Source organism: Leptonychotes weddellii, chromosome 8 (assembly GCF_054177405.1).
Source record: "Leptonychotes weddellii isolate Sample4059 chromosome 8, ASM5417740v2, whole genome shotgun sequence".
Taxonomy (NCBI): domain Eukaryota; kingdom Metazoa; phylum Chordata; class Mammalia; order Carnivora; family Phocidae; genus Leptonychotes; species Leptonychotes weddellii.
In genome coordinates, this window is record NC_138376.1 from 30,753,907 (window position 1) to 30,818,557 (window position 64,651).

General features: G+C 47.2%; 4 protein-coding genes across 20 annotated transcripts in view; all 4 read right to left on the reverse strand.

The window, feature by feature from the left end:
• Positions 1-10,698, reverse strand: part of TREM2 (triggering receptor expressed on myeloid cells 2) — a 24,260-nt gene extending 13,562 nt beyond the window's left edge. For 2 of the 9 annotated variants that reach the window (XM_081828199.1, XM_081828192.1), the window contains exons 1-5: positions 10,111-10,127; positions 8,903-8,981; positions 7,260-7,483; positions 544-626; positions 1-99 (exon numbers count right to left, since the gene is read on the reverse strand). The exon at positions 1-99 is cut by the window's left edge and continues 118 nt beyond it. The gene's annotated coding sequence lies outside the window, so the exon portion shown is untranslated. Of the gene's footprint in view, positions 100-543; positions 627-6,100; positions 6,211-6,333; positions 6,465-7,259; positions 7,484-8,902; positions 8,982-10,110; positions 10,130-10,444 lie in introns of those variants that run through there. The other 7 variants (XM_081828194.1, XM_081828195.1, XM_081828197.1 and 4 more) reach the window with 7 other exon arrangements.
• A 2,253-nt stretch (positions 10,699-12,951) lies between these two features.
• TREML2 (triggering receptor expressed on myeloid cells like 2) lies at positions 12,952-23,541 on the reverse strand. 2 transcript variants are annotated; one of them, XM_006729207.3, is made up of 5 exons: positions 22,685-23,536; positions 20,162-20,482; positions 16,342-16,759; positions 15,180-15,286; positions 12,952-14,872 (listed from the first exon to the last, which is right to left on the reverse strand). In XM_006729207.3, exons 1-5 carry the CDS (start codon positions 22,743-22,745, stop codon positions 14,778-14,780), a joined length of 1,002 nt encoding a protein of 333 aa, XP_006729270.2. In that variant the 5' UTR covers positions 22,746-23,536; the 3' UTR covers positions 12,952-14,777. The 2 variants fall into 2 exon arrangements, with proteins under 2 accessions (XP_006729270.2, XP_081684327.1); XM_081828201.1 differs by lacking the exon at positions 15,180-15,286 and having other exon boundaries at positions 22,685-23,541.
• A 10,914-nt stretch (positions 23,542-34,455) lies between these two features.
• LOC145722996 (uncharacterized) lies at positions 34,456-45,229 on the reverse strand. Of its 8 annotated transcripts, XR_014147650.1 has the most exons (5): positions 44,800-45,011; positions 41,843-41,889; positions 40,715-40,815; positions 38,261-38,363; positions 34,456-35,064 (listed from the first exon to the last, which is right to left on the reverse strand). XR_014147650.1 is itself a non-coding variant. In XM_081828204.1 (4 exons), exons 1-4 carry the CDS (start codon positions 44,823-44,825, stop codon positions 34,843-34,845), a joined length of 396 nt encoding a protein of 131 aa, XP_081684330.1. In that variant the 5' UTR covers positions 44,826-45,229; the 3' UTR covers positions 34,456-34,842. The 8 variants fall into 8 exon arrangements, 2 of the variants coding, with proteins under 2 accessions (XP_081684330.1, XP_081684331.1); XR_014147651.1 differs by having other exon boundaries at positions 34,456-38,654; positions 39,044-40,815; positions 44,800-45,229; XM_081828204.1 differs by lacking the exon at positions 38,261-38,363 and having other exon boundaries at positions 44,800-45,229.
• A 5,095-nt stretch (positions 45,230-50,324) lies between these two features.
• Positions 50,325-59,491, reverse strand: TREM1 (triggering receptor expressed on myeloid cells 1). The gene is made up of 4 exons (XM_031023614.2): positions 59,356-59,491; positions 55,825-56,181; positions 54,001-54,214; positions 50,325-50,724 (listed from the first exon to the last, which is right to left on the reverse strand). Exons 1-4 carry the CDS (start codon positions 59,477-59,479, stop codon positions 50,619-50,621), a joined length of 801 nt encoding a protein of 266 aa, XP_030879474.2. The 5' UTR covers positions 59,480-59,491; the 3' UTR covers positions 50,325-50,618.
• Between the last annotated feature and the right edge of the window lie 5,160 nt (positions 59,492-64,651).

Below are 64,651 nucleotides of genomic sequence, written 5' to 3' on the forward strand. Positions count from 1 at the left end.
TCTGCTCTTTCAAGTGGGGACGTTCACAGCTCCCTGTCTTTGGATGCATCACCATTCCTTGGTGGTCCTCTCATCCTTGCCCACTCCTCTGTGGGAACCCTGTTAATATGATCAGCAATTGAACCCTTCTGTGTGTGCCTACCTGTTCCCAGAAGGGAACTTGGTCTGTAACTACCTACCGCCTACTGGGCGTTCCTTTCACTTTTATAGAGGGAATGGGAGAGCCTGGGACCCTCTTCCCAGGGGCACATTTGCTTATCCCAACTATTTTCCAAGCTCCTACCATACGCCAGGCACCATGTAGGTGCTAGGAAGGTGCTATAAATAAAGGAAGCACCACCTTTCTTCCCAGATGTGGAAGTGATGCTGATATTGTAAATCTGTATTGGTGGGATTTTAAGCCAATATTCTGGGTTCAAGGGAGTGAAGGGAGACCTTCAAATGAGTCATCAGAGAAGGTTTGGGACATTTCTGGTCATTTCAGCCAGAAAGGCACATTTGAGCTTCTGTTCTGAGTGTGAGTTGAGAAGTCAGGATGCCCACCAGGGTGCAAATGGGGGCCCAGGCTTGGACCACAGAGATCTGCCAACTGAAGATTGGTCTTGCCATGGCCAGAAGCATATGCCCTAAAAACAAAAGAGGATTATTGGAAAATGTAGTCTAATGAAAAGAAAGAAAAGGGTTCCAAAAAAAAAAAAAAGAAGAAAAGAAAGAAACAGTTCTTCCAGAGAGGGGCTGATTCCCACCCCCAGCACTGAGTGGACCTCACATGGTGGCACTGTCTCCCTGTCATGCCCTGGCCTGAGCCAGGTCACAAGTCCTTCCCTCTACACCCAGAGAATGTTGGGCAATCGGAGATCAACAAGGAAATAAACCCTGAGACCAGTGTGCAGCTAGATCAGCCCTTCCTGACATTATCTTACCATGAAACCCTTTTAAAAGTACTCTAAATTTTGAGACATCCACAGGAGCTCTGGAGTTATCATTTGTGCCAGGGTTAGAGTAGAAACCAAAAACAGTCCTAAACACAAATTAGTTGCTGCAAACTGTCACAATTTTCCGAAACATTCCAAACAGAATTTTTATAATCACAATATAGAAAAATCAGATAATTTTTAAAGACCTAGTGTCAAAATTACATCAAGATAAGACAACACTTACTAACTAGATGACATACATCAATGATGTCAACAGTTACTTGGTAAATACTTCTTACGCAGTTGAAGCATCACACTTGCAAAGCATAGGCAATGTCTCCCCAGGATCACCTGCCACACTTATGTAGGGCACAGATTCAAAGGGAGATTATTTCTATTATAATAACAATGTGTTCAGCATTTTAGAAATCTTTTTTAAAAAGTATATTCAATTAACTTTTATGTGAAAAATATATAAAAATGCACTCTAAAAAGGGGTAAAAGTTGTTCACAGTTCTACCACTCAAAACACACAAGCATTTATTGAGTGCTTACTATGTGCTAGGCATTGTTCTAAACACCTCTCATGTGTTTTGTCATTATGTGTGAGGTAGGCAATATTATTGTTCCAAGTACCTGAGATCCAGAGAAGTTAAATAACTTGCCCGAGGCCACACAGCTAGCACAGGTGGAAGATCCTGTTTAGATCCAAGTAATGTGGCTCCAGAGCCAGTCCTCCTAATCTTACTGAATGGAATTTTCTCCCATTCCTCTAACCCATTCCCCAGAGATCATTGCTACTGATATTTTTGTGTTTGTTCATCTAGCCTTTTTGCTATGGTCACACACAGAAACACAAACATAAAGGAGCTCATGCTAGACATATTATTTTGTGGCTTGCATTTTTCATTTAATATATCTAGAACATCTTTCCATTTCAACAGATATCTACATAATATTCCTTGGTGTGAATATAGCATAAGTTCTTTAATCAGCCTTCCATTATTGGATATTAAAAGAGTTTCTAAGAGTTAACTCTTGCAACTTGTGATAAGCGTAACTTACTTTTCCTTACATTAAAATGTTTGGAAAAAATATATTACTAGCATGGATTATTTTCGTTTTTTTGTTTTTTGTTTTTTTGTTTGTTTTTTGTTTTGTTTTTGTAGCATGGATTATTTTCATGTGACACTTATTAATGTCTCTTAAAACACAAGTTTTGTGTAGCATTGGGAAGTGAATCTAGATACTTCACTAGCTTCAGTAAGCTTCAGCTTGCTATCCCCTTCTTCTGCCCTCCAATCATGTAGCAGAACCTGCTGTCACTCACCCTCCCACCCCACATCGCCAAACCATCACCACAAACTCAAATATCTCAGCCTAGAAGATAAGACCTAAAATAGCAGGGACCAGAGAGATATGGAGGATCCATTCTTCTCCCCAGCTCAGGCCCAGCTTGTTGACTTCTGAGTGTTTGGTTGAAGAGACATGATTCCTTCAGTGAAGACATTAATGACCACCAGTGGGTGGGCAAACAATTAAAGAATTGGGAAAAACTGGGTCGAGGAGAGATTGACTGGGGAGGAGCGGTGAGCCAGATGGTAGCTGCCAGCTATTGACAGCAAGATAAATGTGGACTCATGTGTTTCCTTGAAGGACAGAGTAAAGTTTCAGATTGTTTTGATGACTTTTTTTGGTGTCAGCCTGGGTTTCCTTGAATGAAGCTCCTTAAAAGACAGGACCCTTACCAAGTCCAGCTTGTGTATTTGTTAGGCACATGACTGCCTCAGTAGGAAGGAAAAGGGACTTGTTTTGAGCAATCCAGTAAGGATTCCTGGGAGAAAGAAGCTCAGGCAGGAGAAGAGGCAGTAGCAGTTAGGAAAGACAAGGCAAGCCAAATTTTTGACCCTTGGGAAGCTATGGTAGGATTTAGAGTTTACATTAAGAACTTTTCTTTCACCATGGCATCTGGCTGACAAATGAGAGGAGGGAGAGATCACTGATGATTGCATAAGAGGTTTTATGGGCCAGGCCTGGAGGGGGCAAACTATAACTTCCAGAACCCAGTCACTCGGCCACCTCTACCTGCAAGAAAGGCTGGACTGTAATCATCTAGCTATGTTCTCAGGAGGAAATAATTTGGGGAACAACTACTTAACTTCTTTCAAGAGTCAAGACTTTGGGAAATTACTTAACGTGGGTGTGCCTCAATTTTCCCCATCTTTGAAATGATGGGAGAGTACTTACTTTATGGGGATGTTTGAGCCATTAATGTATGTAGAGGAATGTGACCCATAAGAAGCACTCCATAATTGTTGGCTTACTAGCCTTAATCACTCAGGGTATCCCCAGCCCTGAGCAGTGGCTGGCAGTCAGCAGACCCCTATAAGTAGTGTGTAATGACTATAACTCCAGGTGCTCTAGTCTGAGTAAATCCTTTGGGTTTGGACAGTTCATGAGGAACCTGACCCCTGGGATGGCTCATGGTGCTGTAGCCAGGAAACCTGAGTTGAGAAGACCATGGTGAAGATGGGCTCCCTCAGTGGGTATATAGACTAAAATATAGACCAAGAGGCACTGTCAGGAGCCTAGAACCATGGAGGACCAGAGGTCAAATGAGTCCATAGGTCAGTTCCAATGACTTTCTCAGAGCAAGGCCGGGTAGGGTGGGAGGTCAGGGTAGAGTAGTTGCCCAGCCTCTAACAGTCAGATCTGGGGAGCTGGAAGGGCAGGGCAGGGACCCGAGGAGCTAAGGTGATGCTCAGAGCACCCTGCTCTCCACCTCCTTCAATTCGGGGTTGTTCCTGAGTGTCCCCATGCAGCCACAGACTGGGGATAGAACCACATCCTCGGCACAGGGAGCCTGGGATGTCACAAGTGACAAGCACTTACCTCGCCTTCCTCCCTGAGGAAGACCTTGTCCTCGTACCCCAGCCTGCCAGACCTCAGACCACCCACCCTTCTCCTCTCCAACCCCTCTCCCTTTCTGGCCATGAAGCAACCTGACCCTCAGGTCCCATCCTGGAGTCAATCTGATGTTTCACTGTGAATGACAAAAAACATTCAAAAACAAGCTGCTTGAGCAAGAGGTGGTGAATTCCCTGTCCTTGGAGAGACTGAGGCAAACACTGCATGACTCACTGGGATTTTGCAGTTGGACTCACTGGCAATTGGATCCGATGATCTTTAAATGTTACCTTTGAGAAGTGATGAATCGGCAATTCAAGCATTCTTTCCCATGACGTGGCAGGATGCCACCCTCCACCCCCATGGCCTGGAGTTTCCACAGTTCAGAGTCACTCCTTGGGGGCACCTAAAAAAAGGGGGCTCTGTCTCCATAAGGGCCCTGTGCAAGTGTACTAGGGCAAAACAGGAGGTAGCCCTCAGCCCACTCTGCTTGAGATGCAGCTAGCTGAGTAGATGATAGTTTCCATGGAAGGCAGAGGAACCCAGATCAGTTCTGGTGGAGCTGCAGGGGCCACCATGGGGAAGGAAGCTCCCATGCCCCACCTTGACTGGCAAGGCCAAGGGTTAGGCGGGACCCCCTGAGAGGCAGGCACTGCCCACGTCCTGTCAAGGTCATTTGTGAGAATCAAATCAGGAGGTCAGGAAGGAGAGGAGGAGCTAGGGTGGAGAGATAGAACTTTCTAGCCAGGCTTAGCGGCCCTGAGAGAGCAGCCCTGGCTGTCATGAGTAGTGTCACCAAAAAGGAACTTGCACCGTGTGTCAGGATTTCACAGCCCCTGGTCAAGAAGGAAGTGAGGGTCACAGAGTGGGGAGAAGATCGGGTCACTCGAAGGCACTGGGGTCCGGACCCTATCTAATTGCTCCTTGGGAAGGGGAGCAGGCAGGTGTCTAGAAACCGCTTCTATAGGCCCCAGAGCCTGCCCATCACTCAAAGCTTCTCCCTTCTGGAGTGATAAGGACTTTCGTTTCCTCCTTCCTCCTCATCTTCCTTGTAGGAAGGGATGACCTTTTGCTGCTTTGGGACCATCTTTGCCACACTGAAGTGCCCCCCATCTCTGGTAAAGCAGCCCTGCACCTCACAGGTATTTGCTAAGTGCTCACTGCCCAATGAAGTTTGTCTTTAGCTCTTGAGCCCCCTGTCCAGGACAGTCAACTTGGAGGACTGGGGTCTGGTTCCAGCAATGCTGGCATATTCTACAGTCAGAAGGGGGTCAGGCATGGGCTTCAGGTTGGGCTGGGTGTTGACATAGATGGTGTCCTCAGAGCCAAATTGGTTCAGGTGGGTAAGTGAGGCATAGCAGATGGCCCCAGTGTCCTCATCAGAGCCCATCTGTCGATTGGAGCCCTGGGAATCAAAGAAGACAGATGTTCATTGTACAGATCATAGCTGAGAGTGGTCAGTGGCCCCCGGGCCTGCCCAGAGCTGGGTGGAGGACAGAGACAGGGATAAGGTATGGAACAGAGTATGGACTCTGCAGAGCCTCCGGGAATGGCTAAAGGCAGCAGAGTCGCCATCACTGAAGATGTTTAAAAATAGGCTAAGGAAGAGGACACAAGGTGTGATCCATGGCCCAATAGCACCAGCAGCCCCTGGCAGTTTGAGAAAATCTCGGGCTCCACCTAAGATCTATGAAGGCAGTCTCTGGGGGTGGGGCCCAGGAAATTCTGTTTGAACAAGTTCTCCAGGTGATTTGTATGCACACTCAAGTTTGAAGACCATTGATCTAGAAGAGCACTTGGTAGGGATGCCATTTGTAGAGTTGATTCCAGCATTACAGAAGGTTGAACCAGATGACTTTAGATCCTCCCAATCCTGCAATTCTGTGATTTCAAGAGCCTTAGGTCTTTAGACAAGACAGACCTACCCAACGGCAACGTCCGGTCCCCAGCTCCTGATGAGAGAGCACCTCGGGAGCCATGTTTTTACCATGGGACCCCCGTCCCCCTAGCTGACTGGACTGGTGGCAGCCACACCATGAGATGGACTCCCCATTAACAGTTGACTCCTGTGGGGGTGAAGATCAAAAGCTGGGGCAGTCAACTTCTTTTTCTTTCTAAGGGGTTTGAATTGGGAAGGATGGGGCCAAGGGTGCATGCTGATGAGGCAACAGGAGCGTAAGGAGTCACAAGTGAGCCCAGGTTCAGAGTGAACAGAAACTACAAGTAAATACAAGCTGGGAAGCTGAAAACAACAACAACACTGACAAACAAGATACTCAGGAAAGCTGAGATCGCCTCTGCCCTGGTGAGGGATCCTTCCTATGCACAGTGCTCTGCTCTTTCTGGGCTGAGATGTTGTTATAGATGTGGTGTGATTTGTCCTCACCTATGAAGAAAAGAGTCCAGTTTGGGGCAGGGTCCTCTCCCTAGGTCCCGTTCCCCTGGGAAGGCAGGGGTGCTGGAGGTCCCCACTGGGCTGAGGGACCAGGGCTGGGTCTGGAAATCCTACCCGGCCCCGGGGAGTTCACTGGTGGCCAGCACAGAGGGGTGTCCAGGGATCAGACGTTGGTGCCAAGGAACAAATCAGACTGGCGGCATGCAGCTAATTTGCATAAAACTGGGAAAGCTGAATCAATTCCAGTCACTGAAAGTTCCAAATTTAAACATCCATTTAAGTATAATCTATTTGCTGGTGAAGTTGTCTATAATGCCTTTCAAAATTTTGGGCCGGGAACCACAATGAGAAACATTTTATCTTACTCCCACATATACAAACACACACACTCATACACACACACACTCTCTCTCTCTCCTAAAATAAAAGTCAAATGAAAAAATATTTATCCTTCCAATGTGCAAACCACTGTGACATTTTGCTTTTCTATTTTATTTTATGAAAATAGTATTGTGACCCACTAAATTGACTATACATAGCACAGTTTGAAAAATATGTGTATACAATTTTACAACCCATTACTATTTAGGATTTTTATAGCACGAAAAATTAAAATCACTGAAGTCCAACATAGTGCTGACCCGCCTCCACATTTCAATCTTGCCAACAGACACATCACACTGGATTATATGGTTAATAAATACACAGCACATATGTCCTAAACAAACCAAACAACAAAAAACAAGGCAGGCATCATCAAAAGGAACTAATCTGATAAGTCTTGCACAAAATGCTGGTGATTTTACATGTGATTAATGCTAAAACCTTGCAACGTGGGAGATTAAAAAGTCCTTTAATGCTTTTAGGAAGACAAATTTTTAAAACAATAGTGACAATTAAAAAACAATACTGTTGACCAGAAAGGTTTTTAGATAAATTTGTTTAAAAATCCTTAGCTATAAGAAGATGGCAAAATATATGCTCCCAAATGGACACTAGAATTCCCGGTTTTAGGCGAATGAGGCTTGGAGGGTACTGACCTTGATTCTGAAGAGAATGATCCCGCCTGCTTCTCTGACAAAGCAAGAGAACCCAGGGATCCTGACCACTTCACCTCAGAGCCCTCAGTTTCCTTGTTGGCAAAATGGGCACGAGAAGCCTTCGCTTCAGGCTCGCAGGCATGGTGACATCATGGCTAAGCCCTGGGTGGTCTGCCCAGAGCCAGCACTGGGGTTTACCTTTCCTGGCACTTCTGCGGGCTTTCCTGAAATACAGCGTCATGAGGAGGGTGAGCACCAGCGGCAGCAGGACAGCCACCATCGAGCTGGGAACGATGAGCTGCCAGTTGCCCTGGGGGCTTTGGAACAAGCAACGACCAGCCAGGTGAGGAAAGTGGGAGCCAACCTTCTGCCCAGAAGCCATCCCTCTCCCCATGCAGGTGGCCATGACAGACTCCTGCTGAGCTGGCCAGGAGGCAGCCCCATGGTCAAGGGCTCTGCCCTGGAAGCCGTGCACGTCCAGCCACGCCTGGGCTTGTTTCGTCCTCTGTGAAACGGGGATGTGTTTGCTCCTTTTCCCTTTCTGGCTGCTGTCCCCTAACTTGCCCCCGGGCCCTTGTTGCAGGGTCTGTACTCACCCCTCCCACATCCTGCTCTTAACTATTCTTGGTCCCGGTTCCTCACCCCTGCCCATGAGATGCACTCAGCTCTCGGAATACTGGTGTCCTGTGACCAACAGCGCTGCCAAATAATAAAAGCCTTTGAAAAGTACCCGTCTTAAGTCAGAGGCAGAGCACTAAGGTAGGCTTCCTTACACCACAGCAGGCTCCCAGGGAAGGTGTCTGGGGTGTCAAGGGTCAAAGCCCTAAGCCCAGGAGGCGGCAACTCTACACCTCTCTACTCCATGGCCAGCACCACCTAGTTTCTGGGTATAACGCCTTGAAGCAAGGAACCAGGGTTTGTGAGAGCCCTGGGCTCCCATCGCAGTGATGGTGGATGGGGAGAAGGCAGGGGAGGATGGAGGCCAGAAGAAAAACAGCTGTTGGGTCAGTCCCAGGGGCTGGGTCCCTGGAACCATCAGGCAAGGGGAGAGAAGAAATCAGGCCATGGGTTTGTAGGAACTACAGAGTGCGCCCTTCCCCAGGACCCCTGCGGCTTTGGGATAGAGAAGAGCTGGAAGAGGGGAGAGGCAAATGAGGCAGCACTGGTCACGTGCCTGGCATTGGGCCAGACCCAATCCCACCTCATCCTCACAGCCACTGGTGGTTGCCAACTGGGGGTGCTTGTGTCCCCCAGTGCAAACTTGGCAATGTCTGGAGACACTTGGGTTTGGTTGTCACAACTGGATGGTCTGGGGGAGGTTTGCGCTGTTGCTATCTAATGAGTAGGGGCCAGGGATGCTGCCAAATATCCTACTGTGTACAGGACACCCCTCAGACCAAATGTCAATAGTGCCAAAGGCAAGCTACCCTTCTGTAAGGTGAGGATGTCACTGGCCCCATTCTGCAGATGAGAAAACTGAGGTTTAAAGAGGCAAAGTGACCTGATGCAAACGGTTTGACTCCCATTTCATCCCTTGAGAGCCAGGTAGCAGTGGAGACATGGTAGCTGGAGGCATTTGGCACAGTTGGCCGTGGGTGGGAGAAAGTGGAGGGCGGAGGAGACGGGGAGGGAGGTGACAGTACCTGTCAGTGACAGGGCTGGTGGCAGAGGTCCAGGCTGTGGTCCCGCTGGGGGTGCTCCCGGTGGTAGGCAGGGTTGAAGCTGTAAGAGATGACAATGAGGGGAGCACTCCCATGTGTTTGCCCCACACTCCAGCCTCCCCACTTCTAACCCTTGGCCCTGGGAAGGAGGAGCCCACATACGGCCCTGGGCCAAGTGGGGACTCTGATAAGCACCATATGCCCTGCAAACGAATGGAGGTGTTACTCTGTGTGGTGTGGGATTTCCCTCACAATCAAGTGCTCCAGTGCAAGTGTCTTTAGGTTAGGATCCCATGGTCACTGGTATACTGGATCTATTGCACAGTCTTTTCTGCTTTCATTGTTCTTGACCATGCCATGCACTCTCAACCTATAATGCGTCCCTCACACCTCCCCCCACTTTTGTCTCTTCTGGATCAATTCCTGCTCACTCATAAGGCCCAAGTGGTATCACCTCCTCTGGGGAGTCCTCCAGGAGAATCCATACCACTGCTTTCTCCAGGAGCCTTGTCCCTCCCTTCACTGGGCCGCCATCCAACAAGCTTCCATTAGGCCACTTACCACCCACCATCCTAACTGTTCACTTATGTGTCCGCCTTGGGTACAGGGGTCGGAGGGGGCACTGTGGAGGATCCAGCACAGGATAGTCTTAGGGTGTTTGATTCCCCTTCCGGAGTGCAGCCCCCGCCCTCCATGGGGTGGACAGTGAGCCATGGCTTGGGTGGTGACTGACCAAGCAGCTGACCAAGGTCCTCTGGGCGCCCAGCTCACCGAATGGCTGAGCAGGCTTGGCAACTGGGCTGGGGTCTGGGAAGACGCCATTTAAGCCCTGGCCATCATAGGGAACCACAGGGGCCTTTGCAAGTCTGAGGTTTTTCAGGAAAAACACCCAGGGCCTCAGTCAGGAGTACTGCCTGGCTTCCCACCTGAGGCTTAAGGTCTCTCGACTCTAAGGAGCAGGTCCAAGGTGAAGACCCAGGCTCTCTGAGCCCTTGGCCGCTCCCTGTCTCGCCCCCCCAAAGTCCCGTGTCTGCCTCACTAGCTGGCTGTCTCCTGTCTGTCCACATTTCTTAACCCACCCAGTCACCTGCAACTCAAGCACAACCCTTCTAGAGAAGGTTAAGGGTTAGGGGTTAGGGCCAGGAGTCGGGATGCCCAGGAATGGCCCAATCAGCCAGTCTTGCTCAAACCTGAGGAGGCCTTAGAGTCATTACAAATCAATGGATGAGTCTTGTTAGTAACAACAAAAATGTTCAGAGAAACACATGTGGTGGGAAAGGAAGAACCAAGTGAGCCAAGAGGTCTGAGTTCTGGTGCGTGATCTGCCCTTAACCAGCAGTGACCTTGGGCAAGGGGCACTGGTTTTTGGCTGTAAGAGCACTGAAGACAATTATTTCAGAGTCCTTCCTCGCTCTAACATCTTGTGATTTAGGACGACTGAGATACCACCAGACGGATGTTTCTATGAACAAAGATCCTGGGGCATTTGTAGATTCCACATGAATAAGATCCAGAGTCTTCTACCCTGAGTTCGGTCATGGTGATGATAAAGTAGCCCCATCTGATGTTATCCTGAATGGAGTCTCGAGGCTTCCAGGGCACCACAGGTCCGTGCTGATACCTGCCTGCGCCAGACTTTCACCGGTTTTGAGGCTTGCTGGGACTGGTACGGGCATTTCACGGAGACTGACTTCCCTTCCAGCTGAGGCAGCGACTCTGGCTTCTGGTCCCACGAGCCTGAAAATACGCTCTCACGGCAGATACTGCGGGGCTGGCAGGTGGGTGCCTCGCTCCTCAGAATGTGCCCCAGACCCAGGGGCCTCTGGCCACAGCCCAGCCTGTCCCGGCCCTCCCTCTGCATTGCCCCCTTCACGCCCGCCTCACCTGGCCATCTCCCCCTCCTCTTGCCCCGTTCCCTCCCTCTGCCCTCCTCATCACCTGAGGCCAGGAGCACCAGCAGGACAGGGGGCAGCAGGCGTGTGGCTTCCCGGGGCATGGGCCCTCTTCTTGAGCTGGGGTGGGAGCAGGGAAGCCCTGAGGAGAGGGAGGCAGTGCTGGGGCGCAGGGGTGGGGATTCGGCCCAGCCCCTCTCCCTTGTCCGGGAAGAAGAGCTAAGGAAGGCAGAGTCCTCCAGGGGGGCAGCGGGAGGCCTGGGAGGAGGGGAGGTCTTGGCCTGTAGGCGGGACCCTCCTGCTGCAGGTGCTACATGTGGGCTGGCTCCGGTCTCAGGGCTGAGGCTCCAGGGGGACTCTGAAGCTTCTGCCGGCTCTCTCATGCCCAGCCTCTTCCTCCTTGTTGCACTAGGGTTGGGGTGTAGAAGGCTGTGAAAGTCCAGGAAGAAACTGGTGAAACCAGAACCTATTTCTCCTTTCTCCATCTCTCCTCTATCCTACCACTTCCTCCCGGCCCCAACTACTGCCTCCCCACCCAAGTAAAAAGTCCCGGCTGAAGGTGAGTGACAGAGTTAGGGGACCTCTTTGGAGGTGCCCAGTGGTCTGAGACTTCCTGCCCAGGCCTGTCTGGGAGCCCGGGAGCTCTGTAGGGATTGGAGGGGCATAGGAGAAAGGAGAGGGAGAGTCATATCCAGGAACGGAGGTGCAGGAAATGCCCCTGGCAAGGGTGGGAGAGAGTGAAGCTGGGGACATAACCGGCAGGGGCCGGAGGTGGGGGGGGGTAGAAGATAGATGCAGAAGGACGGGACCTGGGGGGGTTCTCCTCCTCCAGGCCACCCCATGTCCCCAGCTCTCAGCCTGCCATAATCACCCCATCAGCATTTGTCAAAAGGCCACCATAATCAAGCACATTTTAAGGAATAATTGTCATTAGAAAAGCTACAGAAAAGCTATCACCACAGGCTCTTTACAACCAAGAAAGGAGAAAACCCCGTGAAAATGCAGCGTGGCAGGTCGGGTTTGCGGGGCACTGACTGTGTGGTGGAGATTAGCACAGGAGGCCGGAAGTGCCCGGGGACAAAGCCAGGATGAGAAGGACAGGCAGCAGGCCAGGGTGTGCAGCGTTCTGAGGACAGGATGCTCTCCCGGATGGCAAGGGGGTGCTGGGGCTTCAGACCCTGCAGCGGCCGGTCGGGGGTGGGGGCATGGCCGGCTGCCCTGGAAGGGGCCTGGCTCTCTGCAGCTGGGGCAGCCCCCAAAGGGGGCCGGCAGAGGAGGCCTTCCTCTCTCACTGCTCCCAGCAGTGGGGCAAGTCCATCAGCCTGAAGGAGGAGCATCCACCGACTCAGTATGATGCAGCCATGTGGGAGAACTGTGACCCTAAGGCTTGCTTGCTGGCCTCCCCGCGGGGGCTTGTGTGTCCCACAGTGACAGATCTGCCTGCCACGCTCTGCAGAGCAAACCCCCCTCGGTGCTGGGTTTTCTTTCCGTGTCCTTGCCCTTCCCAGGTGTGTCCCGTCGTCACAGCCCACTGCTCAGGAGGCTTTTTGCCTTACCCACTAAAGGCAGCTGCTGCCCCGGCCTGTCTTGATAGCCCCACCTGCCCTGCACCTGCCTGCCCTCCGACTGCCGCAGCTCAGGGTCCACCTGCAGCTCCAGGGAGAGGAGGAAGAACAGGAAGGAGAAAATGAGAGGCTGGGGCTTTGAGGAAAATGTCCCAGAGCACTGAAGGTCCAAAGAGGCCACCCAGGCCCATCGGAGGTGGAGAGCTGGGGCAGGGGGTCTGGACCCCTTTCTCAGAGCCCTGTGTCCTTACTGTGGAGTTCATGTGGGAGCAGACTCCGTGGGTGGACACCTCGTGCAGGCTCACCCCATTCCAGGAGCCCCTCATCCTGGGCAAAGAGGGATGGTAGGTCTCCTAACAGCTTCCCTGCCTAGCATCAGGGCACAGCCAAAGGCCTCCACCTGGGTCCAGCCCCCACCACCTGGGGCCTGACCGTGTGCCCCTCTACCCTCCCTGGCCCCTTCCAACTGAGGGCAAAACAGAGAAATAGGGTCCAAAGGTCTTCAATGCAGACAAAGCCCACTAGAGCTATAGAGGAGAGCTTGAGGACCAGCAATCACGAGGCATTAACTCAATTGTGTGAGGTTCAGGTCGCTCCATTTTATCCTGAAAGCAGTCTTGAGAGGTAGGAGTTAGTGTCCCCTTTCACAAGAGAGGAAAATGAGACCCGATAGGGTTAGTGACTCGCACACAGTTACACAGTGACAGGTGGCCTCACTGAATCCCAGTCCTGAGTCCTCTGCGGCTCTCCCACAGGACATCCTGTTCTCAGACGAGGCAGGGCTGTCAGCGTGCTGTTGTAGGATCTCGAGTGGAGTGGGGCTCTTTGGGAGCTATTTTCCCCCAGGGAAGTTAAGCACCGCCCCCCGCCCCCACCCCAGTTAGACACCAAGGTCGTGGCCACACCCTCCTGCTAAGGAGGATGGATTTCATTGCGTGTGTGTGTGTGTGTGTGTGTGTGTGTGTGTGTGTGTGTGTCCTGGCACCAAGCTTGTCCATTCCTCAATCTGAGTCTCTCCTCTAGTGCCCTCTCCTGGACGTAGGACAGAGGTGCCTCCTCCCTGCTGTCCCCCAGAATTACCTCCTGCCCCTTCCTCTCTCCCCGCATCCATTCTGGAGTGGCCCCCCAGCTACCCATCAAGGCCCGGGCTGTGTCATTCTCCTGACTGTGACATTTGCTCTCGCACCGGGGAGGTCCCTGCCCCGGGCCGCAGAGTGGAGATGTCACATCCATCCTTAGGTGCTTATTTCAGTTGCTCCAGGCTGGTGGAGGCCCTACTCCAGGGGACAAATCCAGCCCATATTCTCCAGTCTTCACTGTGGAAGAGGCCAAGTCTGAGCCAAGAGCCAGTGAAGCAGAGGCCAGACTCCTAGGGCCATTGGACCCCTGGTGAGGCTCCTTGGCTCCATTCTCCCCATCTCTTCCCCACCCAGGCGTTCCTCCAGGCTGTGCCCTGCTCCAAGCTGTGCTTGCTGGGTCACAAGTAGCTCCTCTCTTCCCAGGGGACGATGAGTCCCGGGGGAAGGTGGGTGATCTACTCTTTCTCGGAGCCGTGGCCTCCCCTGCCACGGACTCTCGAGGGCCCTCAGTCTCCTGTGGGAGCTCAGACCTGGAGCTTGGAACTGGGGGAGAGAGCCCCGAGTGCAGCCTCTGCATGCCAGTGTCTGGGCGACCTGGTCACAGCTTTCCAGGGAGGGCCGGCCAATGGGTAGCACCAGTGGGAGGGTGGGCTCTGCTGGCTCCCAGGACTTGAGGGACAAGCAGCTGCTGTCAGGACAGGGCACATCCAGACGCCCATCAGAGGACGCAGGGCCCTGAGGGTGGGACACTTGGACCATTCTGGAGTCCCCTGTTGCCAACACCCCTGTGGACCTCCAGCTCTTAGTCGCTGTTCCTTCCCCTCCAAGACGGGGCCCTTGACACACTGGTTGCCTCTGGGACTCTTTCTTCCCCAAGCCCAGGGGAAGCTTGAGGGGAGCAGAGGGAACCTGAGGACACAGGATTCCAGATGGGGAGAGGACCTCTGTCCCCCTGTCTTCTCCCTCCCCTCTGCTCCATAGCAAGGGGTTCCGAGGCCCACGGGGCCTGGAGCTCTCTGTGTACAGCACCATCAGGACTTCCCCACCACCCAGCTGGGACCCAGGGCTCTGTGGCTCTGAGCAGAATCCCCTCGGTGGCTTCCCCTGGGGTTTCCTGCCTGGTACTCCCCATTCTGGGGGCTGTCCCAGGTTCCTGGCAGCTCAAGGTGACTGAGCAGGTGAAGAGCAGCCTCTGGTTCTGGGGAGGCCTGAGTCCAGCCTTGAGCAAGTCCTCAGCCTGGCTCCAGTTCAGACAGGTCCCCATCTTCACCCTCCTCTGGCCTCCAAAGGCCCCTCCAGGAGGAGCTCACGCACTCCACAGTTAAGTGGCCTCAGACCAAGCAGGCTTCCATGGAGGCTCCAGTCTTCCGAGTGGGTCCCTCCAGGGTCTAGCAGGATCATTGCACACCCTGTAGCCTGTGAGGACAAGGAGAGAGATGAAGAGGGGCAGGGCTCCTGCTCTCTCCTCCTCCCATGATCCTGGGCCAGTCCATCCCCTCTTCTGGCCCTGCCCTCTGCTTCCTGCCAAGTCAGCCCCAGAGGGTCATGGTGTGCTGTTCCTGCCTGCCCACCCTCCTCCCTCGCCTGGGTGCCAAGTAGTCTTTGTGGCTGGACCCAGGGAAGGACATACCGCCTGGGGACAGAGTGCAGTCAGGCGCTTTGGCAAGTGTATCAAACCCCAGTGCTCTGCCCTCAGGAGGCTGGGAGGGTGGGCTGTACTCACTTCCCATGTGTCTCTTCTTCCAGAACCCATAGACCAGGATCAGCATCACAGACACTGGGAGGAAGATCAGCATCCCCAGGAGCACAATGGGATATGAATCCTGGTGCCTGAGGGGACGGGACAGAGCAGGGAGGAGGTGAGCACCCAGTTGCCCCCACCCTGACCCATGTCTTTCTGCATGCCCCATGAGAGGAGCCCGGACCTGGAGAAATCTTCACAGCCCTGGTGGGAGTGTTTGCCTCCCTTTCTTGGGGACCCAGCTGTAGCAGGAGGAAGTGAGGAGCTCAGAGGTCAGGGGAAGAAGTCCCAGATGGAGGGGGGCATCTTTCCACTTTAGAGCCTCCCCTCCATTGTTCCCCCAATCATGACTGCATCGCTGAGGATGAGAACTCTTAGAGACTCCCATTTGTGACAGATGAGACAGAGAGTCTTGCTCTCCTCATAGAGAGAGGCTCTCCTTGTGGCCCTTCCCTCCTTTGTCCTCTGAAGCAGATGCGGTAGGTGCACGGCCTGTATCCCCTTGCACCAGCCCTCAGCACCTCCATCTAAATTTTTTTCAGCCTGAGGACTTTCTCCTGTTCCTAGAGCCCTCATTGCTACCCATGGCAGGCAGCCCCCCACTGATGACCAACACGAGTAGTGTTGGTGCAAGAGTAGCTGTATCAATACCCCAGCTCCCTCGCCCTTCAGCTGGGAGTCTGATCCTGGGCCCCAGAGCCTCCCCTAGGCTTGAGCTCCACTGCCCACAATGGTGGCCAGCTTGATTAGGTTCTCTACCAACTGTTCCTTGTCTCCCTTCCCCATGCTCTTTCCAGTACTCCTGGTCCCAGAGGCTGCTTCTGGGGGAGCCCAAATTAAAGCACCCACCATTTCCCACTTCCTACCCCAGAGCCACATCCTTGTCCTGCCCCAACCTTCTCCTCTCCATCCACAGACTCTTACACTGACCCGTCCCCAACCCTCACTTCTTACTGCCATCCTTTATGTCACATCTCCGTCCTGGCATCTGGCCTCCTACCCACCTCCCATTCAGCAGCAGGCCAGACTGACTTCCTGCAAAGGAAAGCTCTGCTATAACATCTGCACCTTGAGGTCTGTTCAGGCACCAATTATTGTTGCCTTATCTGGTCAAAAGTCACCCAAGCCCAGGACCCACGGGTACCTGATAGGGGATAATTTGTTGAGGAGATCCCCGCTAGTATGACACCTTCCCGTGGTGGGCGATCGGGTGTGCAGGTGCCCAGCCCTGGTGGACATGGATGCTGGGCCAGCAGAGGAGGCTCTGGCATCACTGGGAGACACAGTCACTGTCTGGGATTCCACGGTCCTCCTGGGCCCCGTGGCGGAAGGGCCAGTGCCGGTGAAGCTGAAGCCCGTCATGGAGGTCAGTCTGATGGACTCCGAGGCAGTGGGGGGCACGACTCTGGTCAAGGTGAGGAGGCCAGATGTGAGCACTGTCATGCTGGTGGTGAAAGGGGCATCAGGGCCTGAGGTGGGGGCTGGGCCCGATGTGACAACAATTCCACTCTTGAGGATATTGGCCAGCTGTCTAAGAGGAGTGCTTCTCTTGGTCGTGGAGGCTAAGGGGCCAGAGAGAGAGGAACATTAGACTGAGTAGGGGGCCTCACCGATGGGAGCAGATCCTCATCTCCCCTCCTTGACCTTGGACCCAGGATTCTGCTTTGCTGTGTGACCATATGTGGGTTTGCCAGGGAGAAGAAGTAGGCACAGTAAAGACGGAAGAGACTCTCACAGTTTCTTTAACCTACCCTGTCAGGCCAACTTCCCTCCCAGTCCCCATCTCTCTAGTCACTTCCAGACCCTTCTCATTCCTGTGCGCCAAAGAGATCTCTTCACTATGATGTGGAACAGGGACTTTTCCAGGTGCTCCATAATTGGTGACCAGGGTCCAGAAATGAGGACAAAGAAGCATCAAAGGCCCACATTCCAAAGAATGCCTCCAGCAGCAGGGTCAGATGCCCTCCTTAGGAGCTTACGAAGAGACACTTGCTCCTATCATCCAAACCCTCAGCCTTTTACCTCTCATTTCCTAGGAGGCTGGCATTTGGATGGTGGAAGAGGAAGGGGTTGTAGGAAGCGTGAGGTCCCATCTGGGGCAGTGTGGTGGAGTCTATCTCCGCAGAGAATGAGAGAATTGGAGAGAGATGGTGGGGGAGAGAGAGGGCTGGCACAGGCTGCCACATCCCACGACTGTGCATGGCAAGAACACACTCCTGAGGGCCAAATGGCCACCATGAAAGGTACCCATCTTTCTGGGCAAGGGAACCCAGAACAAGCAGCATTGGTGAGAGTAGGGATAGGGGAAGAGGCTGACCTGGAGCCAGACCTCCCTCATCACCCTACTCAGCAGTGGGGAGACCTCAAAGACCCTTCAGAGAACTCACATGTAGGTGACTTGGGAGAGCCAACATTTAGACACGCACCTTACAGAGGATCGCAAAGGGCTGGGTAGAAAAGAGTAACACCCAACAGAAAGAGAACTACGGCGGGCAGTGAAGTCACACAACCACTTCCCTTTCTTCATTCCTGCCTCAATGCACCAGGGGGTTGGAAGGAGAAAGCAGGTCGAGGTACTGAGAACAACCCCACCTTCCCCACCTGCCGAGATGAAGGAGAGGGAATTAGGCAGCAGGCTACCCTCTTCCCTACTCTGGGTGGCTTGGGCCGTAATGTGTGGTCTTCAAGAAGGAGTGGAAGAGCATATATTGCTAGAAGATTAGAGTTTTTACATGGGCTGAGGATTTTTTATTTCCTAATAACCGAAAAGGTCTGCAAAGTTGGAATCTCCCCAGATGGTCTTTAAAAGGTAAACCATGGGATTTGACAATGGAGGGGGTGGGGGATATGCAAAGAAAAAAACAAAACCATTTCATGTTTGTATCCCTGCAAATTAAGACTTCGATATACTAGGTTTCAACTATTCCCTGGGTCTAAAGCAGAACCGGAGAGGGGGAATGAGATTTGGCCCCACATCTTAGAGATAGCAGTTGCCCTAGCTCAGACACAACCGAAGAGGGGGGTGCAGGTGAGTCAGGGAAATGGGGAAGGGTGGATAACTCATGTCATCATCACGGGCTGCTTTTTTCAGATTCTCTTGCTGGTTCCTCACCCTTTCCTATCATATAAATGTGGGAGGACCTCAGGCTTGGCCCTTCTCTCTTTTTCTATACTCAAGGGAGAACTTTTACATCCCCTTGATTTTTTAACAGCTTTTTAAAGATATTATTCACATTCCATATACCACACCCATTTGTAGCACCAAATTCAATGACCTTTAGTATATTCACAGAGTCGTGCAGCCAGTCAATTTTAGAACATATGCATCATCTCCAAAAGAAATCCCCACCCTTTAGCTATTACCCTCTACCTCCCTTTCTTTTCCCCCAGCCCTAAGCAACAACTAATCCTCTTTCTGTCTGTATAGATTTCTCAAATCCCCTAGACTTTAAACTATCTTCACAGAGGGGCGCCTATGTGGCTCAGTCAGTTAAGCATCTGACTTTGGCTCAGGTCCTGATCTCAGGGTTGTGAGATGGAGCCCCTTCTCCCTCTGGCTCCCTGTTCAGTGGGTAGTCTGCTTCTCCCTCTCACTCTGCCCCTGCCCTCCCCTACTCGTGCTTGCTGTCTCTCTCTCAAATAAATGGATAAAAAAAATCTTTAAAAAAAGAACCAATAAAAATAAACTATCTTCACAGAGATACTTCCAAGTATATTCCCAGCTCTGACTTCTCACCTGAGCTCCAGGCTGATATATTCACTGCTGATCCATTTGCCCACCTGGAGTTCTAGGAGGTGTCTTAAACTTAACATGACCAAAGACAGCTCTTGATTTTTCTCCTCCAAACTGGCTCCTCTCCAGAGTCACCCTACCCAATAAATGGTACTGTCATGCACCTTGCTGATGGAATAGAAAACCTTAGAGTCACTCTTGATTCCTCCCTTTCGTTCACCTCCTGTCTTACCTCCAAAGTGTACAGGGTGGGCAGGAAGTCTGAACATCACAGATTTGAAACCTTCCACTTCTCTCCACCTCCACGGCCCACGTCCTACTTTAAGACACTGTCATTCTCGACCAGAATACCCACAGTGGTCTCTCTGCTCATCTCTTACCCTTCCACAATCCATCCTCCACACAGCAGCTGTTATAATCTTAAAGACAAGCCACAACACACCCCTGTAAACTCTCCAGTACTTCCTATTGTACTTAGAATAAAACTCAAACTCCACATCATAGACTTTAGGGCTGCTGTTTGACTCTCCCAACCTCATCTCCTGCCACTGTGCCCCACACTCAATATGGGGCAGCCACACAGCCCTGCCTTATACAAGCCCAGCTCTTTCTCACCTCAGGGCCTTTCCACATGCAGTTCTCCCCACCTAGACTATGAAGCACCCACATTTCAAGAGGGCTAGAAAGCTCTCCTCATGCAAGGCTCTGCTTGATGTCATCTGCCAGGGAGGTCCTCTCTGGTCTCTGGTGCTTCAATAGCTCCCCCACCACTGAGTTACTTTCTAGTTTGTCACACTGTTTGATTTTCTTAAGAACATTTATTGTTATCTGCAATTATTCGTCTGATGATGTACGATCACCTGTCATCTCTCATAGGGCAGGACTGCGTCTAGTCCCTGGCACAGAGTTGGGACTCAATGAATATGTATTGAACAGATGATGGAATAAAAACAAAGTGCAGAGAGCCCTAAGATTGAATCTTGTCTCTGCCACTTGCTAGCTCTGTGACCCTGGGCAAGGTCAGATCCACAGAAGGCTTTTTAGATCTCATTTTCTTCACTGGGGAAGTGGGGGACAATAATGCCCATGCAGATGTCAGTAAGGGAACCATGAGAACCCTGTGGCACAACACGCCCACTGATGGATGATTCTTCTCACTACCTCTGCTGCGAGTGGAGTACGGGGCAGGGAGGACACCCTCACCCTCCCAGTGCCCTGCAGGCCTGCTCACCTGGAGACACTTCTAGCAGGAAGCCCATCAGAGGGTACAGGGTCCCAGAGCTATTGCGCATGCACCAGTACCGGCCGGAGTCCTGGCGCCTGAGGGCCGCCATGGTGATCTTGACCTCCTTGGCCTTGGCATCATCCTGCAGCAAGTAGCGCGGCCCCTGCACCCAGCCCCGGGCGAATCCAGGCTCACATCTCTTCCTCCTGATTTTGCACCATACCTTGCCCTCCACGTGGTTTTTGCGGCTCTTGTAGGAGCACTGCACAGACAGAGTCTCCCCTTCAAAGTGCTGCACTTTAGTGTACACGTTCTCGGCAGGGACACCTGGGGAGACACCGCTGGTGAGCAAGGTCTGGTGACAGAGGCATCTCGAAGGTCGGGGTGAGGGGAGAGGAGGTGGATACTGTCCTGCTGTTATGGGACTCAACAGTTTCAGGGAGAAACACAGCCCTACTCTGAAAGAATTTACACACACACACCCCCCCATCCAATAGAGGAGATGCTTGGGCCCTGCTAAAAACTAGCTCCCAGTCCGAGGGGGGAGACACAGGCCACTCCCTCAGGGAGCTTCCAGTCTGTTGGAGTAGACACTAGTCCTGCCCTCTGGGAGTTCCCAATCTGATGAGAAAGACAATAGTCCCATGCCCTTGGGGGAGTTCTAGGATGAAGATATAAGGCTAGCCCTCAGGGAACTCCCAGTTTGATGGTGGAGACACAGGCACAACCCTCAGGGAGCCCCCAGGCTAATGGAGGAAACTCAGCCCTTACACTCAGGGAGCTCCAACTGACACAGCCCCATTTTTCATGGTATTTTCTAGCCCAATGGGAAGATACTAGCCCCAACTTCAGGGTTTTGTGGGAAAGACCCGAGTCTTGTCCTCAGTGAGAGAGATACACAGACACAAACAGAAGTCACAAAGTTATAAAATTCCAGAGCACAAACAACTTAGATAGATAAGAAAATCCAATATTTGAAAAAATGAAGAGTAGTTATTTATTTCACAAATAAGTCCATCATAGTTATCTTTTAAATAGCAAGTTGTCGTAGTTCATTTTAGGTACTATTTCATTTTAAAGCATTCTAGTTGCATAAAACCCAGAGATTAAAAATGACCAAACATGCATCTAAGTTCCCAATGGAGTGCAAGCCGAAGAACTGTACAATTATTCACTGTTCGTCCACAGCCTGTTACAGTCTCCGCCTAGAAATAAGATGTGTCCGTGCATTTCACAATCCACAGCTGGCAGAGAGAGAGTAGAACTAGGGGTAGGGGTGGGGAATCAGGGGACAGGGAGAGGGACAAAGCTATGATGGGCTCCCTCCACTCCACTGCCCACCATATCTCAGCACTTACTCCTCTCACGCCCCCCAGAGCCTGCCGTCAACACACACACACACACACACACACACACACACGCACACATACGTTTCTCCCCAGCAAGACAGAGTGCAGAGCACACATTTTGGAGTCTAAATAAATATGGGTTCAAACCCTGGTTCCACCACTGACTGTGTAAGTAGACCCCATAAGTCTCTGTTTCTTCATCTGTCTCAGGTTGGCTGTGGGAACTGGGCCTCAGGACAGTGCCTGGAAGGTAGCTGGGACTCCACGTGCTTCCTTTTCTCAAACGCAGGTTTCTCCAGACTTCTCCAGTTGAGCCCAGAGCTGCGGTAGCCAAGGACCCCGCACATGACAGGAGACATCTACCTGCTTCCAACTCAGCTGCACTACAGCTGAGGCTTGGGGTAAGGTAGCACCCTCTCTGAACATCCCTTTGTCCCAAACAAACTAAACAGAATGACCCAACTCAATGATTTGGTGGGTGGGAGGTTTGGGGGACCCCAGGATTGCTCCGCACAGGAGACATACTTCTGCCCTGGCAGAGGGAGAAGGATCTCTAGGAGAGGTGTGGGGTGGGGTGCCCTTGGGAAGGGTCTGTGTTCGTTTGTGCCCACCTTTCACCCCCTCACAGGTGGTGGCCAGAACTGAACAGGAAAGGGTAACTTGGTGGCCATGGCAGTAAGGGAAGCAGGATTAGGGGAGGCCCCCTCAAGGGGCATTTAGTAACTATGGGGTGAGCGAGGTCTTCAAGGATGGCTTCCCCCCAGGACAGGGGGTAGTGGCCCAAGCCACTTAGCCAGTTAAAACACACACACACGTGATGCAATGATTCATGTACGCACCAAACAGGGCTTTCTCGACAAGGGAAGGAGACTTTTTGGGTGAGGAAATCAAGTGTCCATGGTCGGAGGTCCTGACCAAGCCTGGCAGATGAAGGGGCCCACCCAGAGAGGGTCCAAAGCTTTATCTTAGTTTGTGAGTCCTGTGTTAGCTTTGCCTGGGGCCAGATAGTGGGACGTGACCTTCTTACTGGTTAGGAGCCACTAGGTCAGCCCCATCTCCTCTGCCTTCTCCTCCAACCCCACAAGGCATGAAACCAGATTACTGGGCAAGGAAAAGCTGGGAGGTAGAGTCCCGCAAAAGGCCATCCTCTCCTCCCCGGCCAGCTCCTCTGCCCTCTCACCTGAGACAGGGCCCTGGAACCACAGCAGCGGGGGCAGAAGCAGCAAGAAGGTGGGAGCCATGGCTCCATCCAGCTGGGGACAGTCGCAGGCCAGCCGGGGGCGGGACACCTCAAATCCAGGTTTAGGGGCCCAGGCCAATGCAGGATGTGCCACTTAGGTCTGCCAGGGAAGGACCTGGCGTTCTGAAAGTGCAGTTGCCCATTTAGGGAAGTGAGGAAGTTGTGGGACCCACTGTGATCAGCAGACCGCGGGGCCCGAAGAGCCTACGGAGGGCGGTGCTGGATGCTGTTTACGCCCTCTTCCCCGAAACTTCAGGCAGGTGTGGCTGCTCCACCCAGTCGGCCCCCCACACCCCGCCCCCCAGCCCAGGAAGGGTTCTTGGGGTCAGAAGACTTCCCATCCTCTCCAGTCCCCCCCTGGAAACTGGCCCGGTGGGGGTGCCTCCTAGCCTGAAGCAGGGGATTGGTGTAGGGGGCTGGGGTGAGTTTTCTGGACCCTCAGCTGCGGACTCCCTGGGATTCCCTGGGCTCAGAGACCCAGGGGTAGGGGCTTGGGGCTGGGACAGGGCACCTTGGATCCTAGGTTTTCACCAACACACATTCGCAAGGAGGTTCTTGTCAACTCCATTCATTCATCCCCTCAGCCCTCACTGATGCGTTCCTTATGGTGCCCCGTCTCTCTTGCCAAGTTCCTGGCTGGTCAGAGCAGCCCCTCTCGCTCACACTGGCAAAGAACCCCTTCCGTGCTCCCAGGCGATCTTATTTCTGTCACGGTTAGAGTGACAGGGACAAATGATGCAAATTGTTAAGGCTCAGAGCATAGTTTGGGCTCAGGGAGGGGCTTCTGTGCTGTCACACGTGAGGGCGCGCGCGCACGCGCAAACCCCCCCCCGCACACACACACACACACACACACACACACAGAAGCTGTCTCTCCTTTTGACTACTCACTTGTCTCCTTATCTTTATCCCTCTCTCCCGTTCTCCTACCATCCCGTCTAATCACCCACCAGCTCCCCCACCGCCCCCGCGCCCCGCCTCCCCCTCGCTGGCTCCCCCTCCCCCGCTTCTCCAGAAGCCACGCCCCCAGCCCCTCGGCCCCTGGCCTGGCCCCCTGCTGCACGCGCATGCCCACTCAACTTCCTCTCACTCAACCCTATCTCGCCCAGACAGCCGCCCGGCTGCAGCCGAAATGACCCAGCATTTGGCCCAAGACCCCACCCTTCACTCAGTCCGGAGCTCTAAGCATCAGAAGGACAGACTTCTGACGTCCAGGAGCTGTGTCATCTGCTCATTGGGGGCGAGGGGGGCCTACACGATTAGGTGTGCTCCCCCTACTCACCTATGCCAACTTTCTTCTCCTTAGACAGGGCTCACAGTAAAAGTCTTCAACTGAGCTTGAACTCGCAAATCCCAAAACAAGGAAGCTTGATCTTTGCTGATTCCAAACTTTCAGTCTCTTAGCTTATTCTCCGTTCATTCATTCATTCGTTCGTCTTTACAGTCTTATGCACCACTCGAGGCGCCAGCTGTATGGGGTAGAGGAATGAGCTACAGTTGTCACTTCAGATCTCTCAGCTCCCAGAAGACCTGTTACACTTTCTTTATTCACCCTTCCTGTTTAATATGCCTTCCCAGTGCTCAGATCCCTGCGTTCAAAGGCTCTCTGCCCTCCCAACGCATCTTCCTTCCTTCCTTTCCTCCATTCCAGTGGTAAGTGGCTTCAAGAGTGGGGAGTTCTATTTACCTCTTGTGGGGACTTATTGCCTGGAATCACAGTGATAACTGTGACGATAAGGCCATAAAAACCCAACACTCTCATTCCACTGAGAGAGGAAATATAAACTGGATTCAATGTTTCTTGAGGGAAATTTGGAAGGATTTATCAAAAACTCTAAAAATGTGTATACATCAGGCTTTTATGTACAAGATGATTTAACACAGCACTATATTTTTTCTTTTTTTTTTTTAAAGATTTTATTTATTTATTTATTTATTTGACAGAGAGAGACACAGCGAGAGAGGGAACACAAGCAGGGGGAGTGGGAGAGGGAGAAGCAGGCTTCCCACGGAGCAGGGAGCCCGATGCGGGGCTCGATCCCAGGATCCTGGGATCATGACCTGAGCCGAAGGCAGATGCTTAACGACTGAGCCACCCAGGCGCCCCGCACTATATTTTTTCTTTACATTTATTTTCCCATCAAAAAACTAAGGTCTAATTTACATAGAGTAAAATAACCCTTTCCACAAAGAAAACTCCAGACTCAATTTTCTTCAACTTCTTTAGTGAGCTGCACCAAATACTTAAGATGGAATAACACTGATGTTACAGAAACAGTTGAAGGTAGAAAAGGAGACATATCCCAACTTGATTTGTAAAGTCAGAATATCCTTGACATTAAAACCTGACAAGGACATTATAGGAAAAGAAAAGCACAGATGTGTGTGCCTTATGCACATAGATAGAAACATCTCTAACAAACCACAAGTAAATCAAAACCATCAATGTATATAATAACATAAAACAATATGACCAAGTAGGATTTATCTCAGGAATGTGACCTATGTTCAACACTTGAAAATTAGTCAATCTAATTCACCACATCACCGAAATAAAGGATAATTATGGGATTATTTCAACTGATGCAGAAAAAAGCATTCGCACTACTCCCCCCACCCCTACCACCACCAATTCTTAATTTAAAACTCTCAGCAAAGCAGCAATAGAAGAGAATGTCCTGGCTTTAATAAGGGACATTTACCAAAAACCTACCTCTAACATTATATTTATGGCAAATATGTTGGCTGCATTTCCCTTAAGATCGTTTGTGGTGGACGTAGATTCTGAGAGCTCAATGCCCTGGCCTTGCTAGATGTTCAGTGTTCTGAATATGACTCTGGGCTTTTCTTGTTTTATGGATGTGATATCTTCTTCTGTTCCCTGAAACATTTATCTTTCACTCACAGGCAATTACCCTGTTTGTTCAATGTTATTTTTTCTTAGACTATGAATTTCATCATGTATAGAGCAAACAGAATAATGGATCCTTTGTCACATTTTATTTGTGGACAAAGCATTTTGGAATAATTGTCTTCTGCTCACATTTTGGGCTGCCAAGGCATCTGCTTTTGCCATGTTGATTGCATCTGATTTTTTTTTTTTTATAACTTCTAGGAATTCCTCAGTTTCTGGTCTGCTGATTACAACCTTTCTTATTTTCAATTTAACAATTTATTTTGGAGTCATTTTTTAGCTTTTAACATATTTGAGGTGGGAGGAGAAGAAAGGTGGTGAGATTTGTGTGCCATCTTGCTCATTTTCCCCCTACACATTTCAGTTCAAGGGCTTGCATTTGAGCACAAGAGAAAATACATAGGAATTTCAGGTAGTGCAGAGGCAAGAAACGGAGGAGAGGTGAGGAAGTGAGGTAGGTGCCCAGCCGAGGGGGTGGTGAGAGAGGGCAGGAATCCAGGGAGAGAAGGAGCAGGGCTGAGGTGGGACAAGGTGCTACCAGGGGGTCAGCCCAGGGAGCAGAGGTGTTGATCAGATGCAGAGAAACCATCCATGGGTGATCAGCCTGGAGGAGTTAGGGAGGTAGGTCTCAGAGTACTCAGTACTGGGATGAAGGGTCAACAGAGATGAATGGGAGCTGGAGGTTGTCTCAAGAAGGCTTTCTTCACAGGACTATGGCATGAGTGGTTAGGGGGAACTCCCAATAGCTGGGCAGGGGGAGGAGAATAGGTACTCATCTTGGATCCATGGAGGACACACCCAAGAGTCCTGGGGCCCAGGCTGGTCTGACACAATCAGAAACCTCCATCACTGCTGTCCCTACAGTATCCTTATCACCCTGAGGAGGGAGGATGAGGAGGAAATTCTTTTTTTTTTTTTAAAGATTTTATTTATTTTTTAGAGAGCGAGCGAGAGGTAAACAGCATGAGAGGGGAGAGGGTCAGAGGGAGAAGCAGGCTCCCCACTGAGCCGGGAGCCCGATGTGGGACTCGATCCCAGGACCCTGGGATCATGACCTGAGCCGAAGGCAGACGCTTAACCATCTGAGCCACCCAGGCGCCCGAGGAGGAAATTCTAAATTGAGGTGAATCCTTTCCCCACCTCCTTTCCCTGTCCCTTCCTCTAACCCTATCCCTGTTACTGATCTCCCCCTTTCTCACCCTCCCTTCCTTTTACCTACTTCCAGCCACCCCCTCCTTTCCCCTAAAAGCCTGGCTCCAGATAGAGATAGGGATCAGAGCTCAGTGGGTTGGGAGGGATAGATCCAGGGGAATAGGAACAATTCCACCAGGTCAGAAAGGACAGGGCCATCAGGCCGAACCATCAGCAGAGGCTACTGAGGCCAGAGAAGAAGAGCAGATTTGCTGAGGCAATGAGGGGGTAGGGGAAGTGGTAGGGAGAAGGCCCCAGAATCAGAGCTAGGCCGACCAGGTGTGGGGGCCACACAGAGGGGCCCAGGGATGGCTCTCAGGAGCCATTAATAGAGAGTCTGGGTTTTTGCCCTGTCTGTGCTCCTAAGTTCTGGGTGACAGTTTCTGACTGGCCCCATGGGATCTCTGGGCCTCATTTTCCTCAACTATGACATCTTGGATAGCCCCTGAGATGCTTTAGGCTCTGAATTCCAGAAGGTTCCTCCTCACATCTATGGGGCTATCAGGGAGGGAGGAATAATATGTCTATTTTCTCACAGGATTCCTATCCCCAATGAGCACTTTACTGTGTCCTCATTTTGCTGGTTGAAAAGGTATAAAGTGCCATTTCATGGTTGTTTTAATTGACATTTCTTAGATTACTAACAAGTGTGAACATCACTTGCTTGCCTTCTGGATTCTCTCTCCTGGAAATTGCCTTTCACATGTACTACCCGTTTCCACTGGGATTCTTGTCTTCTTCTTGTTGATTGGCATGGCTCCTTGTATATTATAGACTGTATTGCTATATTACTTTTAGATATTTTCAGCTAATTTTTTCCAGTCTGTCATCTGCTTGATAAGTTTTCCTATAGTGTTATTCAATGAACAGAATTCCTCAATTTTGATGTAATCAAATTAAATATTTTTTTCCCTTACGATTTGTGCCTTTGAAACTTCGTAAAAGTCCTTCTTCATCCCTAGGTATTCATCTGTAGGGTTTTTTTTTCTATTAACTTAATAATTTTATTTTTCACATATATGTCTTGAATCCATCAGGAGTCCATCTTTGTGTTTAATGTTAGGCAAGGATCCAGTATTTTGGGTTTTGGGTTTTTTTTTTTTTAATATATTCTGCCAGTTTTCTCAAGGATGTCTACCAAATAATGGGCCCTTAGCCCCATTTATTCATGGTGCTTCCTTATGATAAAATATGTTCTTGTGTATATATGGAACTGTCTGGAAGTCTATCCTATGCCATTGTCTCATTTGTCAATTCTTGTACCAGCACCACTGATGTCAGTTATATTACTTAATAATATATCTTAATATTTGGTAAGATGAGTCCTATCTTTTTATTTTTATTTTTTCATGATTGACATAGTTATTCATGCATCTTTATTTTTCCATATAATTTTACAGTAAGTTTATCGAGTTCTTTAAAAAATTAAACTAGGATGTGAGGGTGATCTGGCTGCGAAATCTGTCACCCCATTGATCACCAGGGTTGATTCGGCTGATCTGGCTGGCTAGACAGGTGTCCTCTTCTTCCCTCACCACTACCCCCTTCCCCCCACCCACCTCCCCTTCCACAACCCTCAGTTTGTTTCCCAGAGTAAAGAGTCTGTCATGGTTTGTCTCCCTCTCTGATTTCTTCCCATTCAGTTTTTCCTCCCTTCCCCTATGACCCTCTGCGCTATTTATGTTCCACATATGAGTGAAACCATATGATAATTGTCTTTCTAAAGAGTCTCTGTTCTATTTACTTAACTGAGGACCCATATTTATATTGATTTACTCCTATTGCTCCCTTAAACTTATCACTATCTACATATTTTCTCTCATGAGACAAGTACTTGCCATCCTTTCATGGTCTTCTGGTCTCTTCTCACCACATGTTGATGTTGTCTGGAATGTTATTTTTCAGTTGTCATGGATATATTTTCTCTTTTTCTTCATTTTGGTTCTAGCTGCTTTTGTTTGTTTGTTGAAGAAAAAAATAGATTTATCAAGGTGCTTGATCACACTATTTCCTCACCTCTTGCAGCATCTTCTGGATTTGTTTTGAGTATTTCCTCCAAGTGTATTTTCAGAGGGGATCTTTGCATGTGGCAAACTCTGTGAGGCTTTCAAAGTCCCAAAGTATTATGATCACATATCTGAATGACAGTTTGGCTGGATATAAAATTCTAGGTACAAAGTTCTTTTTTTCAATCCTTTAATAATATTACTCAATTGTCTTCTGGCATCCAGTGCTCCTCTTAAGAATTCTAATGTAGATCTAATTCTTGTTCTTCTATAGGTGACCTGAAAGTCTTTAGAATTTACTCTTTGTCTTTGATGTTCTTATACTTCATATCATGGGTTTAGGGCTGTGTGTGTGTGTGTTTCCTATTTTCTCTTCTTGGCAATATATGAGTCTTTCTGATCCGAGATCTTTTCTTCTTCTATAATTCTGAGAGGTTTATATTAATTTTTTCTTCAAATATTTCTTCCCTTCCATCTTTTTTCTTTCACAGGGATTATTGTAACCATATGTTGGTACATCTACTTTTCCATGTCTCTTCACTTGTCTTAATTCTTTTTTTCTTTTTCATAAATAAAGATTTTATTTATTTATTTGACAGAGAGAGACACAGCGAGAGAAGGAACACAAGCAAGGGGAGTGGGAGAGGAAGAAGCAGGCTTCCCGCGGAGCAGGGAGCCCGATGCGGGGCTCGATCCCAGGACCCTGGGATCATGACCTGAGCCGAAGGCAGATGCTTAAAGACTGAGCCACCCAGGTGCCCCTTCACTTGTCTTAGATTCTTTAATCTCCTAATGCTGTACAGGAACTTTCCTGAGCTTCTCTTCTAGCTCATGCTCTCACCACATCTATTCTTTATATATCACATATATTTGGTCTTATTTCAACCATAATATTTTTCACAACCATTATTTTAATTTAGCAGTTTTAATGGTTCTTGCTTTTGATTCATGTAATTTATGTCTTCCCTTACCTCTTAGCCATACGGGCAATATTTACCTATAATTATTGTGATGTCAGTCCCCATAGTTCTTCTTTAGATGGTTTCTTTTGTTTGGTATGTTGTTACTCTTTTAAGGTAGTAGTTCTCTTAAGGCACCAGGTTATTTTGGCTTCTGAATTCAGATTCCCCTGGGCTAATCATATACCCAGTCTAGTGATAGGGGAAGAATGGAAGGCTAGATCCTTTTATCTCGTGAGCTTTAAAAGTGGTACCTAGAGCATAAGAGTACCCCCTTGTGTACCCACATTGCTGCCATTCCCATCCTCTGGCAAGCGTTTCACCTTTAAACACTTTGGGAGATCCTCTTTAGTTTGTAACCCACCTGCCTTGGAGTTTGGAGAAGGAAAGGGTTAGGGAACAAATGCCCATAGGCAGTTGGCCACCTGTCTTCATCAATCACCCACTGCTTTTGCTGGGCCACATGGTGCCCTAGAGCACCTGTGACCTAGGCTGATGCAGGCTATTTCTGCAATGAAGGGAAGGTCATAATGGTCTCAAATCTCATGACTGCAGGAGTCAAGAGCAGAAATAAAAAGTTTCCTCTCACCTGTTTTTTGTTATGTCTCCAGCCACCATCTTCCCATCTGTGATCTTGCACCCACCATTTGCACACCAATATAGCCTCTGGCTTCCACGTTATGTTGGTTCTATTTGGTCTCATTCCAGAAATCCCATGTCTAACTGACTTTTATATAGTTCCTCTAGAGTTAATGACCTCTGTCCTTCTCCTTATTCCTCTCTCCCCAATTTTGAAGGTGAGCCTTGGAGATGCCTCTACAGCACCCTGTACTTCAACCATCTTGGAAATAATCCTTGGGTCCCTTCTTCCTGAGTCTGAGGCTGCATGAGCTATTTGGCCATCCCTTCCTAAGACTCTCCCTTCTGGTGACCTACCTGACCTACTCGAGCTCAGAGCCATTGAGAGAGAGTGGGCGAGAGGTCCCCTCTGGAGAAGTGATGAGAACTAAGGAGAACGTAGAGAATGGGATTAGCCTCCAAAAACCTTGAAAGGAAGTGGAAAGGGGATAGAGTCAGCTTCTTAGGATCCCTCAGGCCAGGGGTAACTGATGCCTGGGATCTTTATAATCAGCTGAAGTCCAAGCTGGCCCTGGGCCCAAAGGGGAGGAGTTTCTCCCCAAGCTAGCGGGAAGCAAAGCGTAGGTCTGGGACACACAGGTGCAGGGTCTTCTTGAACAGGCTTGCCTCCTGGGGCATCCAGCCCATCCATGGCTATCTTTATGTTCGGATCAGATCGTGCATGTTTATCTCCCAAAGTCTCAAGCCTAGCAAGCCCTGAAGGTAGCTTCCCACCAGCCCAGGCCCCAGGAGCTCAAACCACAGAGGCAGGCCCCCCTGATGCTTCCTTCCTCAAATCTGAGGTGACCCAAGCTGCCCGGTCCCTCTTCATGCACCTCACTGAGACCCCAGACCTACCTGTACTTGGTAGAAGCTAGGTGGGTGTCCACACAGGAGAAGTGGTTGGGGCTAAAACATAAAGAAAGTAAACAACAACTGTCCATGGGCCCAGAAGACAGAATGGAGTCTGGCCCCAAAGCTGTGAGAGAAAGTAGGGGACCTAGAGACTGTCCCTCAGGGTCCATTAGGCCAGGGGTGACCTGTGCCTAAGGTCTGCACACCATTGCTGCTGGTGTATGTGTGTAAGAAAAATAGAAACAGAGAGAGAGACTCTGGGTTTCTGTCTAGTGAGCCCTGGGCAGATCCATCAGTTGGGGCTGGCACTATCAGCATGGAACAGAGGTAAGAGCCCTTCCCTGGAGAGAGGGTCCTTACTCCCCTTGGATCAGAGAAGAAGATCTGGTGGGATCTGAGGTGATTGAAACACATGAAGAGGGTGAGCAACATTTATTCCCAGACTTGGGAGGGAAGGGAGCATTTCCTCAAGAAGGAAGCTCCCCTGGAGATACCACCAAGCTGATAATTCTGAGAATAGTGACCAAGTTGCCAGAAGAGTTGTAGCTTCCACATCAGTAGGGCACTGGGTCCTCCTCCCTCAGCTAAATCATGGTGAGGAAAAAGCCAGCATCTAGCCCACCCCAGATTGTGTGCTGAGAGTTCTGAGCTGTCACGTGGGGCTTGGAGCTGTGACTAATCTGACAGACTCATTTGCAGATATTTGCTGACACTGGGTTTTCCTCATAGGGCTCTCCCTTGAGAGGGTATTGGCATTGCAGAGAGTGCCTGTCCCACCAATTCATAAAGTTCCACAGGCACAACTCTATTTCCCCAGGAACCTGGATAACAAGACCTCAAGTCAGGGCCCTAGCTGTCCCCAGCTACCCCTCTCCCAGGGTTGGGGTAAGGGGAGAGAAAGTGCACACCCACAGCATAGTCCCCAAAGCCAGCCTTCTGGTCACAGAGCCACCCTCCTCCCTGCCCCATCCCTCCCCTTCACCCTCTCCATCTCACCTGAGGCCAGGAGCACCAGCAGGACAGGTGGCAGGATCAAGCATAGGGCTCCCCAAGGATGCTACCCCCAACCTGTTTCTGACAGTGAAGGAGAGAGGGGAGGCCTCCGGGGAGAGGGAAGCAGAAGGTGAGCTTGATTCTACTCCAGCTTCCCAGCATTTCAGAACTAGAAGAGTCAAGAAAGGCCAACACCTTGATTGGGGAAGTGAGCAGCCTTACAGGTAGGCTCTGAGGGCAGTGGGGAGGAAGGAGCAGCTAGGCCTGGGTGGGGGTCCACCACCTTCAGGGTCTGTTTCTGGGCCTGGAGACCTCAGTTCTGCCTCAGGCACTCGCTTTTGCCCAGCTTCTCCCCATTTCTGTCATGCCACACCTTCCACCCCATCACACTCCTCCACCATTGCTACAGAAAGCTCTGAGAATGCCCAAGAAGAGAACTATGGTAAAAGAAGAGGCCATTCATCTATTTTTTTTTTTAAGAGAGAAAGAGAGATAGAGCACATGCACAAGCGAAGTGGGGCCGAGGAGGAGGAGCAGAGTGAAAGGGCGAGAGAGACTCTTAAGCAGGCTCCATGATTAGCGGGGAGCCTGACTTAGGGCTCTATCTTACTGAGGTCATGACCTGAGCAGAAATCAAGAGTGGGACGCATAACAGACTGAGCCACCCAGGAGCCCCACCATTCCTCTATTCTTTCTCTCCATGCACTACCTGTGCATGGTTGGGGGGCCGTGGAGTCTCTCTGGGGCCCAGGGCAGCATAGGGACTCTACTCCCAGGCATGGTGGGTCAATGATGTGTTTTCACCCTGCATTAAGACCCCACAGTCTGTGCCCACCCCTTTCTCTGGCCCCCAGTGTATCTGGTCTCTCCAAGGTCCCAGTCCTGACTGCCATGCTGGCCATGCCTCAAACTGTGCTGAATTCCTCCTGGGGCTCCTCCCCAATTAGCCTCACAGGGGTCCTCTTGCAAGAAGCTGGCGCAGAGGCCTGTATGCAATGGCTGCTCACGATGGTACCTAATCCTGTGCTGTGGTAGATATTGTCCTAACGCTACCAATACTGTGAGCCCCCTGAAGGCCAGGCAGCTTTTTCTCTCTGTGAGTCCTGCTTTGCTCGAGCCTGCAGCAGCATCCGGGCATTCACCTTGATCTGATAAGGAAGGAACCACAGAGCTCATCTCCAGCCTCTTATTGTGGAGGCTGAGCTGCAAAGCAGGCCAGCGACTATCCAAGTTCTCACAGAGATTGCACAGCTGAGCCAGGCATTTGAACCCTGTCCCCCAACACACCCTAGCACTTTGCCCACTGCTGAGCAGCCCTCATCCACCCTGGCTCCCAGCAGCGTGTCTCCATCAGCCCTCCAAATGGGCTGTGCTTGCACCCACAGACCCAAGGACAAGGCAGCACTGGAGGAGATTTGGGGGGAAAAGGGTGAAAGGATTTAGGCACCAAAATCATATGAGCCCTTTCTTTGAGAATGAAAAATAAAAAATCAGAAGTGTGATTCTTTTTTAAAGAGAAAATTCTGCTTTAATTGAATGGAAACTCTAAGTCAAACTACCCAGCTGTAAAAGTACCATGTGCTATAAAATGTTTCAATCTATATTAATAAGATGCTAAATTTATAACAAGGAACTGAAAGCTGTGTTGGCCAACCGGTTCTGTTGAAAGAGAATTCTTGAAAGCGGGGCTGTGGGACAGAATTTCCTGCTGTGGTGGAGAGGTCCCCTATCTTCCTGCCCAGCACAGTAGCCGCTAGCCACGTACACTCGTTGAACATCTGGCACGTGGCAGGTGCCACTGAAGAACTGAATTTTGGTATTTCATTTAATTTTAATTAACTTAAATGTAAATAGCCATGTGTGGTTAGTGACTAGAGTATTGGCACAGCTTTAGGTGACTGAGGTCAACTTTAACAATATCCTGCCCCCCTCAGAAGGGACAGATCTCTTTGTTGCGTGGTGGTTGTGAATGTCGAGACTATAAAGCTAATAGAAGATCATGTATGAGAAGATCTCTATGCATTGTCTGAAAGACAATATTCAAAATATTACTCTGCTTCAGATTGGGATGCACATCTTAAATAAGATCCCCAAACCTAAGTCATAAAGGGAAAAATGGATGGATTTAATTACATTGTCAGATACTGTCATCCCAAATATCAGCAACACAACCTGTGGGGATGAGAAAGCTGAGTTTATTGCTCATGGCGATCAGGGAGAAGACCGTCTTGGCAGAGCTGTGGCAGCATCCTAGAGGACGGCAAGTTCCGAATTTACTGAGAAGTTTGTTTAAGACAGGTCTTGGCATAGCAGGGGCTGCATCAGGAGTGGGGAAGGGTTGCAGTACAGCAGTCCAGGATTGGTAGGAACAGCAAGACGAGGATTTTGAGGCAGGGATTCAAAGATTCTTAGGGTGCAAACTATCTCATGATGCTTTCCATTGAAGAGTCGATGGATCTTTCAGGAAGTTTCTATAATGAACAAGGAAACCATTTGCCTGGGCAAGAAAACGCCTGGAAAAGTAAAGTAATACTTACGAACAGTGGAAGAGCAAAGTCATGTTCACATAGGCAGTAAGATGTGGCCAAAATGGAATGTAGTTATAAATGGTTTCAGCGCACAGCACAAACATTTATTCTTCAGACAAAGGCTCTCGTGGACAAAAGCAACATTGGCGAAGAGCTCCACGTGGACACTGGCCCGCCTACCTGCAGCCACAGGAGCATGCAGGCGGAGGTTTGAACTGCAGCTACTCTGAGTCAGACAGATGCACTTGGACTCTTCCTGGAGTAAGAGACAATGGCAGTGAACACCTGCCACTCACCACCTGACCCCCTCCTGGAAGGCAGTTTCTCATCACCCTCCGTGTTCTGATAAGGTACGAGGCTTTCTGCTGACCCCCTCAGAACAAACCATAAGATCACTAAGTGGCTGTCACCAACGGGCTCCTCAGCTATGGGGTATCACGGCTGGTTGCAGTTCTCTGACCCGTTTTGTTCTGGAGTATGGGACGAGGACCCCAGGAAGCTGGAACATTCAGCTGATCTTCCTTTCACTACCTGTGTAAGTAATAGACTGTCTAAATCTAAAAAATGGCTCCTTGTGTCTTCTGCACCAAATCACTGAGGCCTGGCCTCATATGTGCTTGCCGAGTAACAGATGAGAGACTGAGGAGAGATATTTGCAGTGTCTAAAACTGACCATAGATGAATACCTTAATGAACCAAGGAATTACTAAGAATCAGCAAGCAGAAGAAAGGAAATCCAACAGCAAAATGAACAGAAGCAAGAGATCCAGCGCAGTAAAAATCCAAATGCCTAACCAGCCCATGGATAGATGTTTGATCTCGTTAGTTCTCAGAGGAGCACTCGTGTGAAACACTGAACTTCCACTTTGTACTCAGCAGAGTGGCAGGGACTAGGAAGTTGGATAAGATTCAGTATCAGTGAACATGTGAGAAAGTTTTGGAACTTCCATGTGGAATAAGTGTGTGACTGTCCTACACTCAGTGTCCAACTCCTGAATGTATACTCTATTGTGGTTACTGGTTTTTTTGTCCTGTTTAGGAAACATTTGCCTACTCCAAGATCATATTTTCTGTTTTCTTCTAGAAGCTTGATTGTTTATACCTTTCATATTTAGGTCTATGATCCATGTTAGTTCATTTTGTGTATGGTGTGAGAGAAGGGTAAAAGCCTTTTTCCCCCCTAAGCAACTATCCAATAGACCATCACCATCAGTTGGGAAGACCAAACTTCCCCACCAAATCACAGAGGCACCTGTGTGATAATCAGGTGAATACACATATGGGTGTGTCTCTGAATCTTTGTTCTATTTGCCTTATGCCCCCTGGGTGCTCTAGAAAATATCTTACATGGGTCCTCCAGGAAGATGATGGGGATGTTTACTTCAAACTGCTTTTTGTTTTTCTGGATTTTGCCTGTTTGTTTATTTTTTATAGTCTGCTGCTGAAGCAGGTGAGGTGTCCATCACAAGGGGAAGGGATAAGTAAAATTCAGCACTTACATGGAATCATACATAGCAGTAAAAAAAAAAAATCAAAGACTTAGATTTACATATAGCAACAAGGATAGTCTCAGAAGCAAAGTAGAAGGATTGTGTGAAATTTATAAACAGTTATAGTTTTCAAAAAAAAGGTTAAATCACAACTTTCATACAGTTAAAAAAATTAAAGATTCTTTTTAACTCATACTCAGTGAATAAACCAGGCAGATGTTAGGACCAGTTAGAAAAGGAAGTCAAGAAGCATACATTTATATGGAGGAAAGGAATATTGAAACAAATTGCATAGGAAAGCAAACCAGTCTGGGGTTTATTTCCCCCCCACAACAGAGGATGGAAGACAAGACAGAATCTGCATGTCTATCACTTACCTACAACTTACAAAACTATGAAATAGCTCCCCCAGAATCAGAATCAGAGAGCAGAAGGGTGTGCTAGAGACAATGCAGTTTTCCACTGAAGTGCACATTTTTTATACAATAGAATATAATGTGTGTAAAACAAAGCACATAAAATCAATACTACATATTTCCAAGGATCTACACAGATAAAAATAAACATATGGACAGTAGATTGAAAGGGCATATGTTAAATATATGAAGAGGATGCCTGTGGGGAGGGAGCATAATGGGTGGGTGAAGATGAGAAAAATAAAAATCACATTAAACCAAGTAAGTGGTAAAGTATTTCCGTAAGTGACTGTGCCAAGGGGTAAGGAGTGTGGCAACTCAGTTTTGAGCACTTAAAGATCTTATATTAAAAAAAAAAAAAAAGCAAAAACAAAGCATGTTTGCATTCTGTTTGCAATTGGCCTTCTCCTCCATCCTTTAGGAGGATGTTACTTCCTAACATAAATGAGACGATGTATGTCCAGCCTGGAACAGGAACTAGTTTATCCAGTTTTCACTTATGTGACTGCCAGGAACCTGAATTTTCCAAATGTCACTGAACAATTAATGATCATGTGGGCATCCCAGAAGTAGATTGAAATAGAGTGATGGGAAATAGGAGTCATTTTCTTAAACATGCAGAGATTTTTTGAGAAAAGTACCATAGATTTTGGAATAGGAAAAAATAAGAATTCACTGTGTTTGTATCTTATTATGTGATATGCAACATATAATAATGTCCAATATGTTGTTTTAGGTAAATAGGAACTTTTATTATAAAATAACTTCATAATAGACAAAAGGGTATATTTGTCATAACACAACAAAGAATGTATGTTTGTATTTGTCTTTCATTGACCATAAAACAAAACAAAACAAAACAAAGACCTTTCAAATCTGAACTATTTTCATCTCAGTTTTGGCTGAGATTCTTTGGGCAGATGCTGTGGACCAATCCTTCCTCCTTCTCATGGGCCTTTCTGCACAGTAAAAGGTTTGCACAATCTTTTCTCAGACTTTCTGACAGCTAGGGTTCCAGATATAATTTAGGCCCCACCAATCAAATGCATTTGTGCAAGACTTAAGTTTGGAGGAAAGGCATGCATTTTGCTGGTGTGGATTGTGGCTGAGGTGGGGTGAGGCTGGAACCAGAAGCTAGGCTGGCAGCTTCCTGATTTGGGAAGTTTTCTGATTCTTCAGGGTCCTGTCACAAGAGCAGTGACCCCTTTAGCAGCCCTACCCTGTAGTGTAGCGTTGAGAGTCATTCCCAGTGGTTCACAGTAGGATCTGATTCTGTAAATCATTTACTATTCTAGTTTTTAAAAATCCCTTCGTATATAAAATAGGCAGATTGGATTTAGCTGTCTGCAACTAACACAAGTCTCAAGAAAATAGATGCCATATTCCAGAGTGAGGCATGGGCAACCCACACAAAAAGGTATCCAAACCTCACCCACACCAAAGTTATGCACTTGCGGGGATTTTGAAGATTGGGAGAGGATTTTTAGACACAGTTTGGATATATTATGACCCTGGGGGTAGAGGGGAGTGGATGTCTGCTCCTTACCTCAAGCCCAGGGAAAGGGGCTTCAAGATCACAACTTGGAGAGCTTAAATGTCTTCTGCACTTGAAAGACACAGCAGACTGGTGTCTCACTCCAGCCTAAGAACTGTAACGGACGGAGACTGCCATTGGCTAGATGTCCCAATGAAGGAGTGAAAAACTGGTTGTGTGGGGATCCACCAGGGTTCCATGAGTTTGTTGGGGTGAATGAAGTGGGTATTTCCCACAGACCAGATGTGAGCTGCACATGTGTGAGACCACCAGTATGGGTTGTCATGGATCCTGTCCAAAAAGGCTGCCTGGAGGTGGACAGACCCCATGGAAGGAAGCTAGAGGTTGACTGATGTCGGTGAGGTAAATAATTTTCCCTCTATCCTTCTGGTAGAGACTGAGACTCCTGTAATAAAAGACAGATTAACAAGAGAAAAACAAACAAAAGTTTATGAACATGTATACCTCATGTATACAGGGGAGATAACCAGGGGGAAAACTGAGTAACTCCCCAAGGTGGCTTAGAACTCCAGCTTAAGTTCTGTCTTCAGCTAAAGACAAAAGACAGGTGTGGGGAGGCCAGTATGGGGAGATTAGTTCCAGGAAAAGCATTGTAAACAAGAGGTAAGGTTCATTATGCAGATTTCAATCCATGCCTTCTCCATGGATAAGTTTCTTCTATGATATAGAGTCAACCTTCTCATCCTGGTACAGAGAGGGAGACACCCTTACAAATGGGAATTTCCTTCATAAATGTAAATTTCTCTCATAAAAGGTTAACTTAAGCTGACTGACCCTCAGAGCAGCAGCGATAGGTGAGACCTTCCCTGCTTCTTTCCTCTTCCCTTCCACTGCTCCAGTCCTGGGGTGTCAGAAACTACAGCAAGGGGTAGAGATGGTGGCTGAGGAAAGAAAGAAAAGCCAGCCTGTACCCTTCTGTCCCTCTGACAGAGGGACAAAATCTAGGGGATCTGAAGGAGAAGATTTCATTTTAAATGGAACCCCTTTTACCCTTACTGAACTGAAGCTAGTTTAGGAATAAACTTTATACTGCTTAGAAATGCCCAGAAGGGTGTGGATGAATAGGCAGAGCACAGAAGGGTTTTAAGGAGTGAAACTACTCTGTGTGATACTACAGTGGTGGGTACACATCAGTACACATTTGTCCAAACCCTTAGCATGGACAACACCAAATAAAAGCCCTAAGGTGAACTATGGGCTTTGAGTGACACTGATGTGTCAATGTAGATTCATCGATTCTAACAAATGTACCACTCAGGGACAGGATGTCTATAGTGGGGGAGGCTGTGCATGTGGTGGGACAGGGGAACTCTGTACTGTATCTCAGTTTTTTTGTGAACCTGAAACTGCTCTCAAAAATAAAGTCTATTTTCAAAAAATGACCAGAAGAGTGATGGGTCTTCCTGTACGTTTTACCAGGGGGCCAGCAAGATCCTCAGCAGAGTGAGTCTAGACAGCAGTAAGAGAACAAATATAAAGTTCATCTGAATTACACTTTGTGAGTCCCAATTGTGAGTCCCAATACGGAAATCGACTGCCATTCCCTTGACCCTGATGACTCTCCATGGGTTTCTTTGCAGCCAGCCCTCTACATCCCCCCCCATTACTACTCTTTTCCCTCTGGGTAAGAGAGGGTTCAGACAGAGATCTCAGAAAGAAGTTCAGGAAACCTCTTATTTACCACTGAACAGAGTGGAACGTGGTATTTGTTAGTGAAGGAAGGCATGCCTGTCTGTCCTGGAAGGTTAAGTCTGCTTCCCTGGATTTGCTGTGCCCTGGGGACACCTCAGGAGGCTCCCTTACCTGAGGAGTGACAGAAATGAATGATATTTGAAAATGATGCATCTGGAGTGCCTGGGTGGCTCAGTCAGTTAAGCTCAGGCTTAGTCTGCTTTAGGCTCAGGTCATGATCCCAGAGTCCTGGGATCGAGCCCCACATTGGGCTCCCTGCTTAACAGGGAGTCTGCTTCTCCCTCTTCCTCTGCCCCTGCCCCTCTTGTGCTCTCTCCCTCTCTCTCTTTCTCTCTTGCTCTCTCAAATAAATAAATCTGGGGGAAAAAAAGAAGGAAGGAAGGAAGGAAGGAAGGAGGGAAGGAAGGAAGGAAGGAAGGAAGGAAGGAGGGAAGGAAGGGAGAAAATGATGCATCCACGCCAGCCCCGGCTTGCGTCTTCCTCCCTCCTCTGAAGATAAGACTGGATTGCCAGTAACAAAAATTTTCACCCTGCCCCTCCCACCCATCCCAAGGAACCAGCCCAACTCCATTCACATCATTCCCAATGGTGGGCCCTGCCTTCTCTCCAGACTTCTTAGCACAGAAGTGAAGAAATTCAGGGGACAGGCTCTGGGGAACTCCTGGGAGCTGGTCCCTCTAAATCCACATCTGCAGCTACCACCTGTGTCCCCTCATTTATTTGCACCCAAGTCTGTCCCTGGCCCCCACTCACCTGAGCCCAGGCTTTCCAGAGAGAGATAAACAAGACAGAGAACACCAGGACCTTGTTCAGGATGAATCCACATATCAGAACAATCACCAGCAGCAGCAGGCCTGTGGAAAGGGCAAACACTGGAATCCTAAGTCACACCCCCCCACCCCCCCCACCCAGAGTCCAAAAGGGTGAGTATCTGCTGAATGTTCTGCTCTGAAGCTCAGCCTCTCCTGGCTATGAGAGCAGCCAAGCAGGGATTTATACACTTTGAAGACGGGGCCTCTATTTTTCCCAGGATCCTTAACCCTGGTGCTCACACTAAAGGAATCTATCTGGCCTCCTGCCCCTAACACCTCCCTTCTCCAGACCTCCCGCATAGCTGCTGGATCACTCTGCACTGAGACCCTCACTCTTCCCCTCAGGGGGCCTAGGGAAAGCCCTTCGTGCTCCCCATTGCCTACAGGACAAAGTGTGCATGACTGCGTGGCCTTCAAGAGTTTCCACAATCTGAATGCGTGGTCCTGTGTCAACCTTACCCTCTCCTCAACACTCAGCCCAACTGTCTGCCTCTGTAGCTGACACACTCTGTGCATGCATTCCCACCACTTGCTCCTGGCATGGAATGCCACCCCCTTTGTGCCTTCAACATTTCTTTCCCTCCAGGTAGTGTTCTCTGACACCCACCCATGGCTTGCACTCCCCGACAACTCTGGGTAGGGATGGACTTCTGTTGATCCCATTCCTTAACTCTGAGGAAGAGGCTGCTAATACTCAGACTCCATTGGTGCCAGGGCCCCATTTTCTAAGTGGTGCCTCATTGTCAGGGTATAATATGCCTGCATGTTCTCAGCTCCCCAGCTCCCAGCTCCTTTCCTCTGTGGCTGGTGGATGAGACTTTTGCTGCCTTGAAGTATTAACATTCAATGCTTGCTTTGGGGCTTCAGAATAGAAACGGAAGTGAGGGTCATTCTGCCTGTTAGGGTTCTGGACTCCCTTGGCCTGCCTGGAGCAGAAGAAAGTCCTTCATGTGGTCAGCCTGGCCCCCTGGAGTCCACATGTGGGGACCTGAGCTGAGGGCCTCAGCTAAGCCCTTACACTGCTTTGCTTTGGCTTCCATGGAGCAACCCTCATTCAGACACAACTTACGTTGGATCCAGATTGCCTTGGTTGGTTCTCTTGGCCAGTGCCATTTTCTGGAAGAGATAAAAAGCCCTTCTGAGAGCCTTGCCTGACATGGGCTCCTACTGGGCGCCCGGATAATGCTTGCTGAAGATGGCTCAGCATCCCCGGAGCTTGCCAGCTTATCTGCACAACCCGGCTGACTTAATCTGAGCCCGAGAGGGACCTCCTTCTCCTCCATGCTGAGCAGCCCTCTCCCAAAATCATTGCCATGGGACTGTACTCTGTTTACGAGAGAAACATTCACAGGGTCCTGGAAGGTCAAAGGTAGAAGGAGCATTCAATACCATCCAGTCCAACCCCCCAAGGAACAGGGTGACAGGGAGTGCCCAAGGTCACTCAGCAGACAGAACCAGCACTGGGACCCACGTTTCCTGACTCCATTCCTATATATCTCTGTGACATCCAGCTGGCCTCAGCCTCTTCTGGAGTCTCATCCAGTGAGCGTAGTCTAATCTTTCAGCTCTTAGCACCCATGTCCTCCCAGCCCATCACAGTCAAGTGACCCACTCACCTGCCATAACGGTCCTTCTACTCTTGCCTCCAACCTAACATGGAGCTTGCCCATGAGGCAGGGAACCTCCCTCCTGCCCCCCCCTTTGACCCCCACCCCCACCCCGGCCTGCCTTCTCTCCTAAGTTCCCATTTCAGGCCTCCCTTCCTACCATGGGGTTGGGTGGACAACACCCATCACCTCCTTATATCCCCACGGTATATTAAGTTTCTTTCTGTGGTCAGCAACTACCATACCCTCCTCCACCTGGAAAACTGAAGAAAAAGTCAAGAAGAATAAAGAAGGACTCCCCCCAGGGCACTGAGGGAACGTCCATTTATCTCTGGACAGGCCAAGCCCACCCAGGAAGAAACCTTATCTGTTCGTTTGTTTAAACCTAACTAAAAATCAGTCCCTAACTACCCTTTCCTCTCGGTACATACTCAGTCATTACTGCTGGTACCCTTTCCAGAGGATTATATTTTGTCTCCCCTGTGAGACTAATAATTCCTTCAGTCAGGAGCAATCTGTATTAGACTTGGTTTCCTTAGCCACATTAGCTTAGAGTTTTCTCCAATTACTGGAGAAAAGGAATATGAATCTGCTACCAGCTTTCTCAAACTCACAAAGTGTGAGTGTGGAAGACCCAGGTGCACTGATTTCAGGTCTGGAGCTTTTCCCATTACTCTGCGCCATCTCTCCAAAGCAGCCCTCCCAGCAGATGGGGCCCCAGCCTGTGGCTGAGGTCAGTCTCCGCAAAAACGCTTCCCTGTCCTGGGTCTTGCTGCTTCTCACCTTTGCACTCTATCAACCGAATCTGTTTGGACAGGACATGGGGGTTCTGAGGTGAGAGGCCGATCATGCACTGGTACGGCCCCAAGTCCTGCCGCCGGAGCTCAGTCCCTGTGACCTTGCTTACAACCTCCCTGGGACAATCCTTCAGCAGGTATCGCCCAGCCTAGGCCCAGTTTAGGTCTTTGCTCCTAGTGTTCATGTGCACCAGTGTCTCTGGGGAGGCCTGGCTCTTCTCCCACTGCCAGGCCTTCAGGCTGGAGGAGGAGAGCATGATGTTGTAAGAACCAACTGTGGTCCAGTCCTTTCCTCCCAGCAAGCACTTGTTTTTCCCCTTCGCCTACGGCTTGGAATCCTAGAATGAGAAGTCAAAGTACTTCACTGAGCAAATGTTTCTTCCACCTTCCTTACATCTGCAAACCCCAGTGCAGATACAAGGTTGCAGATCAAAAGTATTAGGAGCTCTATCAAGTATTTATGAGTAATTTAGGATTTCTATAAATTATTTTGAAATGGTTCAGCAATTTTATAAATACATATGGAGCAAATAAGGCAAAACATCAATTATGGTTGAATGTTTGAATTTGAATCTAGGTAATAAGTTTGTGGTGGCTATTCTTTCCATATTTTATAGAGGGGAAAATTTTAATAATAAAATGGTAAAAAAAAAAAAAGTAAAAAAGAACTTAACCAGTTTTACAACCCATATTCTACATGTCCCTTGCTTTCTAGTACACAAGACATGTCCCTTGCTTTCTAGTACACAGGACTTCATACTATCTCCTGCCATCCCCAGGTTGAATGCTCTCCCCACTCCTTGCCACCCACATCTGCCCCTTCTGGTCCCAGAGGAGAGTCTACCTGAACAATTCCACCGGCACTAATCTCTTTCCCCTTTCAACCCTCAATACCATTGATCACCCTGCACCTGCTTGCACCACCACCACCACCATCATCATCCTCCTCCATAACTTTTATTAAGCCACTTATTATGCCCTAAATACTGAGCCTAAGAATTTTACATCAGTCTACTACTTAACTCTTAGGACAACCCTCTGAAGTAGGTACCATGTGCAAATAAATACTGAATAGATACTATTTACAAATGAGGACACTGAGGCTCAGAGAGGTTGGAGGACTTCCTAAGGTCACAAATGTAGAAAGTGGCAGAGATAGGATTTGAACCCTATTCTGTCTATTCCAGAACCCTTCACCTCTTTTCCACATGGCCTCTCTGTGCCTTGCTAGAAGGACTTCCACTGTATTTTTGTCTTCATGCTGTGACTTTGCCCTTTTGTTATTTACCTTTCCCTTCTACTAATCCTCCTCTACCTCAGTGCCTGATTCCTTTAAGGAGAGACTTTGTCTTACACTTCACATCTCCCAGGAAATCAACATAGGGATGACAGGTTGCTTGGATGACTTCGCATTTCTCAACTTCACAGTGCACTAGAGGAAGCTCCAGATTCTGTTTCATCACCCAGTTCCTGCTGGGACAGGTGCATCCATTACCTTCATGTCTCTTCCCTGTGTCTAGCACACACCCTGATCCTATCCAGTACCTTCTAAAGAAGTGAGAGAAACCCCTCTTTGCAGGCACCCCTTCGGCCATCTGCATCCCTCCCCTGCATCTCCTTACCTGAGGTCCAGAGCAGCAGCAGCCATAGCCACCCTCAGAGCCCTGTCCCCTCCATCCTATCCCAGTCCCAGGATCCACAGGATGCTGGGCATCCCAAAGCTCTTCCAGTTGCTGGAGGATGTTGCCCCCACAGGGTATTTCCATGTTCTCTGAGAGGCTTGACTATTACTTCGCAATTGAGAAGGGAAGTGCAAAGAGGGAGCAGTTCAGGAAAATGCAGAAGAGAAAGGAATGATCACTGCCCTTGTGACATCTTCCTTCCTGCTTCCATTACATCACAGCCTCATTGGTCAACACTGGAGAGCTCCCCATTCTCCACCATAGCAAGTTTGGACACACCAATCTGATGTCCCACTTCTGCTCCACTCACTTCCTCAGGTCACCAGGACTTTCTCATCCCTGACCACTGACCACTACATCCTGCACCCTTCCACCATTCTCCCCATCTGGAATGACACCATGCATCAAAATTTGTCTTGTCCTTCAAGACAGAGCTCAAACCTTGCTGATGACCTGCCTCCTTTACTCTTGCTCCACACTGTGGTTCTCAAGTATGGGCATGTGACTAAATCACACAGGAAGTTGGCAAGCATGCACATGCCTGAGCTGCACCGCCAGAGATTCTGATTTGGTAGGTCTCAGAAAGCTCAGCAATCTGCATTTTAACGAGCAGCCCAGGGGATTCTGAGGCAAGTGGTCCAAAGAAGGGATGCCTGTAAAAACTCTGTTTGAGGTTGGGTAAGCGCTGAGGCATTCCTCAGGTACTCATTCTGGATGCAAGGTGTGCACTTCCCTGAGCTCCCAGCCTAGGCAGAGGCATGGAGACCACAAACATGATGGTATTAGGAGTAACTACAACAGATCGGATATATTTGTCATCTTTTGGCTCTCCAGCATCCAATACCTTCTCCACCTAGGGGACATGCCCCAATGCACGGGTCTCACTAAGATGCAGAGTTCTACTTCCTCTACTACTGAGTACGGAGGTAGATATTTCTCCTGCATCTAAGTGCCAGGCATGTGACTTGAACTAAGCTTGGCCAAATGCAAGATTCTGTCTAGGATTCTGGATCCTAAAGGTGTGATACAAGGTGTAGGGCTATTGGAGATGACTGACACAGAAGAAATGTAAGCATTGAGAGTCCAGGAATAGCATGGTGCCAAGGATGTGGTGGCTTCAAGTGTCCAAGGGCAGCGGCACCAATGGCAAAATCACTAGATTGTGTGATATTGTGAATATAAGAAATATGTGTTTTGTCATGCAGATAATTAAAATATATTTCTCACATATATTTTGACTTCATCTATAGTTCCTGGATCACAGATCCGAAAATCCATGAAATTTCCTGAGCCGTAAGAGCAGTGGGAGCTTCCTTTGTCATATTTGGTCTCTTGTCCTCAGTTCCTGAAAACATTTCAGAGCCATAAATGTGACATAAGTGTCTTGTTCATAACAAGCCCCTTTCCACTACACCTGGGTTTCTGTCATTGAGGTGACTTTTGGAAATCCCAGAAGGATGGGGGCTGTTGTCTCGGGAACCAACCTTGAAAAGAGGGTTGGAACTTTCAACCCCACCCCCTGATTTCTGGGGAAGAAGGAGGGGCTGGAAGTTGAATCAGTCACCAATGGCCAATGCGTTCATCAATCATGCCTATGTAATGAAGCTTCCATTAAAAAAAGGAGGGAGTTCAGAGTGTTTCCAGGCTGGGAAACCAGAATCCATGTGCCACTGTGTTGGGCTCCAAACTCCATGGGGACAGAAATCCTTTTGTTCAGGACCTCACCTTATTTATTTATTCATCTGGCTGTTGATTCATGTCCTTTAATATTCTTTTATAAAAGGCCAGTAAACTAGTAAGTAAAATATCTCTGAGTTCTGCAAGTTGCTGTAACAAATTAATGGAACCCAAGGAGGGGATTACTGGTAACTTCTATAGTAGATGGGTCAGAAGCAAAAGTGCTCTCCAATGGCATCTAAAGACAGGGAGGGGGAGTCTTATGGAACTGAGCCCTCAATCTGTGGAATCTGATGTTATCTTTGGGTAGATAGTATCAGAATTGAGTTAAATTACAGGACACCCAGCTGGTGTCCAAGAATTGCTTGTTGGTGTGGGAAAACCACCCCCTCCCAAGACATACACACACACAGGAATTGGGTGCAGAATTCTAACAGGTGATCAGACCCTTTGACTGTTTCTGCTATGACCTCAGCTGTGTCCTCTGCTGTGCGTTGCCTCTTGGTTTCACCAGTTAGATGTCTTTTTTAAAAATATTTATTTATTTATTTATTTATTTTAGAAAGAGAGAGCGGGGGAAGGGGCAGAAAGAGAGAGAGAATGTCAAGCAGACTCCACCCTGAGTGTGGAGCCCCATATGGGGCTCGATCTCACGACCCTGAGATCATGACCCCAGCCGAAACCCAGAGTTGGCTGCTTAACTGACTGAGCCACCCAGGCACCCCTCACCAGTTAGACTTCTGCAGGCTGTCTCTATGTGCACGTTCGGTTATCACTCTGTCTTCCTTCTGTCTGCCCTATAACTGCCCTGTAGCTCCCTTGCTCACCCATGGTGTTCAGGCCCACCCTGTCTTGCAAACTCCAAAGATTTAAGTTGGTATTTTCTACCTCTTCTGCTCTAAAGGGAAAAGGTCCCATTTGTGGGCCACCATCCCTGCTTCTTGTGTGATACAAGGAGAAGAGGCATTTAGACATTGACAGAACTCCTCCTTATTCCATTCTATATGGCTTCGAAGCACCTAGTCTTCAGCAAAGGAACTCTAGTTTTAGTTCCTGCTAGTAAGTAGTGACTTATTACCCATGTGGTCTCATTTTAGGCACATATTTCCTTTTTTTTTTTTCACTTAACATTTTATTTTATTTTAATTCCAGTGTAGATAACATACAGTGTTATATTAGTTCCAGGTGTACAATATAGTGATTCAACAGTTCCATATACTATGTGCTCATCACAAGAGGCACTTAATCCCCAACACCTATTTCCCCCAACCCCCCATTCACCTCCCCTCTGGTAACCATCAGTTTGTTCTCTATAGTTAAGAGTCTGTCCCTTGGTTTGACTCTCTTTTTTGTTTTCTTAGCTCATTTGTTTCTTAAATTCCACATATGAGTAAAATCATATGGTATTTGTCTTTCTCTGGCTAGCTTGTTCCACTTAGCATTATACTTTCTAGCTCCATCCATGTTGTTGCAAATGGCAAGATTTCATTCTTTTTTATGGCTGAGTAATATTATATATATATATATATATATATATACCACATCTTCTTTATCCATTCATCTATCAGTGGACATTTGGGCTGCTCCCATAGTTTGGCTATTGTAAATAATGCTATAATAAACATAGGAGTGCATGTATCCTTTCAAATTAGTGTTTTTATATTCTTTGGGTAAATACCCAGTAGTGTGATTCCTGGATCTTAGGATAGTTCTATTTTTAATTTTTTGAGGAACCTCCATACTGTTTTCCACAGTGGCTACAACAGTTTTCATTCCCACCAAGAGTGCACAGAGCTCCTTTTTCTCCACATCCTCACCAACACCTGCTGCTTCTTCAGTTTTTTATTTTAGTCATCTTGACAGGTGTGAGGTGATATCTCATTTTGGTTTGATTTGTATTTCCCTGATGATGAGTGATGTTGAATATCTTTTCATGTCTCTGTTGGCCATCTGCATGTCTTCTTTGGAGAAATATCTGTTCATGTCCTCTGCCCATTTTTTAATTGGATTATTTGTGGGTTTTTTCGTCTTTAGTTGAATAAGTTATTTATATATTTTGGATACTAATCCTTTATCAGATATGTCATTTGCAAATATGGCATTCAGTAGATTGCCTTTTAGTTTTTTGGTTATTTCCTTCGTTGTGCAGATTTTTATTTTGATGTAGCCCCAATAGTGTATTTTTGCTTTTATTTCTCTTGCATCAGGAGACATATCTAGAAAGATGTTGGTATGGACAAAGTCAGGGAGATTACTGCCTGTGCTCTCTTCTAAGATTTTTGTGGTTTCAGGCCTCACATTTAGGTCCTTAATCAATTTTGAATTTATTTTTGTGTATGGTATAAGAAAGTGGTCCAGTTTCATTCTTTTGTATGTTACTGTCCAGTTTTCCCAACACCATTTGTTGAAGGAACTGTCTTTTTCCCATTGCATATTCTTGCCTCCTTTTTCAAAGATTAATTGACCATATAATTGTAGGTTTATTTCTGGGCTTTCTGTTTTTTTCCATTGATTTATGTGTCTGTTTCTGTGCCAATACCATACAGTTTTGATTACTACAGTTTTGTAATATAACTTGAAGTTCAAAGTTGTGATGTGTCCAGTTTTGTTTTTCTCCTTCAAGATTGCTTTGGCTATTCAGGGTCGTTTTGTGGTTCCATACAAATTTTAGGATTGTTTGTTCTGGTTCTATGAAAAATGCTGTTGGTATTTTGGTAGGGATTACATGAAATCTGAAGATTGCTTTGGGTAATACAGGAATTTTAACAGTATTTGTTCTCCCAGTCCATGAGCACGGAATGTCTTTCCATTTCTTTGTGTCATCTGCAATTTCTTTCATCAATGTTTTATAGTTTCTAGAGTATAGGTTTTTCACCCCTTAGGTTAAGTTTTTTCCTAGGGACCTTATTATTTTTGGTGCAATTGTAAATGGGATTGTTTTCTTAATTTCTCTTTCTACTGCTTCTTTATTAGTGAATAGGAATGCAATGGATTTCTGTACATTGATTTTGTATTCTGGGACTTTACTGAATTCATTTATCAGTTCTAGCAGGTTTTTGGTGGAGTCTTTAGGGTTTTCTATATAGAGTGTCATGTCATCTACACATAGTGAAAGTTTGACTTTTTCCTTACCAACTTGGATGCCTTTTATTTCTTTTTGTTGTCTGATTTCTGCAGCTAGGACTTCCAGTACGAAGTTGAATAAATGTGGGGAGAGTGGACATCGTTGTCTTGTTCCTGACCTTAAGGGAAAAGCTCTCAGTTTTCCCCCATTGAGGATGATGTTAGCTCCGGGGTTTTTATATAAGGCCTTTATTCTGCTGAGGTATGTTTCTAGCTGCATACTTTTTGGCCTACATGGGTATGTTCTGAGGACCCAGGGGTAAGATGTACCCCGGTAATGCACATGATTGACAAATGAGATTCTCTATCAGTCCTGTGCCTTGGATCTCATCTCATCCAGGATTTTCCCAGGATACAACCTTTTGGTTAACTTGGTTTCTCTTCCCCAAATATGGTATTCTCACCATGGTGTCTTGTTTTCTCCTCATTCTGTGATTTCAAACCCCTTCTCTGGGAAGGTAGGAGAGGGCCACAGATGAAGAGAGAAACCCAAACATCTGATTCTAGAGGAGAGAAAGGCCTAAGAGTAGGGAGAACAGGATGCTTGTGTAGTAAGAGCTCTGTCCAGATCAGGCTAAACCATTATGGCCCAGGGCAAGAACAAGGGCAGAATTAGCGGGGGTGTCCTCGGTACCTCACAACCTCCATAAGACAGCAACAGTGAAGAGCATTGGACTCTGTCTTTATTTAAGGCAAATCCCGAGCCATGGGTGGAATGGGCATGTTTGCAGCTGTATCTTCTCTTCTGAGGGGGCAAAACACACACCCACGGTCACTGGTGTAAATGAGGGGAGCTGGCAGGGCTGAGAAGGTGGGACATGAGCCTTAGAAAGAATCTGTGTTGCAGATTCAACTCACGTCATTGCCCCTCCTTCCTTTCCCCCTCACACTCCTCCCCCAGGACAACTGCCAGAGGGATGTGGCTGGAGGTCAGAGGTCATGCTTATGGCTTCACTGGCCTAAGGTCCAAATGACCTCTGCGTGACGGCAAGCAAGACAGTGAAGACCAGGCTCTTGCTCAGGAGTCCACACAGCACGAGAATGACGATGCTGATCACGGGAACCCTGGGGGAAAGAAGAGATGTAAGCTACTGTTAGCACCAGCATGCCTCACACCTGAGTGTTTACAGAAGTCCTTCATGCCCCTTCTCTTATCTGCTTCGGCCCTTCTAGCACCTGTCCCTGGCCTTTAGTGTGCCCCACTGCCTGAAACTACTGACTGGAAATAGATCTAGTAAAGAGCATAGAGCCCATGTGCAGAAGAGGCACCCAGGAGAAAGGGCAGGCTGCCTGGGCTCCTCTTCCTCACTGGGATGCAGCAGAGAGAGAAGGCCCAGCAAGGAAGCCTGGTTTCTAGTCCCAGAGGAAGGCCTACTTCCTGGGAGGGCCACCTCACTCATCTGGCCTCGGTTTCCCCATCTATAAACAGAAGAATCCAATCCTTGCCCCAATCCCATCATGAATTATTACAGATTTTAGCTCAATGATTCTAAAAGTCCTGAGAAAGCATCAGTGGATACCATAAGAAAGAGATACCCATGAGTGAGAAAGCATGGTCTGTCTAGGCTCAGTGATATGGAAACAGATTACAGCACAACTAATCTGCATGATAAGACACAGGGTGAAAAGAGAAATAGATGGCAGTGAAACAAAGAGAAGTCCAGATATTGACTTAATGTTATGTATGAATTTAGCATCTAAGAAATCAGGCAGCCCAGGAGATAGGCAAGGATTGTTTAATAAATAATCTTGTGGTACCTGGATCGTAATATGAAGAAAAAGTCATCTTTTGTACAATTTATACCATTTAGCAAAATATACCCCCCCAAGATGGACTAAAGATTTAAATAAAATGGGGAGGAGGGGAACTAGAGACATCACCAGGAAATAGAATCAAGCACATTAAGGAATAAAGCAAGGTAATAATTTAAAAATCAACACATTTGCCCATACAAAACTTAAAAGCGAATGTGCAAGCTCGCAGAAGGAGAATTCACAGAATGACAATAAAAAGCCGCCGAGGCCCCTTTACGCTGAAGTCTCCCCCAGGCCCGCGGCCCCGTCCTCCCTGTCTTCCTTCTCCCCCATCACCTGGAGCTACGTGAACCAGCAGCTGGTCAAGTTGACCCCTGACAGCTCCTGGCCGCTCGCGGTTACAGTAGCGCCCTCCGCGGCTCGGGTTCAGCCCATGGCTCCAAGGTCCCAGCTCACTTGACCTTCAAGTCTCCCTTGTCCTCCCAGCCCTTTCACATTTTCATGCGCGGACCTCCAGAAGTGTGTCCACTCTCGAGGGCCAACATGCACCCCTTTCTGAGGCTGCACACAGGCGGCCAGACCACCGCCCCTACCCCAGTGCCTGGGAATTCATGTGCCGCTGGGCCACCCCCAACAGAGGACTGGAAATTCGGAGTATAAATATCCAGCTCCCCCAGCCTCTGATATAGACAAGTCCGTGGGTCCCCCAGAAATCCCCTGCAGGACTGAATCCCAAAGATCCCCCCTGTGGGACTCAGCTTGGTGATGACATCCTTACTAAGCTTCCTTCTCTCCTGGTCTCACTTCCCGGATGGATTTACCTGGGATCACTTCCTACATTGTACAAGACTTTTCCCACTGCCTGCTTCTAGGGAACCCACCCTAAGACAGTGAGGTGGTGGCTTCCTCTAAGGTGGCCAACCCCATCCATCCCCAGATTGGAAGCTCACTTCTTCCATTACCTAGGCAAATAGCTCCCTGTACAAAACATCTCTTTTTCAAACAGCTCAGTGGCTTCTGCTTCCTTGGCTGGATTCTGACTGATAGAATAGTTCATATGAGTTAATAAATAAAGTTAATAGAAAATATGCAACCTCTAGTAGCAATGTGGGCCAAAGTGGGTACTCTCGATTTACATGCTGGAAAATCAAAGTAACTTAAAAAAAATGTTGATTCTCACTAGAGCATTTATTTAGTCCACAAAGATTTAATAAGCACCTACTATGTACCAGGCACTGGTGCCAACAAAATAACAGTTGGGGGGCGGGGGGGCAGTGCGTGGATAGCCACTGCCCCTATCCTCCTGGAGCTTCTAGGCCACAGCAAGAGAGAAGTGAAAGCACGTGATAGTTCATGTCCAATTTAGCAGGAATATTTTCCAAATACTAAATCCTTGTACACAAAGGATCTCTGCAGTGACAACTGCTTCACTTATACATTACGGATCACAACACAAATTGTTTCCAACCTTTGAAGACCATTTGGCAATATGTATACAGAGCAATATAAATGTTCACATTCTCTTAAGGGAATTTCCTTTGAATAAATAATTTAAAAGAAAAAAAGACATCTGCAAAAATGTTCATCTCAAAGTTATCAATACTGTAAAAAATTAAAACAATCTCAGTGGCTAAAGACAGGCAAGTAAGATATAAGTCATGGCTTTTTCACTGATAGAAAAGGATGCATTTGTGGAAATTATAATCATGAAGTCTAGGTAGCAACATCAAAGAATAGTCTTAGCATAGAAAAATAATGGCAATGTTTATAATTAGAATTACTGCTATATTAAATATGTATGAACATGAATAAAAACTAGAAAGAGAATGTGGCAATCAGACACGTTAGATTAGTGGGAATATGGATGAATATATCTCTGTTAATTCAACATTTAATGATAAACACATTCAGAGATAAATCAACATTTAATAATAAACCATAAAGAGGGGTATGCATGCAAAGTTAATGGGTCTTAGCTTTGCCTGCACATTAAGAAATCTTCTGAAGATCTCATAAAAAGTGCTGAGACCAGCCCCATCTCCAGAAATCCTGACCTATTGGTCTACAGGAGGGCACATGCATCAGTATGAAACACAAACCAAAGCAAAAGCAAACACTCCAGGTAATCCTAACACACAGCAGCCGCTGAGAGGAGAGCCGTTGGGCTAGATTATTATTTCCAGCTCTGCATTTGCTAGCCTCCTTATAGACAAGGAAACAAGCCACAGAGCGTTCATGATTCACCCAAAGTCACACAGCTAGCCAATCTGGCTGGCATTAGAATCCAGGGACCCTCACTCCACTATACCATTAGGCTGGTGAGGTTGGCTGAGACCCACTGAAATTAAGCAAAGACACCCTTTCCTTCTTCTTACTCCTATAGGATGCAAGGAAACAGGGTGAACCAGGGAGAGGGGGAGCCTCACCAACAGCTTCCTCCAACTCTAGTACCACTCCCTTCTTCCCCAGGAAAGTTTCACCAGACTTAGTTGACTCAAGTCTGCTCCTGCCCTCCCCTTTCCCCCATTCATCACTCCCCACATCTCAAGCATATGGACTCAGAATCAAACCAGGAGGCCCAGAGACCTGAAACCATATCTCGTGACATCCGTCGCATTTGTGATGTTGACTCCCAAGCCAGGAGAGGAGATGTCAGCAGTTGATTTGGGTAAGAGTTGGGTCACAGTCTTGGGGCTGTTGAGGAGTGTGCTCTGGGCCTTGGTGGTGGTAGGAGGAAGGGTGGAAATCTGAGCCAAGTTCTGAGTAGGATTCTTGTCTGAGACAGTGGTGCCTAAAGGATCTGCAAGAAAGCACATTGGATAAACGGATGGTTAAGTTAATGAATGAAGTTTTGGGAAGTGAGTGGGTGGATAGACAGGTGGAAGGATGGATAGAAGGAAGGCAGGGAGGCAGGAAGGAAGGGTGTTTGGATGGAAGGAAGGAAAGTTGGATGGTTGGAGAGGTGGCAGGGTAAATGAAACTGAGGAAGGAAATGAACATGGCCATTCGTGAAGCAAGTTTTTCTTTTGCTAAGATTAAAGAATTACTGTGAGATCAGCCTGGGTCAGAGGCAGGAAAAAAGAAAGAAGGAAGGAAAGCAGAAAAGGGAAGAGAGAGAGGGAAGGAGGGAGGAAGGTGGGGAAGGGGGGAAGGGGGAAATGGAATTTTCAAGTGATTCCTATCACTGGAAATGCACTGGCCTGCTATTCTTCACCTATCCATATGCTTCCACCTTCTTCAAGAATAATTCCCTGATTACTTTACCTTGTACCATTCTCTGCCTCACCCTCGCGTGAACCTGTAGCATATTGCTTTTCAAATTGTCTTTTATTAATATATTGCATATGAGCCTTGTCTTCCTTAGGCTTAGGATTCCCCAGGTGCTAGAAACTTGAACCTTCCTCCCTTTCCTCTCCTTCCTTAATTTCTCCAGTTGACATCTACTGAGGTCCTACTTTGTCCCAGGCAGTACATTAGTTTCTAGGGATACAGACATGAGAAAGGCACAGGCCCTTTCCTCAGGGTACTCACAGATGAGCATTGGAGGTAGGTAAGTAAGTTGGCCACTACTACCCAATGGGACAGCATCATCTATGAGGGGGACACAAAGTGAGCCCTGGAGATTTGCTATCCAAAATGGGAGCCATGGACCAGCCTCAGCAGCAGCATCACCTGCAAGCAGATCAGAAATGCTAAATCTACGGGATGCCTGGGTGGCTCAGATGGTTAAGCATCTGCCTTCGGCTCAGGTCATGATCCCAGGGTCCTGGGATCGAGCCCCACAGTGGGCTCTGAGCTCAGCAGGGAGCCTGCTTCTCCCTCTCCCTCTGCCTGCCTGTCTGCCTACTTGTGATCTCTCTCTCTCTCTCTTTCAAATAAATAAATAAAATCTTAAAAAAAAAAAAAAAGGAAAGAAATGCTGAATCTAGGTCCCACCCTAGACCTATTGTATCAGAGGCTGCTTTTGAAATAAAATCCCCAGGCGGGTTGTGCCCCCAGTAAAGTCTGAGAAGCACTGCTTTGGAAGCACACAGGAAGGCCATCAAATGTACTGGGGGGGAGGGAATAGTTGATCACAAAGGCTTCCCAAAGAAATGACTTCCATTTGGAAACCTAAAGTATGAGACTAAATTATCCAAGTCTACCACTCATCTTTCACTGTACCCTACTTCCTACAATAGTACCCCAAATTAAGCTCTGCTACCCTAAAAGGAATCCCATACACAGAAGCCCCTTCTTACTTTTGGACCAAATGCCTCTCAAGGACCTCAAATGAAAGACAAGGAGCTTCTGGGAGAGGTCAGTTTGCTAGAAATCCTGAGCCACAGCCCTGCGGGTGCTCCCACCACCACCCATACCACCACCTGGGCTGGCTTTCCCCCTCCTCTTACCCTCCTCCAGGTCACTCACCCTTAATCACCACCAGGCGGACAAGGGGGGACAGGATGTCAGGGTCCTTGGGAGGGTGGTAGATCACACACCGATACAGTCCTGAATCCTCCACTTGAAGATTGGTCATTTGGACATTCAGCATGGCCTCACTGGGGATGTCTTCTAAGAAGTACCTGCCCATCCGGACTTGACTGGGAGTCCCTGAAACACTCGTTGTGAAAACCAGTGTCAGGGGCTCCGCTCTATCCATCAGCCTCTGCCAAGCTTTCTGGCTATAGGCATACTTCTGGATGGAGAAGGGACATTGTACATTCAGGGTCTCTCCTGCTGCTAAGACATACTTTTCTTCATGTGGTTCGGTTGCAGCTTGGAGTTCTGTAAGCAGGGAATCAGAGTTAGACTCTGTGAGGAATAGTTTTCTTCTCTTTGGAAAAAAAGAGAGAAACAACCTCTTTTTCTTATTCAACCGCTCATTTTTCAGATGAGGTCCTCAAGGCCTCCAGAGAACATGCAACCTTCCCTGCAAGCCAGCACTAGATCCCAGATCTTTTTACTGTAATTTTTCTTTTACTCCAAGAGCTAGACCACACATGCTTTGTGCAAACTTTCATAAGTGATTGTTTTTGAGAGGAAAAAAATTGCCTGATTGGAGGCAGAACATGGGACATGTACCAAGACCGTGAGTGACAGGGGTATTATGGAAGGGAAAATTATAGAGAAGGACATACAGGGTGAGTGGATGTGAATGTGGATGTGAAGACATGATAGTAGCAGACAGTGATTCCTCCAAACAGCTAGGGGAAAGAGTAGGGGAAAGAGATCAATTCTGGTCTGGTCCAAAGGAGCTTTGCCAAGGGGAAGGCCAACTTGAGTGGAAATAAGATCTAGATCTGTGTTTTTGGCTGGACACAACAGAGCTCTATAACTTATCCACAGGGTCTATCCATTCAAGCCTGGGTTACTTTCTTCCATGGAACACCAAATAATGGGCTGGACAGTAATGTCGGGTCAAACTGTGGATCAGGCTACCGCTACCTACAACTACTACTGCTATTATTAATACTACTGCACACTCACACACACACACACACACAATTTAATCCCTGGGCAGTAGTTCTGAGAATGCCCATTGAAAAATGCCAACAGCTGCCCCTTTAATGGAGTCCCTGGGCTATCATCACAGCCCAGAAACCAGGCCAGTTCTTCTGGGACCAGACTGCAGTTTCTAAGGAAACCTAGAAAACAAGCTTCTTCTTCTTTTTTTTTTTTTTAAAGATTTTATTTATTTATTTGACAGAGACAGAGATAGTGAGAGCAGGAACACAAGCCCCGGGAGTGGGAGAGGGAGAGCAGGCTTCCCGCCGAGGAGGGAACCCGATGTGGGACTCGATCCCAGGACCCTGGGATCATGACCTGAGCCAAAGGCAGACGCTTAACGACTGAGCCACCCAGGTGCCCAAAACAAGCTTCTTGAAAAGTCCTCTGAATTCTGGTCAGGAATTCCCCTCCAAGAAACAAGGGAGCCAAGACTGGGGGCTGTCTTAAGCCAAGTTTGGCTCACTCATTCATTCACTCATTCATCAACTGGTGGCTGAGAGCCTACTGTGTGCCAGGCACTGTGCTGAGCTCTGAGGAAGACAAACACCTCCTCTCTCTACCCTCTGTAACATTAATGTAAAGATTATAGATAAATTATTTGCCAAGGTAGATGCTATGGTTAGAGTGTGTGTGTCCCCCCGCAAAATTCTTATGTTGAAATCCATATCCCCAAGGTGATGGTGTTAAGAGGTGAAGACTTTGGGAGATGATTAAGTCATGATTGATCCCACGAAAGGGATTGGTGCCCTTATAAAAGGGATCCAGAGAGCTCCCTCACCGCCTCCACCCTGGGAGGACAGAGTGAGAAGTCCATAGTCCACAACCTGGAAGAGGGCCTTCACAAAAACCCAACCAAAATGGCAGCATGATCTTGAATATCTACCCTCCAGAACTGTGAGAAATAAGTACCTATTGCTTATAAGCCACTCTGTCTATGGTATTTTATGATAGCCGCCCAAGTGGATGAAGAGAGTGGGAGTTACAGGAGTATGAGTTCTGCACAAACTTGCCTATCTCTTGTGAAAGGAAACAGCAAGAACTCAGCGCTGAAGTGCTATGTGTGCACAATTCCTTGCATGACTGCAAGAAAAGAATTCCAAATACTTCGTATTGCTAAGTGTTTAAAAGTACTAGCTCATTTAATCTTCCTAACTTTATCATTTAAGCTCCAGAACTTCTAAGGTTGATGCTGCCATTAGTCTTATTTCAGAGATAGGGAAAGCGAGGCCCAGAAAGGTTATTTAATAAGCCAGAGGTTATTAAGTGATTTGCCCAAAGTTCCGCAATAGAAAGTGGTAGTCAGGATTCAAGCCTGGATAGTCTGAGCCCGAACTCAACTCTAAACCTGGGAGCTATGTTGCCCAAGGCAGTTATCTGGTTGAGATGAGAGCAGTCCCAGCCCACGCCTGAATAGGTACCTAATGATTCTGTTCCTTAGGATACAGGAGCTAGAGGGAGTTTTTAGGTTACCCCAAACCACCCTCACAGGACACAATAAAATATATACCACTGGCTTTCTCGCACATCAGTACACAAGCATCAACCCTCCATATTCTCCCAGTTCTGCTTTGGAAAAACATGAATACAACACAAGCAAATGAGAACCAAGCTCCTATCTGCCCATCTGGGTTATCATCCCAGCTCCAAGCAGACTCAAAGTGCTATGTGTGTGCAGGCTCTGCAAGGCGAGTGTCTGTACCCTTGCTCAACCTTGTGTTCCTGGAAAGTACCTTTTCTCTGTAATCTTCAAGTCTTTCCAAGGCAAACCCTTCTTTTCACTTGTTATTTTCCCAATTTATGCATAAGGATTAGGAGGAGGAACAGCCAAAGCCCCAAATGCTTCCATCTTTAATCCAAGTGTGAGCTGTACAACAAGAGAAGTGAGGGTGTGGCAATGGGGCAGACCCATCAAGTCAGGGCAACAACACCCTCCAACACCAGCAGACACGTCGGTCTGCAGTCACAGCCCCCAGGAAAGGGGGCACCAAGCCCCTTCTCTTCACTTCTGTTCTGCTATTCCTCAGCAATAACAGACTTCCGGGGCAATGACTTATGTCTTTGGGGGTTAATGGAAGTCACATGAAAAGCACCATGATGGAATATAAGAAAACAAAATTTCAAACTCAAGCAAAATTATTTCGGATCATATCAAGTTTAGATTTACTCTAGCATTTTCCCACCTAGACTTGTGCTTATCTTTGCCAACATCAAAATGCACAGATATCCTGTTTCCCTAATTCACCCCTTTTACTTCTGTTCTCAGGGCCTATATATTCTCCTGATTCTGTGAAGTTTGGGTAGAGAAACACAGTCTAACAAGTCTACTGGTTGACTCTATGCTGGGTGGCCACATCCCCTGGAGCTTCCAAAGAGAAGGGAAGCTTTTCTCATGGTGGATCCCCAAGGTTCTGGGCAGAGACCTCACCTGCTCATGCCTCTTCCTCACCTTACCTGAGATGAAGAGCATCCAGAGAAGTTCCTGGAGCCTGGCCTTCCTCATGCTTTGTGTGCACCAGCCCCAGCTGCCGCTGGTGTGCCTGGGACACTCTAACCTAGAGGCTCCAGAAAGTTGCATAACAGGATATGAAGTCATTCCTGGGAGGTGCTGAGGCTGACGCTGTTTTCGTCACTGGTTGTCTTGGCTCCAGACGTCAGGGACAACACAGGAATCCAGAGACAGGGTTTGAGTGTCAGCCTTCTCTGAATTCCAGTTTCCTGTTCTCTGGGGATAATGACAATTACCTTTTCAGCCAACCTCGCAAAATTTTAGGGAGAATAATACTTTGGTGTGAGCAAAAGTAAGGTGTCACTATTGTCAGGGGACTAGAGGGCCACCTTGCTCTCCTGAGGCCAGCTCTCCATTCCCATCCAGTTCAGTGTAGGTACATGGAGGGACAGGTTGGGATAATAATGCCTCACTTTTAGGGTTATTGTGGGGATGAACTGGGGGTCCCTATGGTAAATGCTCAGTACTGTACCCAACATACATGTTTTTTCTACAACCTGTCCCTACCCCCACTCCACCCTGATTCCCTTGGCTTTTTCTGACTTGAGGCCTGCCCCCTCTTCACCCGGATGGCCCACACCTTGCACTTGCCCTCAGCCTCCTGTCATAGACCTGGCTTCGGAGCTCATGGAAGTGTAGGAAGCCCCCTAAATGATTTGAGAGGACATGGCCGCCATTAAACAAGAATAAACTTAGAAACAGGGCAATATAGGACAGGACAGTGATGACAGAAAGAAAAATTTAGCAGTTTCCATACCAGAAGCAATACAAGGCAGATTTGACGATGTGAAAAATCAATAACAGAAAAGATTTACTTCAGAAATACTCCCAAATGTAAAATGAATATCGACATTTTGAAGAGCTCAGAAATATATTAGAGGGAAAGTCCTAGAAATCCAATAAGTAATATAAAAATAAGAGATGTTTTTGAAGTATAACATGGAACAGTGGGTCATAAATGAGGATAAAAATGTATATTTAAGAAAATACTTTCAGTACAGTATGGCAACTGAAGAAAACCATATTGCATATTTAGAAGTTGCTAAGAGATCTGAAAAGTTCTCATCACACACAAAAAATTCTGTAACTATGTAGGTGACAGATGTTAACCAGACTTACTGTGGTGATAATTTTGCAAAAATACAAATACTGAATTATTATGTTGTACACCTGAAACTAATATAATGTTGTAATTCAATTATACCTCAATTTTAAAAAGAAAAACACTTTCTAGATCTGAAAAGAAATCTGTAATTGGAAGTTGAAAGCCCAACAGGGGCAAGAAAAAAATTCATGAAGTGAGACCAAGAAAGTTCCCAGGTGAAAAAAAATTTTTTTATTTAAATTCAATTAGCCAATATATAGTACATCATTAGTTTCAGATGTAGTGTTCAGTAATTTATCAGCAGTTGAAAATTTTTTTTTAAAAATTTATTTGTCAGAGAGAGAGGGAACACAAGTAGGGGGAGTGGCAGGCAGAGGGGGAAGCAGGCTCCCCACTGAGCAGGGAGCCCGACGCGGGACTCAATCCCAGGATCCTGGGATCATGACCTAAGCCGAAGGCAGACGCTTAACTGACTGAGCCACCCAGGCATCCCAGCAGGTGAAAATTTTTTTAATTTAAATAAAAATATTCCTTGCAAACTGGTGCAGCCACTCTGGAAAACAGTATGGAGTTTCCTCAATAAGTTAAAAATACAACTACCCTACAATCCAGCAATTGCACTACTAGGTATTTACCCAAAGGATACAAAAATACTGATTTGAAGGGATACATGCACCCTAATGTTTATATCAGCATTATCAACAATAGCCAAATTATGGAAAGGACCCAAATGTCCACTAACTGATCGACTGATGAATGGATAAAGAAGAGGTGATATGTATATGATGTATATAATTATATATGATGGAATATTACTCTGCCATAAAAAAAGAATGAAATCTTGCCATTTGCAGTGATGTGGATGGAACTAGAGCATACTATGCTAAGTGAATAAGTCAGTTAAAGACAAATACCATATGATTTCACTCACATGTGGAATTTAAGAAACAAAACAGATGAACACAGAGAAAAAGAGAGAAGAGAGAGACAAACCAGAAAACAGACTCTTAACTATAGGGAACAAACTGAGGGTTGCTGGAGGGGAGGTGGTAGGGGATGGGGTAAATGGGTGATGGGTATTAAGGAGGGCACGTGATGTAATGAGCACTGGGTGTTGTATGTAAGTGATGGATCACAAAATTCTACACCTGAAACTAATATTACACTGTATGTTAAGTAACTGGAATTCAAATAAAAACTTGAAAAATTAATTAATTTTAAAAAGATTCCTACTGCTAAACAAACAGGAAAAAACCCACCTTGATTCCTTCAAAAGAATTGAAATGAGCAGGACTCATAATTTTTCTCTAAGCAACAAATGCTAAGAGACAGTGGGATGATGTATAAAGAACATTATGACTAGAATTTTACACCTACACTGATTGCTATTCAAGTCTGAAAACACAAGAGGTATGATTATGTTTGCAAATTTAAAAAGAAATTCTAAAGTTAACTTTGACTTTTTAAGATAAAACTGTGGAATGTAGCAATTTCTAAAATATACATAGTAGTAGAGACTTTGAAATCATATTATTACACCCTGCAGAGATTATTATAGTTAAGGTTTCACTAAAGTTCCTTCTATGTTCTATAAATAAGAGAATCCAGGCTTCAAACTGAGCTTAGATTGAAATCTGCCAGACCCACTATTTGGTTTACTCCTTCGGCCCACAGGGAGGAAAAGTAGACAGTTTTGAAATTTTCTGACTCAGAGAGAAGCCTAAGTGATTTTTTATAGGAATGAATCAGATTAGTACAGTTCATTTAACAAATCCCTTTTCTTACAACAAATTCCACACTTAAATGAATAACACAACATTTCCTAATTTTTCATGTCTTTGCATACTTCTTTTTGAGAGTTAATTTCCTGGAAGATTAAAAGAGAACTTTTTTTAGCTGTATTAATTTTTGCTTCTTGTACTTTGAGGCTCTGTTGTTTGGCATGTATATACATTTTGGATCATTAAATCTTCTAGGTGGATTGATGTTTTTAACATTATATTGTGTCTGTCTGTAGATATTTTCTTTGCTCTTAAGTCTACCTTAATCAGATATTAATATAGCCACTCCTGCTTTTTAAAAAGTTAATGTTGGGGCCGCCCGGGTGGCTCAGTCAGTTGAGCGTCCTACTCTTAATTTCAGCTCAGGTCATGATCTCAGGGTCATAGGATCAAGCCCCAGGTTCGGCTCTGCACTCAGTGGGGAGTTTGCTTGAGAATTCTCTCCCTCCCTCACCCTCTGCCCCTTCCCCCCTCAAATGAATAAATAAATCTTAAAAAAAAAAAAAAACTTATTGTTGGTATGGTATATTTTTTTCCATTCTTTTTCTTTCAACTTACCTAATCATTGACTTTGAAGGGAATTTCTTGTCAGCAGTATCTAGTCATATTGTGCTCTTTTATCCACTCTGTCATTTTCTGTCTTTTGATAGGCATATTTCAACAATTTAAATTTAAGGTAATTATTGATATGTTAGCACCTGGTCTATCACTTTATTACTTGCTTTCTATTTCTTTCCTGTTGGTTCTCATTCTTCTGTTTTCCTTTTGGGAACTTTTAATTAAACAGCCCAAGAAGGATTTCTAACTATCACAAGAAGTGGATTCCTCCTTCATACCATCTTAACCCAAGGTGGCACCTGAGTGTGTTTAAATGAGAACACTACATCAAAAATGATGCTGGCTAACTGAACATAATAAAAGTAAATAAACAAATAAATAAATAAAGGCAGAGAATCTCTGCAAAAAAATTTTTTAATTAAAAAAATTTAAAAAAATAAAAATAATATGAGAATAAAGTCTTTTTCCACCTGTCCTGTCTGCTTTGTGCACTTAAGGTAAACAGAATGTAAATATCCTCTACTCCCTTATCCCTTAGTTTTCTGAGGAGTTGGATGACCTGTGTAGTATCTTAAATTCTCAGACTAGTTTTCCCATCAGGCTACTATCTCTTAAGGCTTCTCATTAAATCATCGTGGGTCTTGTGACCTACAGTTTCTTTTCATTTCATTGAGGCTGAGTCAAAAGTTCTACTTTCACACTTAATCCTTTGGTGGCCAGAGTACCAGGAAGGTTTATTTTTAAGGTGCCATTTTTTGTATTTACTGGTCAAACATTATTTTCAGTGTGATCATGAAAGCCTGTAGAAATATTATTCTGTTTGGTTTTTTGTTTCCTTCAGTAAAGTCACTGGCCCAAGTCAATATGTCCCAATTGTCGTGATGGGGTAAGGTAGCAGTTTCTTTCTTAATATGGATTGGTTAAGCACATATCTGTTCTAACCTAGCTGAAATATATCTGTGACATTTTTTAACAGGGAGATTATGCATATCTTCTTTTCTGTCTCAAAAGAGGGTCCCACAGGTCTAGGACACAGAGCTTTGAGATCTGGTGCTCGTGTTTCTGAGAAGGCTCAATGAGGCTTTTACTGGGAGTGGAAAAAGCTTTAAACTGGCACCAACTACAGCTGCTGGAACCACTCTCCTTGCCCTGATGAAATGCATTGCTGTGTGACACTCAAAGGAACAGGATGTAACCATCCTGTCCCCCTCCTCCAGTCTCCCAGTCTGCCTCTAACCCCCTTATCGACAGAAGACAATAGGGAACCAGTGGGCGAAGAAGTCTGGTTTCAGAATCTCAGTTCAGACCAGGGAAGAGAAAGTGTTAATCAGAGAGGTGATAACTGAATAACCAGCTCACTCACAATCAATAAACGGGGCTGCCCTAGTCATGGGATGGGAATCTTTTATGTGTCTTGCTGACGGTGACTTTGAACATGGAACAACCTTTGGACATGGAAACACTTTTACCCACTCTGAAAACATACATACAATTAAATGTGAACATTTTTCTTAATCTGGGCAAAAAAATATCAACCTATATGTAGCACTTATTAATTTGTAAAGAAAAACACATTTTATTCCTTTTTTAATACAATAAAAGATAGATACAGCTTTTTGAGACTCAATTGTTTAATAGATTGGCTGCTATTTCATTTTTGATGTTCATGTAGTAACAGTTTGGCCACTGGGGGGCCTTTAAGCTGGCTTTTGTGCCTTTCACCACCACACAGAATGTCAAATATGTCCTCACTTGACAGCAACAAGATGCCACAAGCTTATCGTAAGTTCTCCCTTC

What these genes read in the sequence shown, in the direction of transcription:
- TREML2 (XM_006729207.3), bottom strand. Translation starts at nt 22,745, where the DNA reads ATGGCTCCCACCTTCTTGCTGCTTCTGCCCCCGCTGCTGTGGTTCCAG. An exon ending in CCTGCTAGAAGTGTCTCCAG is followed by an intron (nt 16,760 to 20,161) that starts GTGAGCAGGCCT and finishes CTGGCCCCTTAG; the next exon opens with CCTCCACGACCAAGAGAAGC. An exon ending in GAAGAAGAGACACATGGGAA is followed by an intron (nt 14,873 to 15,179) that starts GTGAGTACAGCC and finishes TTGTCCTCACAG; the next exon opens with GCTACAGGGTGTGCAATGAT.
- TREM1 (XM_031023614.2), bottom strand. Translation starts at nt 59,479, where the DNA reads ATGCAACTTTCTGGAGCCTCTAGGTTAGAGTGTCCCAGGCACACCAGC. An exon ending in CTGGATGCTCTTCATCTCAG is followed by an intron (nt 56,182 to 59,355) that starts GTAAGGTGAGGA and finishes CCCTGCTTACAG; the next exon opens with AACTCCAAGCTGCAACCGAA. An exon ending in GTCACGAGATATGGTTTCAG is followed by an intron (nt 50,725 to 54,000) that starts GTCTCTGGGCCT and finishes TCTTTCCCCCAG; the next exon opens with GGTTCCCGTGATCAGCATCG.
- LOC145722996 (XM_081828204.1), bottom strand. Translation starts at nt 44,825, where the DNA reads ATGGCTGCTGCTGCTCTGGACCTCAG. An exon ending in GCTGCTGCTCTGGACCTCAG is followed by an intron (nt 41,890 to 44,799) that starts GTAAGGAGATGC and finishes TATCTCTTCCAG; the next exon opens with AAAATGGCACTGGCCAAGAG. An exon ending in CAAGGCAATCTGGATCCAAC is followed by an intron (nt 40,816 to 41,842) that starts GTAAGTTGTGTC and finishes CCCTTTCCACAG; the next exon opens with GCCTGCTGCTGCTGGTGATT.